We start from the raw sequence: 72089 nt of genomic DNA on the forward strand, positions 1-72089 counted from the left end.
GTTTATGGCCGTAAACTCATGGTGAGGGGTTCTAGTGTGTTTTAAGGGCTCAATCTTGTTCGTGGAATTTTGCTAGGTCCAAATCCAAGAGGTATGAATGGGTTTAGGGTTTTTAAAGGCACCATTGGGGAGTTTACGGCCCATGAACCACCCCTATGGTAGTTCACGGCCGTGAACTCCTATACCTTGATTTTATTGAAGTTTTAAGTCCCTAATTCACTCCTAGCATTTTATAGTAATAGTCTAAGGCCATTTGGGGGACAAAAACCAACATTTTGGCATGCTTGGGGGTGTTTACGGCCTTGGCATATGTCTGGGCCGTAAACTCCTTTTAATCCCTCAATTCCTTGTGTTTGAATGATCTAAACCCGAATTAGCAAGTCCCTAAATTATGTCTAAAGCCTAAGGGTGGTTTGGGAGTGTTTTTGGCGCATTTATACAATCATAAGAGGTGTTTACGGCCTAAGCATGTGCTTGGGCTGTAAACTCTCTTTTAGGCCCTAAATCATTGTGTTTTCATGTTTAAACACTCCTAGATAAATTCCTTAATTGGTTCCTAGGCTCAACGGGACAAATTTGGGTCATTTTGGCCTTATTTAAGGGGTTTACGGCCTAAGGAGGATCTTAGGCCGTAAACTCCTCTTTCACAGCTTCTAAGTCCATTTTAGGGGTATAATCACAAGCCAAGATGTTTAGAACAAGATAGGGTAAGTGGACTTACGATATGGAAGCATTTGGTTGCGGATTCGGGTCAAAACGAGTCTAGAGAGAGAGAGTATATATAGAGAGAGAGGGTGGAAAGGCTCAAATGGAGTTTACTCCCCCTTATATATGGGTGGGAGTTGGAGCTCAGTGATATTCTACCCGATACTTCCGTTTAACGGGGCTTTTGGTCGCACCCGATTTAGTGGTCGTAATAATAAAAACTAACTTTTCCAATTAAATGGAAATGTGTATTATGAGTATTTATTTCTCTTGTCACGACTTAACGACATAAATGAAATATTGATTTAATTGGCGACCTCTAATTAACAGAACTTTTATACAGTGGAATATTCCGTTAACAGTAACGGGGTAACGTAACCGAATAACTTTGGGTTGTCACAGGTAAACCCCTAAAAAGCGAAAGTCTGACAAGGCTGCTCCATCCCAATCTCAATCGAAGAAGCAGAAGAAGCCTGCAAGGAAGCTTATACTCCAATCGTCTAGGGATTTAGACTCAGAGTATGTTCCTCCCAAACATAAGTCTGCTCCTCCTTCTGAATCCGAGAGTGAAAGCTCTGATGATGAGGCTTCGGGCCGAGGTGATACTCCGCCTCGCTCCCCTAGCCCAGAAATTCCCGTTCGCTCCCAGCCTCCTTATCCTCCACTTGTTACCATCCCAGTATCCATCCCTCCAATATTTCCTATCCCAACCACTCAACCATCCACCACTATTCTCATCCCTACTCCTATATTCACAAACACTACAACCAACACTACTACCACGGGGGCTCATTCTACAGCGCCCACTCCACCCGTTACAACCGAACCTCCAACCACTACCAAACCCTTATCTCCTACTCCATCTACAGAAACCACCCCAGTTCTAGGCGGTGAGGACTTAGAATTTGATTCGACTTATTTTAGTCCTTACCGTGTACAGAGTGATGAAGATGATGATGAGCCTGTTGCCAAGCATCATCTTAAAGCAGTAAACGACAAACTCGATCAACTGCTCTCCTCCTCTTCCTTTGGGGCTTACTCTGAAGCTGCTTTAAAGGCTTTGTTCTCATCTGCCGTTCAAGAACATAGTGCCTCACTATCTGCTGCAGTTAAGGCTATTGAAGCCTCCACTTCTCAATGTCAGCAAGCCTCCCTCGCTGTTGAGGCTTCCACCAAGGAGTGTAAGGAAGCGACTGCAAAAGTCGATAAACTAGTTTCTGAGGCTCACTTATTTCTAGATTCTTTGCAGGCGGCTGCCAAGAAGAATGCTCAAACTGTCAATGCTTCGGTGGATAACCTTCAACGTTCTCTTCAATCTGAAAGGTCCAACCTTGAAGCTGCACGCTAAGCGATCGAAGCTGCCAACGAAACTTTGCATGCTAATGTTAATGATCGATTGACCCAACTGGAGGCTGAGTTAGCTGTAGAGAATCGTATCATGGATGAGCTTGACAAGAGAACCTCTCAGCTGAAGATGCAGAATCTCAAGCTTCGTACTGCCACTGCTCAGCTCAATGACTTGAATTCCGAAAGGGAGGTTATTCGAAGCTCTCCTGCTGATGTTCACTCCATCCTCCTTCATCTCCTTGAAGCCCATGATCCCATCATCACCATTACTATCCGACGGCACTTGGCTAACAAGCTCAGGCCAGCATTGGACATCCTTAGTCGTATTAAGGGTGTTCCGGTGACTGGTGTCCAGCTGAAACAAGGGGGAGAGAAGGCAAAAACTCAACCTCCTCCTGCACCGAAACCATCCACTAAACCTAAGGGTAATGAAGCTTTGGTCAGTAATAAAGACAAGAAGAAGAAGAAGAGTGGGGAGGATGACACTGATAATGAATATGATGTCTATGCTGAGAATCCCGAAAAGCCTTTTCAGAAGACAAAATCCTCTGATAAAGAGCTAGCAGAAAAGTTCAAGAAACAACAGGCTGAACTTGAGCAAAAGCGAAAGGAGACGGAGCTCCTAGAAAAGAAGTCCATTTTTCCTGACTGGACTCTAGATTCGCTTCAAAGGTGTGCTATTGATGAGCCAAGCACACTTTGGCTTGAGCCTGTAATGTCATTTGGGCTTGATAACTCCAAGGATGCACAGTTTGATATGTCGATCACGTGAAAGGCATTCATTTTTCACTGCTTTAATTCAACTGTTGCCATTCCTTCTCCAGACCCGAAGGTGGATAAGGATTTGTTGGAGTTCTACTTAGAGTTCGCTCAACCTCAGTACTTGATCTGGAGTTCGAAGAAAATTACGACTGTCAAGGTTTTGAAGCCCTACTCAGCAGGGAAGTTTATTAATGTTAAATTCAAAGTGACTCGAGGCACCGAAGGCTCAGTTCATAACTTCACCCTTGCTGATCTACCGAATCTCAATCCCTACGACTGGATACTCCTCAACAATATTTTATTGTCAAATCCATAGGAGTATCAGCTAATTATTGACCACGTCAAGCGAATGCTTGTGCGCTACATTCACGAGGTAGCGAAGATGGACCAAGAGATTGCTTCTGCCATTCACAAGCGAACCACGATCAAAACTATGGGCAAAGCAGGCAATGTTAATACAATGGTCAAGGGCAAGATTGATTCGAAGTACCACACTGTAATGTTCGTCAGGGGCGAAGGTCAGAAATGTCTGTTCGCTCTTGTTGACAAACACCTCTTCTCAACTACTTACTTGGAGCATATTTTGGAGATTATTCAGAGGTGTGATCAGAACACTGCAGCTGACAAGACGTTGTTCACTGATATGCTGAGGTGGTATATCCAGTTTCGGCAGACACTTCTTGTGATAATCCCTCGGCTGTTCAAGGTGATAAAGACTGTGAAGCCAACATAGATGAAATAATCTCTCGCCTCATTTGACACAAAGGGGGAGATTGTTGGGATTATTATGTTGCATCATGGGCTCGGTCCTTAGCCCAGTTTTGATTGCCGGTATTGGGCCTGTCCAATCGTGCATGTTTTGTTCTAGGGTTTAGTATATAAGTTGCATGCATGCAGTCTTTGTAGTTAACACTGTTAATTATTTTCTCATTGAGTTTTTGTAAACCCTAGCTCGCCTCTACAGTGGAAGTTCTTTATCGAGCTCTGCTGAGGCGTGACTTTATTTGAATCCTAAGCACATCTTTGATTCCATTCTGTATTCATATCATTACTGTGTTTGTCTTGTTTGATTTTCATATTCTTACCAGTGAAAGATCTAATCGATCTAAGATTTATTCTCATCACACACACACACACACACACACACATATATATATATATATATATGGGAAGTTTTTACATCATTTTCTTTTATCGGGTACGGTACACACAAAATAGTGGAATACACCCTATATTGAAGAACACATATAGTAAATTGAATCGGTTGATGGGATTTTAAAGTGTGAAAATACAGACAATATATCTGATAATTAAGTTGTGATGTTCAAGAGCAACGAAGAAGTTGAGCCTTGACATACAAAACACTACAACCGATGAAGAAGACGGTAGCGACGACAGATGGTCGTGGAGTCAATGACTTACCAAGAGGCTGCCAGACAAATAAAAGTGTCAAGAAATGGACTCGATTAGACAACGGAGAGAATTTCTTTGAAAATAAAGTAATCTGACGACTTGATTTGACAAGGGAGAGAATTTTTCGAACATAAAGTAATCTGACAAAAAGGTATTTAGGTTTTTTGGATCGATGGTTTTCAGTTAGTAGAGATATTTATAGATTTTTCAAAATTTTCAATATCCCTCGCAAGAATCAAATAACGATTTTCAGAAATTGTAGTTTGTCTTTAAACGTTTTTCTCGTATGTATTTGCCCCCATGAAGCATGCATTTCAATTCAACCTTCTTTGTCAATTGATGTTCCTATTAAATTTATTGGTTGTCAAAATTTGGGCAAAAAGTGTGTTACGTTTTCTGGTTCAACTACTTATTTTTGTATCCTGTTAAAAATCTCAATGGAAATCAAACTTTCGTTTTGAAATCGATTTTGAAATTGATGGTAAATGTTGACTTCTATAGTCAAAATTATCATTTTGTATCAATTTTGATGAATTTCATTAGGCTTCAAGATTAATAAATGTATATATGGTTCTCTTTTATGAAGATGGGATGCTAAAATCGAATATTTTTACCACAACAATTAAAAAGTATCTATAAATTAGAAATCTTTTTGGATGAAATAGCATAAAAATCATAGTTATCGAGTTTTTGTGCTTATTTCAGTTTTAATAAGAAAATACATCAAATGCAAAGTAGTATTTGTAACGTCCCAAAAATCACAGTTTCGAAAAAAAAAAGTATACATCAAATGCAAAGTAGTAATTGTAACGTCCCAAAAATCATTCATAAACCATACGCCATACAAAATATTGTCTCTAAACAGAGTCATAAAAATCAGAGTATCCAAAAACATCTCTTAACATAAATTCATGATGATATGTACAATCTTGCATTCGCCTTGCCCCGGTCATCCGATGTATCTGAAACCATGAAATCAACAATTGTAAGCCAAAATTTATTAATTCCCCCAAAATACCCCACAAAGCAAAATACATACAATGCACACAAACCAGGCCTACAACACAAGGCCAGACTGTCTTCGAGCCTTCAGCTAAAAACCGGACCGCTCCCGAGCCTACATAATAAGTTGGACCGCTCCCTTGGGCCTACAGTATTTCTGGATCGCCCCTTTTTGCCTATAATATCAACTAGACCGCCCGAGTATCTTAGCCTTCAACATTGCACAATATGTCGACATATACACATAAACAAATAACCAACTAGCACAGGAAATCTTACAGATCTACCAAGCTAACAGATCTCTATAACATAGCAACATCCTATACACAAGGATACATAACACAATCTAGTGTGCCGAAATTGGTGTCTTCGACCCATGAGTACAGTGAGGAAAACTCACCTCTAAGCCCAACAGATAGCTGAACTGATCACTGCTCCAAATACCAACTCTACAGGTCATCTATACATCAAATAAGGATCAAGTCTTAATCTACTACTCAAAATACCCTAAAAGACCTAACTTTCTATTGACATACGTCATGTGTATGAGTTGCTCTACTCCCTGCATAGAGCATAAGGTGATAAAAACGAAAAGAAAGGAGGCTACGTGCTGCATAGCCTTATTTACGTAATGCGTAGAGCGTTAATGCTCAATCCTTCCATTAAGTGCTTAATACAGAAAGACACCACGACTAACTCTTAGATCCGGGCCTAATAAATTTCCTTAATGATAAAGTTCCAAATTTTATGCATTTGCATGGCTTACAATGCCTCAAGAGCAAACCCTAGTCTCGTGACAACTTCTAAAGGCTAAAGACTTATGAATGGATGGTTGGAAGTGTTGGATTAGTGTCTAAGTCCATAACTATTTTGGGATGTACTTGACCTGATTATGAGCATGGTCCTTTTGGGTTGCCTTCACCATAGCAACTTGTAGGATGAATTATGGAGAGAGAGGATTAATTATAATTTATTAATATATTATGAGAATAATATATTAAATGAGAAATCATGTTGTTTAATTAATATTAGTCAATAATTAATTAAGAATTTATTTTGTGGCTAAATGACATTAATTAAATATAGGGGACTGGACTGCACTTATTGGATAATTGAGTTGTTGGGCTAAGGAATGGTAAAGGAACAAGGGGTGAATTAAATTATGATGGCAGCCCATCATATTTACGCCCATGGCCTTATTCCAGAAGGTTCCATGGGCTGCTTAGAGTTTATGCTGTCCATTAGGGTTTAGACTGAAACCCTAGCAGCCCACACAAGTATATAAAGGACCCCTAAGGCACCAAAAACAGGGCTAACTGATTCCTTAGGGTTTCTAGATGTTTTTGGGTGCCTCTCGTCTTCTCTTCTTCATCTTTGTTGCTCTTGGTGTTTGTGACTCCATTTGAGGTGCAACACTTGAGGCACTAAGCTTTCTGAAGCCAAGGAATAGATTGTTATTGCTACATAACAATCAAAGGTATTCTCTAAACCTTAATTCAGTTTATAACATAATAGATCTAGGGTTTATAGCTTTGGATATTCAATTACATGTTCATTAGACAAACTAGATCCAAAGCATTAGGGTTTGCATGTACACCATAGGAATGATGTATTGCTCAAAATCCATCAGTGGTATCAGAGACTAGGGTTGTTTGTTGATGAATTTGATGCATATTTGATCGAATATTGACTGAAAAACGAAAATTTTTGACTTTTGGGGTTGGACTCGCCGAGTCCATGACTGAACTCGCCGAGTCCACTGGGTACTCGACAAGTCCAGTGCTGACTCGACGATTCAGCGAGTCTGCCAGCTGATTTCCACGATTTTCTTGTTGTTTTGGCTTAGGATAATTACCAAAAACATTTTTAATTAATGAAATCCGATTTTTATTGATTTTGGGTGAATATCCTTACCAAAATAGAAGATAATTACCAATTAATCAAATATTTGTTGCCTGATAAGATAATGTTTAATTATTTGAGTTATTTGATTAATTATCTTGCAAGAAATTGGATTAGGACAAAATTAGATAATCAAAAATTAATTGTAAATTGCATTATTTGAATTTGTGATCTAGAATATTCCTGATAATGTTTTGAAAAGTTTCAAAACTTGCCTTCAAGTTTTGGAATTTAAATTTTTGATTAAAAGTTAATTTTGAGATATTTAAATTCTAAACCCTAATGTTTTGAAAAGTTTCAAAAACTTGCCCTCAAGTTTTGGAGTTTAAATTTTTTATTAAAAGTTAATTTTGAAATATTTAAATTCTAAACCCTAATGTTTTGAAAAGTTCAAAACTTGCCCTCAAGTTTTGGAATTTAAAATTTGATTAATAGTTTAATTTTGAAATTAAATTCTAAAACCATAGCTAATTGGTTACTGTGTACTGAGCAACCTTTTAAAACCATGGAAGATGACATGTATGTGAAGATGATGAAGACTGCCAATCCATTGTTTGAAAAAGTATGCAGAGTTACAGCTACATCAGATTGTTTTAAGGTATACGAGCACGAGAAGAAGAAGTTGAAAGCCCTTACAAAAGCTGCCTCGAAAATATGTTTAACAACTGATTGTTGGAAGTCCTCGCATCAAAAAATTGAGTATATGGTTATTACTAGACACTTCATTGATCAGAATTGGAGGTTTAACAACTTTATCAAATTTAATATTTACTTTTGCATTTTTAATCTCTCATTTTTAATTTTGTATCTCAACCTTTTCTTACAGATTACAGAAACGCGTATTGAGTTTTATGCATGTTCCTCCTCCTCGTACCGGTTTTGATATTGCTGAATGTATTTACAAATGTTTGAAAGAGTGGGAAATTGAAGATAAAATATTCACCATATCAGCAGACAATGCAACTTATAATGACAGAGCGGTAAAAAGATTGAAAGAAATTTTTTCGAGGGTAAGAAAACTTTCTTGTGGTGGTAAATTGTTTCATATAAGGTGTTGTGCACACATATTGAATCTTCTTGTGAAAGATGGTCTTACAAAAATTGAGTGTATTATCGAGGACGTTCGTGAGGGTATAAAGTATATTAATCATTCAGAGGGTAGACGTCAAACATTTTCAAATGTTACGCATCAACTACAAATACGTGATCAAAAATTATTTCTTGATGTGCCAACACGATGGAATTCAACCTATGATATGTTGTCTTTTGCCTTAAAATTTAAGGATGCTTTTCCAGGGTATACATTACGTGATTATAATTTTTAATATTTTCTTCTAAATACTTGTCCATATTCATTAATACTTTGTGCTTTTTCAGATATGCAGAGTATGAACCTCATTTCAGTCATTTGCTAAGCAAGGAAGATTAGGCAAATGTGGAAAGTGTATGTGACCTTTTGAAAGTTTTTAAGGTGTGTAAAAACATCATCTCAGACAGTGACTACCCGACTGCTAATTTATATCTTATCGAAGTGTTCAAAGTGAAGCAAACTTTGGATAAAGGTGTGTTGTCCGAGAATGATGGCTAGAGATGTACTTGCAATTCCAATTTAATGCATTGCAGTGGCGGAATATGCACAAGTTAAAGTATCGTGTTTTGTCCATGATAGCTAGAGATGTACTTGCAATTCCAATTTCTACTGTTGCATCTGAGGCAACTTTTAGTGTTGGGGTAGAGTTATTGATCCCCATCGAGCTTCATTGGCACCGGATACAGTATAAATGTTGAGTTGTGGAGGAGATTGGATTAGGCATCTACATGGAGTCAAGAAAAAGTTGAAGGTGTATTTCAAAAACCTAAAGCAAATAATAATTGCTATTTTATTATTATAAAATATTAATCTTTAGTTATCACACACACACACACACACACACTCTCTCTCTCTCTCTCTCTGTTTTTTTACAGAAGGAGGAATCTCCTACTGAGGTTTTACTACCTGTTGCTACAACAAACTAATCGACGGTATAATTTGACTTTCTTTACTATTAGTTTGAACTTTTTTTTGTTGCAAAGATTTGGAATTTTCTGAGTTTTAACCTGGAATTTAGGCTTCTTTACTAAGGGCAAGGGGAGAAGACTGTAGAAACTGTGGATTGTGGCACATGATGCTTTTTGTATAAAGGTTGGGATTATTTTCTCTAAACATGTTATCTTCTTTTTCAATAAATTCTGAAAATGTGGAGTTGAAATGAATTTTTTGCACTTTACAGATGTCTTAATGTGGAGTGAAGTTACATGAGTTGCATCAAGGAAGAATTATGTTTTTGAAAGACTTGATCTTGTTCTTTAAGTCTTATTTTCCAGTATCTAGTCACTTAGTAGTTATTAATTTGAAGTTTAAGTATTTTTTTGTAATATGGAGTTATTTTACTTATTTTGTACTGTGTGCTTGGTTAAATCTATAAGTTTATTTAGTATTTTTTTTTTGCTAGAATGTATAATAAACGAGCTTTTCAATGAGCTCAAGAAGCTTAAACGAGCTTGCTTGCACCAATTAGAAAGCCGAGCTCGAGCCGAGCTTAGGCTCGTTTAGGCTCGTGTGCTAAATGAGTCGATCCCGAGCCGAGCTTGAGTCGGTTAAATCCTAACGAGTCGATCTCGGTCTTTGAAAATTAAGCTCGAAACGAGCCGAGCTCGAGCTCGAGCATTGAAATTTTTAACCGAGTCGAGCTCAAGCTTGGTTAGGCTCTGGCTCGGCTCGTTTACACCCCTAAATTCCTATTTACAAAGTCGAATTCTACCAGAATATCATACATATCAATTTGAGACTCTTGAGACATAATCCACTATCCATGAATATACTCACAATCACATACGTAGTGCCATTCTAATAAAATATTTTAAATGTAAAGTTCATCATTCTATAAGAATTGTTAATGTTTCAATTTAATTCATTAATCATATATATTAATTTTAGATTCTTGAGACATAATTCACTATCCATGGATATACTCACAATCACATACATAGTTCCATTCTAACATAATATTTTACATGTAAAGTCCATCATTATCTAAGAATTTATAATGTCCTAATTTAATTCATTAATCATATGCAGATTATCCTACCTACAAAGTCGACTTCTACCATAATATCATACATATAAATTTGAGACTCTTGAAACATAATCAACTATCCATGGATATACTCACAATCATATACATAGTTCTACTCTAACAAAACATTTTACAAGTAAAGTCTATCATTCTCTAAGAACTGTTAATGTTTTAATTAATTCATTAATTCCAACATAATATTAAATCATTATACCATGCTACTTAACTCATTCTAGCAGAACAACATCCATAACTAGTTATTTTTCTTAAGGAATTACACAAAAATCACACCTTTTTTTTGGAAATCACAAATCATACATGCATAAATCAGTCTAAATACACTTATTACAGTAGAAAACATATTTGAACTCAATAAACATCCGACAAAATAAAAAAATCTTTACCTTCAGATTTCGAACAAAAATTATCATCGTCATCTTCAAGATTCAACGCCGTCTCTGTTGTGTTCTTGAACTTCGACTTGAATGAAGTTGATCGTGTACTCCTCATTCTTATAGAATAAGTTTAACAGACATCCCCCCAAGGCCTTCTCCGTCTTCTAGGGTTTAATGTCACTATTTATATTAAAAATCTTCACAGACTCTTCCGATTTTGAAGATTGAACACACAAAATCAGAATCCTTTTCGATCTCCGAAAGTAATGGGTTTTTAATTTTGATAGTATGCGAGATATTTGCGATTATCGAAGAAGGATCACTTCGATAATAAACGATTATTTCCTATTAAAATAATGAAGGTAATGTACCATACTGCCCTTCCATGCCCGGTCAATTAATGAAATACAATTAATTTGTATTTTTTTCTATTTACTTTTAAAAGAAAATCACTTTCTTAATTTAACACAATTGATTTGCCTAGAATCATTTACACATGCACACAATACTTACGGCATGTTTGGCAAAAGTAGCCGTTAGTTGGAAGCGTTTAGCGTGTAGCAGGTAGCGTGAGCAGGTAGCTGGTAGCGGGAAACTATAGCTTTTATTTATTATATGAGTGTTTGGCAAAAGTAGCTAGAAGCTTTTGAAATATATAAAATTACATAAAAGGACAACTGATTAGAAATAAATAAATATATAAATATATTTTTAAGGGTAATTATGGAAATTGATTTCAAAAGTTCAGTAGCGTTTTGTTAAACGCTACATGAAGTAGCTTTTAGATTTGGAGCGTTTTGTTTAAATTAAAAGCTAAACGGTCGTATTGTCAAACGAAACTTTTTGTTTAAACTAGAGCGTTTTGTCAAAAGCTAAAAGCTAGAAGCTCCCAAACGCTTCTAAAAGCTCCGTGTCAAACACGCCCTTAGCAAAAACAAAATAACATAACCCTATATATATATATATATATATATATATATATATATATATATATATATATATATATATATATATATATATATATATATATTATTTCCATGTATACCCATATGTAACAGTTATTGAGATGATATGATTTTAATATGTTATATTTAAAATATTAAAACATTTTATAACAAATTACTATAAGAATTATTAACTTGAAATTAATAACGATTATAAAATAGCTTGAATAACATATATGTATCAATCTTAATAATTATATTATTATTTTTTTCGCAACTTGCAAACATTCGTTTAGTATAACATAACAATTAACACGTAATCACACATACTACACATACACTATGAGACACCAAGAAGGAAGTTTGTACATGTCCTTTTGTGGATCAAGATTACAAGAAGCCACGGAGAATCGTTGTAGCACCTGATTCCTGGTATGTGGAAATTTGTATAAGTGTTTGCATTTTTTTAGCCTTGTACTCGGCGAGTTGTAGGCCCGACTCGCCGAGTAGATTCGGGACCCGGGACACGTTTTAAGTTGGCGACTCGGCGAGTCCATATTCTGGACTCGGCGAGTCACCGCTGTTGGATAAAACCCTAAGTTTCAGGGGTTTGCACCCTATTTAAACTCTCATTCCGCCCCAATCTCACCGCCATTCACCCTCAGAGCCCTATACCTCGTTCAAGCTTTGTTTCTTTGTGAGTTTGAAGCATTTGGTGTGCTATCTTGAAGTTTTGGAGTGAGAAGGAGAGTAGATCAAGAAGAAGAAGAGGATGTCAAGAATATTTGAGCTATCTCAGTGTGTTCCCTAAGGTATGACTCGATTTCCCCCTTGTTTTCATGCTTATTGTCCCTTATAGCTCCATTAAAGTCCTTCTTGAACCATTTCCAAGCTTTTGTATGTTTGAGGGTTCATAATAAGCTGATTAACCTTTAGATCTAGGCGTGGTTGAGCTCCAGGACCTCAGATCTACTGCCTTTTTGGAACCATATTGCATGAAAGCCCTAGATCTACCCTTTTGGTGCATTTCGGACCCTAAAACCCTCATTGTTGTCTATTTACACGTAAAGTTGGAAACTTTACGTGTTAATCAAACCCCAGGATCACGGATCTATGTATGGCATGAGCTGGATTCAAGAAGAATCGACCATATAGTAATTGCGTGGTAACGACTCGGCGAGTCGTTCATCGGACTCGGCAAGTCGAGACGCGAGTCCCCAGGTTTTCCCCCTTTTCGTTATGCCGAGTAGTGTAGTGAGTCCGGGGTGGACTCGGTGAGTTGGAAGCCGAACTCATCTATAAAGGAACTCGGCGAGTCAATGCCCTGACTCGGCGAGTTCAAGGCAACCTTCTTAGATCAAGAACAGACTCGACGAGTTGTTCATACAACTCGGCGAGTCACAGCATAAAGTGTTCTTCGGATGAAGATGAACTCGGCGAGTTGTCCATACAACTCGGCGAGTAGGATGAAGGACTTGGACATCAGTTTAGAAGGAGAACTCGTCAAGTCAACGCCTAACTCAACGAATAAAGACGGGATACAAAACAATCAATTGGATAGAGACTCAGCGAGTTAGAGAGCCAACTCGGCGAGTCGGGTCAACTGAAAGTTGACTCTGACCTTGGCTTATGACTTGGTCAGGGGTAAAATGGTCATTTTACCCCAAGGGACAGTTAGCAGTGGTTGATTGAGTGTTTTGTGGGAATTATAGCTGGAGGATTTCCGGAGCAGCAGCAGACAGTTAATCCCCACACAGATCAGCAGCTACATCGAGGTGAGTTACCTTCTAGTAGCGGTGGGTCTACGGCCACAATGCTGGCCCACCAGTAGGAGTTGTATGTAGATGATTGTCTGTGTGATATTCATCTAGGAATTACTACTACCTGTGTTATGTTATGTGCTAGTATGATATGATGCTATGTGCTAGTGACAGTAGGGGGAGATAGTCCCCAAGATATCCGGTCGGTAGGGCCGAAGGGGTAGTCATACCCAGCCATGCTAGATAGATTATGATATTGTGATACATGTTATGTGGTAGTAGTAGATGGGAGAAATAGTTCCCCAGGATCCGGTCGAGAGGACCACAGGGGAAGCCAGCACCCAGATATGCTAGGCAGTATCCGGTCGAGAGGACCAAAGGGGAGGCCAGCACCCAGATATGCTAGGCAGTATCCGGTCGAGAGGACCGAAGGGGAGGCCAACGCCCAGGTATGCTAGGCAACGTCCAGTCGAGAGGACCGAAGGGGTAGGTCGGGCACCCAGATATGTCTGATAATATATATATATATATATATATATATATATATATATATATATATATATATATATATATATATATATATATATATATATATGTTATGTGATTATATGGTATGTGGTATAGTGGGGGAACTCACTAAGCTTCGTACTTACAGTTTTCAGTTTTGGTTTCAGGTACCTCTTCAGCTAAGGGAAAGGAGCCGGCGCGGTAGCAGCATGTCACACACACTCTTGTTTTTCCGCACTATGGATTTTCTGGGATGTACTCTAAAATATTATTATGATATTACCGGTTTTCAGAAACGAAGTATTATTATGAACGATTTGTAATGATGTTTTTTTACGTTTTAAAAATGAAATTTTAGCCGGTATTTTTGGGGCGTTACAATCGTTCGCTTAGACGTCCAATGGAGTGTTTTACTCAAGATGGTTTTAGTTTTTCGAGAAATTATTCGATTAATCTGAGGTAGATTTCTTGCTTGGTTTATGGGGAGATTGAGCTCGTACTGAAGATTGTCTTGGTGATCATCTTCTCCGATGGAGGTACTGAAATCTAGTTTTATCCTACGAAACCACACTTTTTATGAAAGACGGTTTAGATTTGGTTACCCTAAAGATTAGTTTACCGGGTGATACTCAAATTGAAAATCAAGTTTCATATAAGTTTTTATTTTCTCATTTCTTTATAATTTATTTTATCATGTTCTTGAGAAAAAAGTGCAATGGAATAATGATATTGTGTATTTGAAATAATCTTTAAATGGGTATGATTTTTTATTATTATTATTATTATTTTATTAGGTTATAGATTAAACAGAAACAACATACGCGGAGAAATAATGAAATAATTTATCGGATTATAGGTTTCTATAACTTATAATGGGTATTGTTCTATTCAATTACTTTTATTTTGGTTATTTGATAGTATAACTATTTATATGGAATTTTGTGGTGTATTACTTTTCTTATGGCTAGTTTAAAATCAGTTAATTCTATAATGTGTTTTTTATATTTAAAAAAAATTATTGTTGGTAATTTATAATTTAATCTATTTCATTATCGGTATCACAGAATTCAATTAGTTTGATTTTGTTCTTATTGCTTCTCCGAAGACTAAAGAAGAAATTATGAGAAATATATTTTTACCAAGGGGTCGACGAGATCCCAATTTTGATGGTTTTTGTATTTTATTTTTCAAGATTAAATATAAAAAAGATTTAAAAATATTGTACAAAGATTATGCGTATTGTAGATTTTAAAATTGTTGGTATGGGGTTGAGAAGTTCTCAGTTTTTGAAAAACCAAATAAAAAAACTCTTCAAATGTTTCGTCATGTATTTTTTTTCAAGATTAGTCAAATTAGATATTAACAAGAAGTCATAGAAATATAGATTTTACTTAATTTTATGTTGGGTTGTAAGAAACTTTTATTTTTATGAAAAAAGGAAATCGTTAAAACAATTTTTTTTATACGTATGAGGTCGTTCGTACTGTATTATTACACTCTTTGACACAGCAGTAACGGACGCACCCCCACGATCACCACCACTCTTGTAACAAATTAATATAAGACAAACAGCCCGGTGCAAGGTGATTTTACATCATTTGAATTGTTTAAAGAAACCCTAGCGATAGCATTCAGAGCAGCTGAGATGAATTCCATCTTCTTCACCGGCGGTAACTTTGCTCGACTTGCAGTGAAGAACAACACCAGGAAATGGGGGAAACAAAGAACAAATCCCATGTGTTAACGGTAAGTATTTAGTTCAAAGTAAGTATTCAATACATAGGAATATAAAAATGTGGAAAATAGAGTGCCTGTAGTAATGATATCGAGCTCTTTTGTTTGTATAATTCCAATGCTGTTTATTTTTATCGTCGTAGACCTGTAGTAATGATATCGAGCTGTTTTCTTTAATGACCATAGAACCTAGGGGAATTTGATTGTCTTTTCTAATCATTTGTCGATCTTTTCAAAATTAATGATCTTATTCTTTAATGTCTATTATCGTTTACAAAAGTGCTTTGAAAATGTGGAAAACAGAGCCTCTGTTAACGATATAGATCTATTTTGTTTATATAGTTCCAATGTGTATCGTCTAGACCCTAGGTAATTAGATTGCTTCTTCTTATCTTCTTTATCATTTATAAATTTGTGGGAAGTGCTTCGATCCCTTCAAAACTACGGATATTTAAGGCTGAGTTTTTAACAATAATGGGGCAGTTGAAAAAAATATTTACCCTTTTAGTGTCCTTTCAAAAATATTTAGCAAAATGGTATTTTTCTCATTTTCTTTACTTTTTAGTTTTCTTTTTTAGTTTTTTTTATTTTATTTTAAATATCTTATTTTTTCTCTTTTATTCACCTTTTTATTGTTTTTTTATATATATTTTCTAAATGACAGCTTTTATTTTAGCTTTCTAACATTTTTTATTGTTTTTTTTAATAACAGTTTTTTTTAATCTTTTTTTTCTGTTTTTTTTTCCTTTTTTTTAATATTTGTTTTTCTTATACAACCTTTTTACCATCAAAATTTTGCCATCAAGAATTAAAAATACAATATATTTTAAAGGCGCAAGAACTCCAACATTCACATATAATATTTGTAACGTAAAAAAACAAACAAAACCTCAACATTGTTTGTTAAAAAAAACACCACAAAATAAACTCCAATATTGTTTATTACAAAAAGAAAAAAAAAACATCACAATTAGCTTGAATTTGAACCGGTAACAAATCCTTACCAGTAAAAAAAGAGAAAATAACCAAAACAAATACTATAAAAATATTTTTTTAAAGTACCTTGGCATAGACGGACATTATTTTAGATTATGTCCCGGTTGCCTACAAATTCCACAAAGATTGACATTTCTTCTTTATTTAAGGTATGTATATTAAATAAAGAAGAAATGTCAATCTTTGTGGAATTTGTAGGCAACCGGGACATAATCTAAAATAATGTCCGTCTATGCCAAGGTACTTTAAAAAAATATTTTTATGGTATTTGTTGTGGTTATTTCATTTTTTTTATTTTTTTTTACAGGTAAAGATTTGTAACTGATTCAAATTCAAGCTAATTGTGATGTTTTTTCTTTTTGTAATAAACAATGTGAGAGTTTATTTTGTGGTGTTTTTTTTTTTAATAAACTATGTTGAGATTTTGTTTGTTTTTTTTTACCTTAAAAATATTATATGTGAATGTTGGAGTATTTGCACCTTAAAAGATATTGTATTTTTAATTTTTATGGCGAAAATTTGATGATAAAAAGGTTGTATAAGAAAAACATATATTTAAAAAAACAGAAAAAAAAGATTTAAAAAACTGTAATTTTTAAAAAACGTAAAAAAGTAAAGGAAAAAAAAACTAAAATAAAAGCTGTCATTTAAAATATATATATATATATATATATATATATATATATATATATATATATATATATATATATATATATATAAACAATAAAAAGGTGGAATAAAAAAGAAAAAAAGATATTTAAAATTTAAAAAAAAAAACTGAAAAGAAAACCAAAAAGTAAAGAAAATGAGAAAAAAACAATTTTGGTAAATATTTTTGAAAGGACACTAAAATGGTAAATATTTTTTTCAACTACTCCATTATGCTCAAAAACTCATTTAAGGCTTAAACCCTTGTTTTTCATGTATAAATGAGTGTGAAGTGCTTCGAAACATTTAAAAGGTTCTTTTCTTTATATTTATGGCTCCTACCAAAAAAATTTCAGGGCAAAGCGAAGGCAGAACTCGATTTCATGTACTCCGGAGGATTTCCTCGTTTGAAGCAATCCTTCGTTTCTTCCGATCCTATATCGGAAAGCCAGGTGAGCTTTTATCTAATTATGCTAGCTATCCTGGTCATAAGTTTTTTTGATTGCAGGATCTCTTTAAGGATATGATCTCAAGTGCATCGTTTGCAAGAGGGGGGATGTTGTACAACTCCCCTTTGTCGGATGAAGCAATGATGTTTACTGGAGCTTGCTCAAGGTTACTCAGGTTCCCTTCACCCCCACAGCTGTCTACAACATATGTGTCCCTGTCAATCATGTAACATCCCAATTTTCAAGCCCACAAATTTCATTTTTAAATAAGTTATTACATAAGACCATCAGTGTAAAAACATTCATAGTAATATGTCGTGTCAAACCAAAGTGTCAGTAATCAAAACATATTATCATAAAACCATATCAGAGTGTAATCCCAAAGATCTCATGTGCGGAAAACATAGTGTGATGCGCTGCGGTCAAGCCGGATCCCTTCCTTTCAACACGGAGTACCTGAAACCAAAACTGAAAACCGTAAGCACGAAGCTTAGTGAGTTCCCCATATACCACATACCATACAACCCAACTGATCCATACATGCCATACATAGCCAAGAGCCATAGATAACCAACATATCCATAATCAAGTAAGGTGCTATATGCCAAAAATAGTCTTGCTAAGGTGCTATGTGCCAAACATAGGCTTGCCATTATGCCACGGGCCGCACGTGGTCTTCTTAGTCAAGCCTGGGGCCACTCCCTGGGTCTTACAGACAAGTGCCAAGGGCCACCCCCAGGTCTTTCATGCAAGTATCACAAAGACAACTATACATACTACTCTATTAGGCTAATCAACAGATAGTGTGCCAGGAGCCACCTCCTGGTCTTTCAGGTATAATAGCATACAGTGCGCTAGGAGCCACCTCCTGGTCCTTCATACATATTGCCTAGGGCTAACCCCCGAGTCTTCCTACCACACATAATAACATACCGTGTGCCAGGAGCCGCCTCCTGGTCTTTCATGCATAATGCCTAGGGCTAACCCCCGGGTCTTCTTATCATACATAAACTAAATGGGCCGGCATTGGTGCCTTAGACCCATACAAACAGTGAGGAGACTCACTTGGTACTCTTGAACTTGTTGCTAATCCCTTTAGTCGCTGTCTGACAATTCTCTCTGAACTGCTGCTCCACTAGCTCCTTGAGCTACCAATATCAATATAGCACTTAGTCTAACTATCCTCCGAAAGTCAACTAAGTCCATTCTGGTCAATGTCAAAGTACTGATCAAAGTCAACCTTCCAGGTCAACCCTACTCGCCGAGTCTGCCTACTGACTCGCCGAGTTCATACGCTTAGAATCCTTTCATTTGCGACTCGACTCGTCGAGTCAGCCCCTGACTCGCCGAGTCTACCGATTTCCGACTCCTGTCCTGTCCAACTCTATGAGTCCCCACTCAACTCACTGATCCGAGTCTTAACTCGAAGGGTTTGGGGTTTCGCGACTTGACTCGCTGAGTCCAAGGCAGTCTTCAACAGACTCGCGGAGCTGTTCATCCAACTTGGTGATTTCATCTCCATCTTCATCCTACTCGCCGAGTCCACTCGAAGGACTCGCCGAGTCTATTCAGTCCTTCATATATTTAGAGGCTTTTGAGTCATGCATGGACTCCAAACTGCATATCCACTCTTCTGAAGCCTATTCCTCACGTAAAGTGGCAAACTTTACGTGTAGCTAAGGAGATCTAGGCTCAAAACACTATAATCTAGGGTTTAAGACAAGGAGGCTCTACAATCAACCCAAAGGCAATTACTTTATGTTTCTCTAGGCCAAGATATGCTTAGATTTGCAGTAGCAGATTCAGATCTGGGCTTCTAACTCGAATTGGTTCTTAAACATGGCATAAAAGCCCCAAAACTCATAACCAAGGTAGATCTAGATGAAGAAGGGTCAAAGTAACGACTTAATACATTCAATAACTCTGAAAGGTGACCCAAACTCTGGATTTAGAGACAATCCTTGAAGCCCCAATGATTCCTTCCTTCCTTCTTCCTTCAAATCATCCAAAAATGGCAAGAGGCTTAAATATGCAACAATGGAGGCTGAGGGTTTCGTATTCTAGATAAGAGAGGCTATAAGGAACCCTAATGGAGAGAATAAGATGCTTAAATAGTGCACAAAGTCCCGGATTTAGGGTTTCCCTCTTCAGACTGGACTCGCCGAGTCCTCTTTGCCGACTCGCCGAGTCGGTTACTAAATCGATCCCCCGGATCCCACTCCGACTCGTCGAGTTCCTCCCTGGACTCGACGAGTTGACTAACGACTTAGAGCCTTTCATTTATTTTCTTGTTCTTTCTGTATCTGGGTGATACAACACTCCCCCATTTAAACAAGACTTCGTCCTTGAAGTCTGCCACGGCCAACTACCTTACCATCCGATCGCCACTTTACCACTAGGTACACACTCTGCCCACCCAATCCAGACCTTGAAGATGTCATCTTCAGAATAACTCGTTCCTTACTACCTTAGAGTGCAACACTTTTATCCAACCGATAATCATACCGATACTCCTGTTACACTTACCCTTGATTCGCAAGGGGTTTACCCTTTTACTCTACACTGACACTGGCCTTTCTAAGGTACTTTCCACAAGCAACAACCTTCGAGGACTAATCCTCTGCTGAAACCGCAATTCCGGTCACTCCCAATGTCGGCCATCATACCAATACTCACGGAATAACCCCCATACAATGCTCCAATACTGAAAACTCCACCCAATCGTGAGAGTTCAGACAATCCTTCGGGTAGCAGATCCCTCTTTGCTATGTTTAAGGCTCAGACAAGAACGGTGTCCCCGAGCTAAATCCTTAACTCTGTGATCATTCGATCCCGCGATGGGCAGCTTAGCATCATCCGATCAACTCACTACTTTTCACTGAATTCCTGTTGACTCCCATCCGCCTACGAGATGAACCGAGACCGCCCTGTTCCCTACTGATCTACCATTACCCGGAATACCGGTTTCCCCCATGCTACCTCGGAGATACCGTCCGCTCGCCCACTCTCCGCGAACCAAGCTACCAATGAAAGCTATGGCTACCCGTAGTCTTACGCCACTTCTGGTCTTCAATGACCTACCGTCTCCCGGACCCAAACATAATGTGACCCACTAACATCCGGGCGGCTGCCCCGCCCTGAACTTAACTATCTGAGAAACCCGACCAATGAATCACACACCTGATATATTCGCACCAGCGAATTGGGACCGAGGAATGCTACGGGCCACCCCGTAGCCTCACTATACTCGCTCTGCCAACTAGCGAATGCTACGGGCCACCCACATAGTCTTGCAACACTTCAGCGCTGCCAACTATCTAAAGCTACGGGCCACCCCGCAGTCTTACTATACTAGTGCTACAGGTCACACTGCAGTCTTACTAAAATAGTGCTACGGGCCACACTGCAGTCTTACTAAACTAATGCTACGGGCCACACTGCAGTCTTACTAAACTAATGCTACGGGCCACACCGCAGTCTTACTAAACTAATGCTACGGGCCACACCGCAGTCTTACTAAACTAATGCTACGGGTCACACCGTAGTCTTACCACACTCCTCTTACTATCTGACCACTGGTGAATGCTACGGCCATCCGGTAGTCTGACAACACCTTTCCACCCCGACTGGCTGCCAGTGGATGCTACGACTAACCCATAGTTGAGCATATCGGCACAACCTAGTACCACCAATCTGTACGCATGTCCTATCTGAAACTCCTAGCCGATTCTTCTGCAATCGGTTATCGGGCAACCCGAGAATGCGATCTCACAATTGGTAGGTTTTCCGAACTTCCAGTTCACACTTTCCTCAATTCACACAACCACCTGGGTCGTCTTCCTTCCCGATTAGAGAGCAAAACTTATCTCGGTTCCAAAAAAGCTGCTGCTCCCATAACATGATTGTTTCTCCTCAACTTAGCTTCGGCTAAGTCTTTACTGCACGTGAAAAACCCAAGGATTTCCATTCCTTCATCCCTTGCACAATAGGCATGATAACTACCATCGCCTTGATGTCGCTAGCGATCCACCACTAGCCCATTCCAAATACCGTACGATTACCGAATACTAGATGAACACCTCCTGCATCCCGATACTGATAATTCTCTGGGCTCCAACTAATGCCCTTAAGGTCCGAATAACTAATGCTCAGAGCAACTCCGTCAGTGATAGACCACTTCCCTTGATGCTTCCCAAAGCTATCCCAAGTACCAAGACCAGAGCCACCAAACCCTGGTAATGGTGGAGGGCTACTCCCTGTACCCTGCCCATCGTCCTCCACGCAACACTCCTAAACCGCTTTTGGCCATAATCGAGATAATACTGGACATTTCGAACCTGAAGTGAGAGATGACCCTGCACTAGCTACTAATAGTTCCTGGTATGCAATTGGCATAAGACAATTCTGAAAGTATAATCCGAATACAAGCAGAGAGACAACTCATACATACTATCACCAGAGTTCGGGGTAGGAACAACCCTAATACACATGGAATCCAAAAAGCCATAGATACATACCTGCAACATTCCCTGCTGTGATCCAAATCTCCCTCATCTGTCACTGCAAAGCCCTACCCTCTCACCCATCCGCAATCCTCAAAGTTGTCGGGGCAGACGCACTCCCTGCTCCTCCCCTCGCCGTCGGACAGTCGGCCTTCTTGTGACCCACCTGATTGTAGTGAAAACATAATGGGCTTGCCCCCTGTGGCCAGTCCCTATTGACGTGACCATCACTGCCACACTTGTAGCAGCCTGAACCCCTGGAACGACAAACTCCCTCGTGCCGTTTCCCGCACGTGTTGCACTGACTGCGGCCCTGCCGGTCTGCTATCCGCTGATCTGAAGTCTTGGGTCTCTTCCCGGGACCCTCCAAAGTATACATTTGATCTGACTTCCTCTTCGCAATGTGCTCCAAATCAATCTCCCTTTCCCGCGCCCTGGAAATCATAGAGTCCAAGGTCGGGCATGCCGAGAAGCTGACATGCTCCCGAATATCCGCTCTCAACATGTCATGACAGCGGGTCCTCTGCATCTCATCATCCCCTGCATACTGAGGCACCACTAAGGCCCTCTCCCGAAACATGGCGGTAATCTCCGCAACCAACTCTGTCGTCTGTCTCATGTCTAGGAACTCTCTGGCCAATTGCTGAAGATCCACCGCTGGTGCAAACTCCGCCCTAAACCTAGTCACAAAGTTGGGCCATGTCATAGCCTCAATGGTTGTGGCTCCCAACGAATCACCAACTGGCTCCCACTAGTCTCTGGCTCTGTCTCTCAAACATCCCGCCGTAAAGCGGACCTTTGACCCCTCCAGACAGAAGCTCGTCGGCTGCGCAGACTCGATATCTGCGATCCATCTCCTAGCAGCGATGGGGTTCTTCACCCCGTGAAAATCTGGTGCACCACTCCCTCTGAAGTCCTTGAAGGATAGTGTGCACGTACTCGCCTGGCCAGACGCCAAATCGCTCCTGACAGCTCGGAGGTGATCCTCCATCAGCTCAATGATCCCTTCCTTGATCGACCCGAAGATGACCGGCGTCGCATCAAGGATACCTCTCGTGATCTCGTACACGATGAACTCGCGTAACCCATCATCCACATGCTCGGGCCCTGCACCCGAGCCCAATCCTGACCCAGATCCTGAACCCCCTGCTCCATGTCGTGTGACCACCATTCTGGTAATGAACAAACAGTTGTCAGGGTATCATATACTTTCCAAGATTCCTGGTTCCATCTCAGCCCTCCTTGACTCGAGTACGGATCCTCTGCTTCCAGTAGTACAAGCCCATACTACCTTCCACATCTATCCGTACTTTCCTCAAGGGTTGCTTCAACTTCACCAAGTCCCTTTCACTACTACTAACACTGCTCCCAACACTACTCTCATCCTAGGTTTGCCCTAGGGAAACGTCTGACTCAACTCAAACCAGTCCTCAGCTGCTGAAGGCCTCCTTGTGATACCAATTGGCCATCACCTGAATACCATCACATGTGACGAGGCTCGGATAATCCTTCGAGTAGAAGACTCATCCCTACAACGGTTAGACTCAGACGAGAGCTGCGCAATAGGGCCAAATCCAACACTCTAAGATTATTCAACCCTGATCACATGTGACGTGATGTATTCACCTAATGGCTAACTCCCATCACTCAGAATCCCACAATGCACAAAGCAAGTTGCATTCGGATAAGGGAAAAGATATAACCATAACATACTCATCAATCATAATCTCATATCAAGAATTTGCACTAGCATGCGACATAAGCTCATAAACTCAGGCAGAACCTAAACAGGCTATCCTACTACTGTCTAATCAGCACTATCATGTAGCTCAAGCACATATATCAGGCACATAAGGCATCCTCCCTAGATCCTTAGCCCTAATCTAGCATGCAATTTTCATAATCATATCATATCGTATCACAACATGTATGGGTATCTTGGGTAAACTTACTTGAGCTCGGCTGAATGCACGCACCACACCCTTTCTTTTCATAGAAAACTTTTCCTTGAAAACATTTTCCTTTTTAAAAAAAACTTCCGGATCCTCAGTTTGAGTTCAGACACACCTGAAAGTATGTCCGAATCCCTCAAACCAAGGCTTTGATACCAACTTGTAACATCCCAATTTCCAAGGCCACAAATTTCATTTTTAAATAAGTTATTACATAATACCATCAGTGTAAAAACATTCATAGTAATATCTCGTGTCAAACCAAAGTGTCAATAATCAAAACATATTATCATAAAACCATATCATAGTGTAACCCCAAAGATCTCATGTGCGGAAAACATAGTGTGATGCGCTGCGGTCAAGCCGGATCCCTTCCTTTCAACACGGAGTACCTGAAACCAAAACTGAAAACCGTAAGCACGAAGCTTAGTGAGTTCCCCATATACCACATACCATACAACCCAACTGATCCATACATGCCATACATAGCCAAGAGCCATAGATAACCAACATATCCATAATCAAGTAAGGTGCTATATGCCAAAAATAGTCTTGCTAAGGTGCTATGTGCCAAACATAGTCTTGCCATTATGCCACGGGCCGCACGTGGTCTTCTTAGTCAAGCCTGGGGCCACTCCCTGGGTCTTACAGACAAGTGCCAAGGGCCACCCCCGGGTCTTTCATGCAAGTATCACAAAGACAACTATACATACTACTCTATTAGGCTAATCAACAGATAGTGTGCCAGGAGCCACCTCCTGGTCTTTCAGGTATAATAGCATACAGTGCGCTAGGAGCCACCTCCTGGTCCTTCATACATATTGCCTAGGGCTAACCCCCGAGTCTTCCTACCACACATAATACCATACCGTGTGCCAGGAGCCGCCTCCTGGTCTTTCATGCATAATGCCTAGGGCTAACCCCCGGGTCTTCCTATCATACATAAACTAAATGGGCCGGCATTGGTGCCTTAGACCCATACAAACAGTAAGGAGACTCACCTGGTACTGTTAAACTTGTTGGTAACCCCTCTGGTCGCTGTCTGACAACTCTCTCTGAACTGCTGCTCCACTAGCTCCCCGAGCTACCAATATCAATATAGCACTTAGTCTAATTGTCCTCTGATAGTCAACTAAGTCCATTCTGGTCAAGGTCAAAGTCCTGATCAAAGTCAACCTTCCAAGTCAACCCTACTCGCCGAGTCTACCTACTAACTCGCCGAGTTCATACGCTCAGAATCCTTTCATTCACGACTCGACTCGCCGAGTCAGCTCTTGACTCGCCGAGTCTACCGATTTCCGAGTCCTGTCCTGTCCAACTCACTGAGTCCCCACTAAACTCACTGATCCGAGTCTTAACTCGAAGGGTTTGAGGTTTTGCGACTTGACTCGCCGAGTACAAGAACAGACTCACCAAGTCCAAGGCAATCTTCAACAGACTCGCCGACTTGTTCATCCAACTTGTCGAGTTCATCTCCATCTTCATCCTACTCACCGAGTCCACTCGAAGGACTCACCGAGTCTATTCAGTCCTTCATATATTCAGAGGCTTTTGAGTCAGGCATGGACTCCAAACTGTAGATCCATTCTTCTAAAGCCTATTTCTCATGTAAAGTGGCAAACTTTACGTGCAACTAAGGAGATCTAGGCTCAAGACACTATAATCTAGGGTTTAAGACAAGGAGGCTCTACAATCAACCCAAATGCAGTTACTTTATGCTTCTCTAGGCCAAGATATGCTTAGATCTGCAGTAACAACTTCAGATCTGGGCTTTTAACTCGAATTGGTTCTTAAACATGGCATAAAAGCCCCAAAACTCATAACCAAGGTAGATCTAGATGAAGAAGGGTGAAAGTAACGACTTAATACCTTCAATAACTCTGAAAGGTGACCCAAACTCTGGATTTAGCGCCAATCCTTGAAGCCCCAGTGATTCCTTCCTTCCTTCTTCCTTCAAATCACCCACAAATGGCAAGAGACTTGAATATGCAACAATGGAGGCTGAGGGTTTCGTATTCTGGATAAGAGAGGCTATAAGGAACCTTAATGGAGAGAATAAGATGCTTAAATAGTGCTCAAAGTCCCGGATTTAGGGTTTCCCTCTTCAGACCGGACTCGCCGAGTCCTCTTTGCCAACTCGCCGAGTCGGTTACTAAATCGATCCCCCGGATCCCGCTCCAACTCGTCGAGTTCCTCTCTAGACTCGACGAGTTGACTAATGACTTAGAGCTTTTCATTTCTTTCTTGGTCTTTTTGTAACTGGGTGTTACAGATCAACATCCCTAACTCAAGTCCACCCCCAATTCAAATTGAGGAGTTAATTAACCGAGTTGACGAAGGAGAGTTTCAGATTGTGTTCCTAGAACCCTTACAAGGACTGGGTGGCATATATAGGTTTCAACAAAAAGACTTGATCGATTTGAGGAGTGCTTGTAACAATTCCAAGACACTTCTTGTGATGGATTATGTATATTTATGTTTCTATTAAACTATATAAGCATATACAAATATAAAAAAAAACTGACGATATATACTTTGATAATCCAGGTTCAATGTGGGTTAGGGCGTAGCGGATCTCTATGGGCACATACAACATTAGGTGTTGAACTGGATGCTATGCTCATTGGCTTTGGAGACGACATTGGGATTGGCGCCATTGTTGTCAACGACTTACTTGCTGACTACATTCATTTTTATCAGCCGGATAAACAATTCATGCCCACACCACGTTGTCTGGATGCCTCGAAGTTGCTTAACATGGTATCCCAACAGGAATACCTGAACAAGGTCGAGAGAAGTGGGAACTATTTGATGGGGCCGTTAACCAATAACTTGGGAATGCATCATCAGGTTGTGGGCATAAGATCAGTTGGTCTTGTTGCTACTATTCAGCTGAAGGTGAATGCGCATTCACTGATCATTGCATGTCAACAGCTGGGACTTCAATTGGACTTTGGGGGAATACCCAACAGCATTCAGATGATGCCACCTGCTGAGGTAACTGACTAACAAATTAATGAAGTTGTTACAATACTCCAGAAATCCATGATAGTGGTAAGCTACTAGGATGCTTGATTTTGTTTGATCTTGTGGTTTGAGATACATTTGACTCTTTATTTCTGATCATGCAAGTTACTTTTTATCTAATATGGGTTACCATATTGAGGTTGAGTCCAAAGTGGAAACTTTGAGTGTTTATTGGAGTTGGTTTTTTTCTTTTGTATTCAAGTTGGTGCTAAATTTCTAAGGTTTAATTTTCATTTTATGAATGTGCTAATGGCCTAACGCCTAATTATGGGAAATACAAATTATTCACATATTTAACCATGTAGTCCTGGTCATGAGGATTATAGGAAATGATCCAATTTTAACTTCATACCGAAATAACCATAAATTACAAAATATATCATCTCCAATTTTAAAACATATAATCTCTAGTTTAAACCCAATGTTATTTAAATGTTTTGTCTACTCTTAAATTCCAAATATTTATTATATATTGATTAAAAAAAACCAAATGTTTTCTTGAAGTTTCCGATTTGTTCATCCGATTGTGGATATATACTTTTTATTTGACAAAATGCTAGTCTGAATCAAAATTTATTCGGTCTAAGATGCCCAAAAAAATGGCCACAGATCTCTAAACGTATTTTAATATACAACAATAGTACATCGCCGATTTAAACGTATTTTAAATTAATTAAAAAGAAATTTCATTGTAAAAAATAGAATGATGTTTTAGCTAGCTAAAAAGCAAACCCAACTACTAAGGTATGAAAAAACCGTTGTCAATCCAAATCAAAAACTACCATAGTGAAAAACATTTGGTATGGAATACTCAATTGGCCTCTTTTCATGTATAAGTTTAAGTCATTAAACGTATTAAAAGTTAAAATAATTAATATTTTTTTATAGCTTTTTCCTTGACGGACGCTTAAGTCAATTAAAATGTGTTTGTTTTTTGCATATAAAAATAACATATAATGTTCTTGCTTCAGTCAAAGTTACCATAATCTTAAACATACGCTTAATGGGGCTTTCTGGAGGAAAAAACAGCTCTTAATTTGGTTTGTGGAACACATTTGCATCTTTTATATATGGGAAGTTTCTTATAACTTTTTGTAGCTAAAATTCTGAAAATATGAGCGTTATATTTAGAACCATGTTTCATAGGGACAGTTAAACAAAAGCAAATAGGGACACGTAAACCTTCGCATATTATCTTTTGGCTTAAATGATTAAAAAGTAAATATATGACTTTTCAGCCCGCTAGGAAAATGGATCATGGCCCAATTCGCCGAAGGAGATGCATCATAATCAACTATTATGAGGTCATTTTCAATATTATTTCAACACAAGCTGCATATATGGTTATAAAGTTTATTATGAAAAAAAATATATTTATATATAACATCGATATATATTGGTAAAAAAGTTTATTAATAATTTTTTTCTTTAAAACTAATACCTACAGTATAACATATATTTTTTTTATAAACTCACAGTGGAATAGATAGATACAGAGGAAGTTTTTACATCATTTTCTTTTATCGGGTACACAAAATAGTGAAATACACCCTATATTGAAGAACACATATAGTAAATTGAATTGGTAGACGGAATTTCGAAGTGTGAAAATACAGACAATATATCTGATAATTAAGTTGTGATGTTCAAGAGCAACTAAGAAGTTGAGCCTTGACATACAAAACACTACAACCGATGAAGAAACCAGTAGCGACGGTGGATAGTCGTGGAATCAATGACTTACCAAGAGGCCGCCAGACAAATAAAAGTGTCAAGAAATGGACTCGATTAGACACCGGAGTAAATTTTTTGAAAATAAAGTAATCTAACAACTTGATTTGACAACGAAGAGAATTTTCTGAACATAAAGTAATCTAACAAAAAGGTATTTAGGTTTTTTGGATGGATGGTTTTCGGTTAGTAGAGATACTTATAGATTTTTCAAAATTTTCAATATCCCTCGCAAGAATCCGATAACGAATTTCAAAAACTGTAGTTTGTCTTTAAACGTGTTTCTCGTTTGTATTTGCCCCCATGAAGCTTGGATTTCAATTCAACCTTCTTTGTAAAGTGATGTTCCTATTAAAAATCTCAACAAAAATCAAACTTTAGTTTTGAAATCGATTTCGAAATTGATGGTAAACGCTGACTTTTATGGTCAAAATTATCATTTTGTATCAATTTTGATGAATTTCATTAGGCTTCAAGATTAATAAATGTATATATGGTTCTCTTTTACGAACATGGGATGCTAAAATCGAATATTTTTACCACAACAATCAAAAAGTATCTATAAATTAGAAATCTTTCTGTATGAAATAGCATAAAAATCATAGTTATTGAGTTTTTGTGCTTATTTCAGTGTTAATAAGAAAATACGAAAAAAAATGTAAAAAAATATAGTATAATTGACAAAATAAAGATAGAATATTGCTTTTTTTAATGATTGGGGTAACTGCAAAAAATAACATTTTACTTTCAAGTACGTTGACATATATGAAGCTATTTTTGAATTTGCATCATACTTAAAACTATGTTGCTATTAAAATTGTTATTTTCAGCAATGATGTTTTTTTTAACTTGTTTTGACACCATATCAGATATTACATAAGTTTTTTTTAGTCAAAAAAGTTTCCAAAAAAAATTATACATCAAATGCAAACTGGTATTTGTAATGTCCCAAAAATCATTCATAAACCATACACCATACAAAACATTGTCTCTAACACATAGTCATAAAAATCGGAGTATCCAAAAACATCTCTTAACATAAATTCATTATGATATGTACAATCTCGCATTCGCCTTGCCCCATCATCTGATGTATCTGAAACCATGAAATCAACATCTGTAAGACAAAATTTGTTAATTCCCCCCAAATACCCCACAAAGCAAAATACATACAATGCACGCAAACAAGGCCTACAACACAAGGTTGGACCGTCACCGAGCCTTCAGCTAAAAACCAGACTGCTCCCGAGCCTACATAATAAGTTGGACCAATTCCTTGGGCCTAAAGTATTACTAGATCTCCCCCTTTTGCCTACAATATCAACTAGACCGCCTGAGTATCTTGGCCTTCAACACAAAACAGGGCCGCCTCAATCAAACCACAATATGTCGGCATATGCACATAAACAAATAACCAACTAACACATGAAATCTTACAAATCTACCAGGCTAACATATCTTTATAACATAGCAACATCCTATACACAAGGATACATAACAAAATCTAGTGTGCCGACATTGGTGTCTTCGACCCACGAGTACAATGAGGAAAACTCACCTCAAAGCCCAAAGGATAGCTGAACTGATCACTGTTGCAAATACCGGCTCTACAAGTCACATATACATCAAACAAGGACCAAGTCTCAATCCACTATTCAAAATACCCTAAAAGACCTAAAGTCAAACTTGGTCAAAGTCAACGGTCATTGTCAACTTTCTGTTGACATATGTCGACATATGCACATAAACAAATAACCAACTACCACATGCCATACGCATAATCACATATAAACATATCGTGGGCCCGCCCCTTCATCAAGCCCCGCCCGACATCAAACAATGTCCGCCATCAAGCCCCGCCCGGCATCGGACAGAGTCCGATATCGGGGGTCAGGCTTTATTATTTATTTACTTATGTTACTTAATTTCAAACGGAATGCTATAATTCTCCCCCACTTAAATTAGATTTCGTCCTCGAAATCATTCCTTACCATTCCTGACACACCCAACAACTTGAGCAATACGACCACAACCCCGAGCATACCACAGTCTTCCCAAGTCAACCAAAACCAACCCTCACAGGGCTCTACAACCCGAAGGTGAATGAATTCCTTCCAACATAATCACATTTACTCATTCTGAAATCTGAAATATCGAGATGGTATGACTCCCTGACTGACGCCCATACTGAACCAAAGTTGAATCCATCCCATAAATTTCCTAACTGAGTACTCAGCTTCTGATATTAGGGATTTTCTGTTGGAAACATAATCACCGATAAACTATCCTTGCAGATCACTTATACCTGATAAGAGACTCAGATAATCCTTCGAGTAAAAGACCCATCCCTGCAACGGTTAGACTCAGATGAGAGCTGCACAACAGGGTCAAATCAATTACTCTGAGATTATTTAATCCAATTGCAAGTGACTTGGAACTTTCGATCAACAAGCTACTACACACACATGAATCCCCAAGTTACTACTATTTCCAGAAGCATCACGCTGCCTCCTATCTTCTTTCCAAAGGCAATCGAGACCTCCCTGGTCCCCAACTTATTTGGAATACTGAATTCTTGCCCAATTGTTGAGCCAAGAGTAGCCTCACAGTCGCCCTACGCGACTTCCGAGGAGGACTTCGGCTATTGAAATCTTCCCCAACCATATTGCCACTCATGGCTCCATTATTCATTTTGATCTTCCCCGTCATAACGGTCTGAATACCTGTCGCCATCGAATCTAATACGAAAAGTGAATGCTACCAGAACAATCATATTCTTACATCGTGCTTGGTCTCCAACGACCTTCCGTTTCTCGAATCCAACCATACTGTGGCCTACTCACATTCGTGCGGAAGACCCGCCCTGGCCTAAATCATCTGAAGGAATCTGTGAGTGAATCACCAATATGTCACATTCTCACTATCGAATAGGGGTCGATGAATGCTATGGACCACCCCGCAGTCTTATACTACTCCCATACTAACTGACCACTAGTGAATGCTACGGGTCACCCTGTAGTATTACTATACCACTATACTAACGGAGAACTAACGAATGCTACGGGCCACCCCCGCAGTCTTACAACGTTTCTACTCTATCTTCCAATTAGTTAATGCTACAGGCCACCCTGCAGTCTTACCACATTCCCCATGCTATCTGGTCGCTGATGAATGTTACGGCTATCCCGCAGTCTTATAAAAACTTTCATGCTATCTGTGAAACATCCCAAAAATACCACCCAAAATTTTTTATTTGAAAAAATAACTAAAACCATAATATACAAATGTCATATAACAAACCACGAAGCATGTGTGTCAAAATATCATATCAAGATAGATCTAATCAAAAACCGTGTCAAATATGTCAAAATATCAGAGTGAACTCCCAAGCTAACTGAAACTGTGGTGTGTGCCATGTCATCATCCCAAGCTTTTTCCCTTACTAGCGGAAGTACCTGAAACAAAACTGAAACCGTAAGCACGAAGCTTAGTGAGCTCCCCCCAAACTACCACATACCATACAATAACACATAAAGCACATATTGGGCCTTGCCCACTGTATCGGACCGAAGTCCAGAAATTGCATCGGACCGAAGTCTGGAAACTGCATCGGATCGAAGTCCGGAAACTACCCAGGGCCTCGCCCTCTGCATCGGACCGAAGTCCGGAACTAACCAGGGCCTTGCCCTCTGCATCGGATCGAAGTCCGGAAACTGCATCAGACCGAAGTAGTAACACCTCTTTCCTGGTATGCCTTTTTATTCAAACTATCTTGTGTTTTTCTCTGGGACTCAACGAGTTGGAGGATCAACTCGTCGAGTAGGGGCGTTTCGCATGGACATTTTAAGTGATCGAATCGACGAGTCAGGAGACTGACTCAACGAGTAGGTGTTGGATGAGTGAAACCCAAAATCTGAGGGTTTGCTCCCTATATAAACGCCTTAACTCAGCCTCCCTTGTCCCTAACACTCTCCTAGATGTAAGTCCCCAAAAATGTCTGTGTATCAATCAGATCCGTTTGATGGTGCGGAATCCAAATCAAACGGATGATGCCAGATCACAATAAGAAGAAAAGGAGAAGAAGAAGAAGATGAATCTTGTATGTATTGATATGAATGAAGATCCGGATACAAGTTTTCACACACACTAACACACACTCTCTTTTCTCTTTATCTAGAACACCTTCAAATGCACACACTTAATCTCCTCTAGTGTTCATCAATCGTTCCTCGCTCCCCTCACCCCTATATATATACACACGGGAAACATGGGCCGTAAACAGGGTTTACGGTCGTAAACACCTATATGATATTACATAAAAATACAATTTCCTAGAAAAACAAAGTATAAACCATATTTTTGACCCAACAATCTCCCCCTTGGTTTATAGCTTTCTTTTCTTTTATTAAATGACCCAACAAGCTCCCCCTAAAAAGTAGCTGGCTTTTCTTGTTAATCTTCAATGGGAACTTGGCTTTAAACGCACGTCGGGTGAGGAGGCTAGATGTACTGATTCTTGAAAGATAGCGCTTTCAGCTTGAGAATCTTTAGAGAGAACATCAGAGAGAACTAATCTTCGGGATCACTTCAGCGGGTACAAAGATAGCAACAGATTGATTGAGGAGGCTTCAATGTAATCCGTCATATAATCTTCAATTTCTGCTTCACCTTGCTTCTGGGTTTGAAAGATTGAATGTCGAAAGAATAATCTTCATTTCTTGCTCCTTCGAATGCGAATTCTTCGATGCTCACAGATGAAGCCTTGGCTCAGAAATCTTCGACACAAACTTCATGAGTCTTATCTATACCTGAAATCACTTTTCAAGACAAACCAAAACTAAAAGAAAACTTAGCACAGAAACAAAAATATTTTTTTTTTAATTTTTGATTTTCTTGAACAAGAAATAAAACATAAATAACACTATATATATATATATATATATATATATATATATATATATATATATATTAATTTTTTTAATTCTCCCCTAATATTTAAATTAGAAGAAACTATGAACAAATTTAACAAAAATAAAATGATATCTAACTTTAAGAATGATTTGGGATCAAAGTTTTTAGACAACCTTTATCCACTTGTTGGTACCTACTATCTTCACGTCTTTGTCTGGTCGATCGCCGGTATGGTTGTCCACTTAAACACGAAAAATTGTGACAAAATTAGGACATACTATTAGTTATAAGATAAAATGATCCTAAGTTCCTAGAAAATATTTCTTAAGGACCATTCAGCTAACGAGGACCAAGGATATTGTTGTCCACCTAAATTGAGCAGCGAGATCTATAGACAATCTTCGAGTGGTCAATTTTAATTGTACTGGAACATCTTTCCCGCTTCCTGATATGCTCCAGTAATCAAGGACTTCTAGAATACTCCTTACATCGGGTGAGTAGACAATCATTAAGAGTGAAGATAGATTTAGAATGCATATGCTATACACCCAAGTCAGATCTCTTCCAATCACGCGGAGGGTGAAACATATGACTAACTGAAGTTTTAGAGGGATTGAGAAGTAGAATGGTGCATATATTGTGTACTAGGTCGGATTGTGAGTCACGCAAAGGAGATAGTATACGGCTAACAGATAGAAAGAATTGCGTAGATAGAGGATGCAGAGAAATAGAGTTGCATATGTTACAATCCAGGTCGGATCCTTCGATCACGCAGAGGAGGCAACATATGACTAACAGATAGAAAGAAAGAATATAACCTTCTACAGACCTAATTTATCGGAATTAACCAGTCGCCCCATCAATAACGGAATTAAGGACAGAATCCGCACAGGGGTCTCATGGCATAAAGGTGCCAACTTTAGTGCCATGAGAGCCCCATGCACATTGTAGGACACTTCATATGAATTTTTTTAGCTAAAAACCCCATGCATGTGCATCAAGTTTGGAACTTTATGTATAAAGTGAGCATTAGGAGGCCAGATCCATGGTTTTGGTGTGCTAGATCTCATTTAAATTGACTGCATGGAGTTGGTCAAGATTGGACTCGGCGAGTCCAAGGCATAAAGTCCCATATCTGTTAAGGGTCTAAAGAACTTAGTTGGGTGTTAGAAGGACTGTCGAGGGTCACAAAGGGTGACCCAATGTCCTGGAGTAAGCCATTGTTCAGGATATTCATGGGACTCGGCAAGTGCATGAGCAGACTCGGCGAGTCCAAGGCAATCTTCTTATGGATGAAGATGAACTCGACGAGTTGTTCATACAACTAGGCGAGCCAAGGACTAGACCTGTTTATCATTTGAAGATGAACTCGGCGAGTTGTTCATACAACTAGGCGAGTCGGATGAAGATTCAGTCAGTGTCCATTTAGAATGAAAACTCGACGAGTAGAAATGAGTGTAAGAACAAATGGAAGGATAGGGACTCAGTGAGTTGGCGAGCCAACTCGGCGAGTCAGGTCAACTGGTAGTTGACTTTGACTTTGACTTGGTCGGGGGTAAAATAGTCATTTTACCCTAAGGACAGTTAGCAGTGTTTGACGGACTGTTTTGTGGGAATTACAGCCGGAGGATTTCCGGAACAACAGTAGCAGATAGACAATTCCCACACAGATCAGCAACTACTTCGAGGTGAGTTACCTTCTAGTAGCGGTGGATCTATGGCCACAATGTCGGCCCATCAGTAGGAGTTGTATGATTAGATGATTGTCTCTGTGATATTCATCTAGGTTTGCTACTACCGGATATGTTATGTGCTAGTATGATATGATGCTATGTACTAGTGACAGTAGGGGAGTTAGTCCCCAGATTACCGGTCGATAGGGACGAAGGGGTAGTCATGCCCAGCCATGCTAGATAGATTATGTGATATGTGTTATGTGGTAGTAGTATGGGGGTAAAATAGTCCCCAGTATCCGGTTGAGAGGACCGAAGGGGAGGCCAGCACCCAGATATGCTAGCCAGTATCCGGTCGAGAGGATTGAAGGGGAGGCCAGCACCCAGATATGCTAGCCAGTATCCGGTCGAGAGGACCGAAGGGGTAGGTCGGGCACCCAGATATGCCTGACAATATATGTATGTTATGTGGTTGTATGGTATGTGGTTCGATGGGGGAACTCACTAAGCTTCGTGCTTACAGTTTTCAGTTTTGGTTTCAAGTACCTCTTCATCGAAGGGGAAGGAGCTGGCGCGGGAGCGGCACATCATACACACATACACTGTTTTCCGCTTTACGAACTTGTTCTGGGATTTGTACTCTGATGTTTGGTTGTTTTCATATTTTGGTTTTAGACATGATGTATGTTATGAAATCGCTTGATCAAACAATGCTTTATTTACAAATGTTTTCCAAAGCATTGATTTAAAAACGAAATTTTTGGACGTGAAATTTGGGTCGTTACACCCATAAACACTAGATCAGGTACTGATAACTGCCCCACGGTAAAATGACTATTTTACCCTTGGTCAAAGTCAACTTCCTAGTCAAAGTCAATTTTCAGTTGACCGGACTCGCCGAGTTGGGCCGCCAACTCGCCGAGTCCCTAACACCTTTTCTAATCCTTTACTCGCTTCAGCTCGTCGAGTTTAGAAAAGACTCGACGAGTTCTTCTTCGATACAAACATCGAGTCCTCCTTCATTCTATGAATGCGTCCAGTCTACGACTCACCGAGTTGTATGAACAACTCGTCGAGTCTGTTCTTGAGGTATGAAGATCGCCTTGGACTCACTGAGTCAGAGCGTAGACTCGTCGAGTCCCTCCATTATTGGATCTGAGCTCTAACTCACTGATTCCATTTCCCACTCACTGGTTCCACCCTAAACTCTCAAACGGGGAAAACTCGGGGACTCGCAACTCGACTCGTCGAGTCTGAAAAACAACTCGCCAAGTCCTTTGCATGCAGATTCCATACAGTCGATTCTAATCAACTTTAGTGCATCCAATTCGTAGATCTAAGCTTTTAGGACTATCTGAACACGTAAAGTTGTTAAATTTACGTGTATCTAAGATGAAATGAAGCAATAACACTCAAACTTTGCTCTTAAGGGGGGTTTAATTGACTAAAATAAAGCCATGGCTGCCAAAAGGTGGTCTCCTTGAGCTTCTGGATCTCAAGAGAGGCTAGATCTGAGATATGACTCGATCACAAGGCTTTATCACAAAGGATTTGGGGTTTTTGAGCTTAAAACCAACAATTAGGGGACAAACTAGATCTACTAGCACAATAATCAAGATGGAAACTTCATTACCAAAAGGGAAGGCCAAAGAGGAGTGTATTATGGATCTTCTTCTTCTTCTTCCTTGAAATCTTCTACCTTCTCCTTCTTCTCCTTGCTCCAACATACACCAAAAGTTCCTTCACAAGGTAAAGATCACTCACACACACTTCAAGGAGGATAGGGTTTCAGGAATAAGTCTCTGGGAAGTGAAGGAGGCTGGTTTGGGGCTATAAACTTGTTTAAATAGGGTGCAAACCCTTGAAATTAGGGTTTCATCCAGACTGGCAGACACGCCGAGTCCGAATATGGACTCGTCGAGTCGCCAACTTAAACCGCGTGCAAATCCCGTCTCTACTCGACGGGTCGGGCTACTGACTCGTCGAGTACTCCTTAAGAAATGAAAATTACTTTATTTAAATCACATACCAGAAATAGGGCGTTACAATCTGGTCGCTGGTGAATGCTATGACTATCCAACAGTCTTACATCACTTCCCACGCTAACTCAATTATTGACCATGGTCTTACCGCTGATTACCAATCCGATCACACCCAAAGTCGAGCACACACATGGTCTAACCTCCTACACTGAACTTATGTCCTGACTGGGATCCTCAACCTTGTTCCCCATACTCTGCTACACATCAATCAGATGTGGTCCCCAAAGTCGGGAAGTTTCCCGAACTTCCAATTCACATCATCCCCCATACAGGCAGCCACTCGGGCCACCTTTTCCTTTCCTCATGGGGATACAAACTCATCCCAATTTCATGCTTGCTTCTGTCATAGGCACCTGAACGGTTCTCCCCCACTTTGATACGACTAAATCTCCACGACAAACGAGAAATGGAAGGACTTCCGATCCTTCCTACCTTCCAATGATCGATTTGTTGATAACTGGCACTTACTAATGCTAACGATCCATTACTAGCCGAACTTAAAATACCATATAACCTCTGAAGACTAGTTGGACACTTTCTGATTCCCATCAATACTGATAACTCTGAATGCTTGAAATGATACCACACTTGAATCTTGAAGAGCAAAAGACAGATGCTCCCACCAATACCTTAGCAATGAGCCACTTCCCCTGGCGTCTCCATCAACCAATCAATAACAGTTACTAAATACCCATCTTGCGGAACCCTAACCATAGACCTTCCACATAATACCCCTAAACCGATCTTAACCATAAACCAAGATGACATTGTAACTCCCAACCGCAAATAGGGAAATGACCTTTCGCTAACCACTAATAATTCACAGCATGCAAATGGCATATAACATCACTTGAAGATATAACCCAAACACAAGCAGAAAAACAAACCCAGAGATACACTTACCCAAACCTTGGGACGAAAAACTCTATCGTGCAATTTCCAGCAAGTGGTGCACTATTCCGGCCCTGCTGGCTTCTTAAAAGTTGATCTGAAATCTTGGGTCTCTTCTCGGGACCCTCCAATATATGCACCTGATCTGGTCTCCTCTTCCCAATGTGCTCCAAATCAATCTCCCGCTCCCAGCTCTATAAATCATATCATTTAGGGTATCGCACCCTGAAATACTCATAAATTTCCTGCTATCATTCCACAACATATCATGATACGTTACTTTCTTCATCTCCTCATATGTTGCATACTGCGGTACCAATAAAGCACTCTCCCAGAACTTGGCAATGATCTTTGCCACAGTCTCAGTAGTCTGGTGGAGGTCTTGGAACTCTCGTGCTAGCTGCTGCACCTCAATCACTGGTGCAAACTTGGCCCTGAACCTGGTCGAGAAGCCACTCCATCTTATCGCATCAGTAGCGGCATCATCTCCAATAGTGTGTCCAACCTCCTACCAATCACGTGCTCTGTCCTTCAGGAGGTAGGAAGCAAGTCGGACCTTGTTCCCTCTCGGGACAGCGGCTACTATGGAAGGCATTAGCGACGTCAGCCAACCACCTGCTGCTATCAAAGAGGTCCCTAGCCCCATGATAATCTGGAGCTCCACAAGCTCTGAACTGTCACAACTAGCATTTTAGCTAGGAAATTCTAGTCCTGTGTAATCATTCAACTATTGTAAAACATATACTCTAAGTAAATATCACCCAATGCTCATTTAAAATTCACCTTTTATGTTCAACAAAGGATCTGGAAACCGTAAGAACCCCGGTTTGAGTCCATATTGGGCTAGGATTTCCTTATTGGGCCTAATAGACCAATAAGCATCTAATTCAATTATTTTGGATAGGAAAACCCTATTTGGATTCTAATTAGACCCAATTCACAAATATATAACATTTTGGACCATTTCGGCCTAGAATGGTTCGTTCTAACCCTAATGGGCCTTAATGGGCCATATCTAATCCAATTAACCTTAGTGAGCCATAAACCCATCCTTTTATTCTATTTGGGCCGTGAGTGCTTCCAAGGATCCAATGGGCCGAAAATTTTATGTTTAGGTTCCAAAGATCCTAACTAAGTTAATGGGCTCAACTATTCCATCCCTACCCTCTTGGCCCAAAAATCTCAGCCCAACATCAAATAAACAAAAAAAAGGAAATATATTAAGAGTTGACTTAGGAGGTGCCACCTCCATAATGTTCAACATATATCCATGCAAGGACCCCCATACTTCCATGCAAGTCACTTTACCAACTCTCTCCCCTCTTTTCTTCTACTCTTGGCCGAGAGCCAAAACACACACACACACACTTAAAAAAATCCTCTCCAAACATCTCTAAAATCATCATCTTCTTTCATCAAAGATCTCAAGGTTTTGTTTGTGCTTCAAGAGTAATCTTTAAGGTTTCAACTTCTTGGTAAGTGTTTAGTATATATAAACACATATTATCCATCTTAATGCTAAAAACCTTTTCTTACATAACCTTCTTTCATTATCTAACTCATTAGAAACCCCTAAGTTCGAAAACTACTCAAGGGAGTTTGCTAGGGCCAAAATTCACTTCATCTCTGTCCATTCGTCTTCAAAAACCAAAACATCAAGCAAAGGTGAGTTCATACCCCCCCCCCACCTTGTTTTCGATTTTCATATGATTTTGGGGGAGAATGCAAGTAAAATGTGTGGATCAATGTGTTATATGCATGTTTTGTTTGAATTCTTAGTTTAGTTGGTAAAACTGTGTTAAATCTTAGCAAATCTCGAAATTTTAAGTATTATTTAGCAAAGATCTAAGAACTATGACATTATACATCAAACTATCAAGTTAAAAGTGTTATATGTTTAAGATACAAAATTTAAGGCAAAAACTTTGTTAAGGGTCAAAATTGTCAAGAAAACAAAAGATAAGGACAAAAAGTGAAATTTATGTTTTTATAGGTACCAAACAGTTCCTACATGTATAAAAGGTTATTTTGTGTTAAACATACTTTAAAAAGGGCCAAAAATGCAAATTTGAGCTTAATGGGCCAAAACTTTTAGGCATCACGGTTTGGGCCCAAACTTACAAGAAAAATGAAGTTTTTGGGATTAGAAATATTATTTGAGTAAAATTTGGGTCATAAATGTAAATAAACCAGATTTAGGGGTGAAAATAACATTTATTTTCAAATTGGACCAAAAATGTAAATTTTTCCAAAATTGGACCGAAAGTGTAAATTTTTACAAACCAAGGGCTGAAAATGCACTTTTATGCAAAACTAGGTCTTAAATGTCAAAATATATACTTTTGGACTAAAACTGTAAATTTTCAGATATTTGGGACAAAGTTGCAAATTTTTTATAAATTATGGACTAAAGTGTCATTTTTACAAAACTTTGGGCCTTAATTAAAAATTGGAGGATTATTGGCCAAAAATGTCATTTTTACAAAAAGAAAGCTTCTTATCATCAATCTAGTAAACATTGAGCAAAAACAAAAAACGGAACAAAACAAATGAACGAAATACGTCGATAACTATTTATTAGGCCTAATATTCACGTTACTTGGTCATTGGGCCCTAAGGGCCCATTTAAGTGTATATTGAGCCCAATGTTTTCCATGACATGTTTATTGGACTTTTGTGGCCCATTTACAGGCCTATTGGGCCTAAATTGCCCTCTTACATGTTATTGGGCCTTTATGGTCTAATTACATGCTAATAGGGCTTGGAATGGAAAATTTCACATGCTGGTAGGCTGTAACTATACCGTCGCATAATCATTAAACCTCGTATACTTATATATGTACCTTTCGAATACAAAAACATACCACATATACGTAAACATTAAACATAGTACAAAAGGGGTTGAGAATCTAGTGAGACATGTCGGTTGGCACCTCTGAGTGTACAATCGTAGCCTGTAGTTATAATCAGAGTTTCCTGGTAGGAAAGCGGGAGTTTGTGTATAGATCTATACGGGGTGACCCCCACGCCTTAGCTATTCACTACAACTAGACTAAGCCAGTCTAGGGTGACAATCTTGAGCAATACCGGCATTTGGAAAAATGCCAAGACGGGCAACCTAGTCATTATCATGCATGGTTATAACGACTCATATAAGGATTCAATACCAAAAATTTAACCTGTCGAAGATAAACTCTTCGACTTTGTCAATGCAAAACGACTTATTTAACGAAACAAGAATCTAGGAGTTGTTATAAAACAGAAAATATCGGATTTTCTGGAGAAATTATTCATATACATTTATCACTTATTCACCATACAATGAATCTAAACTACACTCAGACAGGTTATAACTATGAAATTCACACATGCATTATACACTTGATGTTCACATCATTTTCAGACATTTTATAGAAAATATCGGATTTTCTGGGTTTTTATGAAAGATACAAAGACTTTTACTCAAACATACTTATGAACTCACCAACATTATACATGTTGACCGTTTTCAAAATAACTTGTATTCTCAGGTAATCGTTAAGCTGGAAGATTTGCAAGTGTGTATGGTTTTGTTTTATGTAACAACACTTATCGTACTCTTAACAATTGGAACTTATGTATTTTAACAATGTACTTGATGTGAACAATGTTGGTTGTATTATGTAATGTTGGTGATGAATGTGTTATGTTTCATGTGTATTCATTGTGATGATTATTCAATTGTTAGTCACACAAGCCCCCGGACGTTTCCGCCGTCTGGTTTGGGGGTGTGACATGAACTCTTGAAACGTCAACGTACGCTTCCCTATCATGGCTGCCATCTCAGTGCGGAGTGCACCCAACCTCTCGTCAAGAATCTCCAAGATGCCCTCCTTGACCGTACCGAAGATCACAGGAGTTCGGTCCATAATACTGCACGTAATCTCAGATGAAATAAACTCCCTCATCTGATCATCTGGTTTGGGGTGTGACATGAACTCTTGAAACGTCAACATACGCTTCCTTATCATGGCCGCCATCTCAATGCGGAGTGCACCCAACCTCTCATCAAGAATCTCCAAGATGCCCTCCTTGACCGTACCGAAGATCACAGGAGTTCAGTCCATAATACTGCACGTAATCTCAGATGAAATAAACTCCCTCATCTGATCATCGTGTTGCCCGGCTCCAGAGTATGAGCCTGATCCCTTGCCGGCACCAAAATTGCCATCTGGTCTACCATATAGTGTCACCATACTCGAAAATATACCTTATCAATCATCAGAATACTCATCGTAAATTGAGGGATCACACACACTACAAGTTCCCTGGTTTTATCTCAGCCCTCCTTGACTCGAGTACGGATCCTCTGCTTTCAGTAGTACGGGCACATACTACCTTCCACATTTATCCATACTCTCCTCAAGGATTTCCTTGACTCCAATAACTCCCCTTCGCTACTATTGCTTTCCGCGCTAATCTCATCCTAGGCTTGCCCTAGGGTAATCTCCGACCCACTCTCCGCCATCAGCTGCATAAGAAGTCCCTGCTACCTTTCCCTAATTGGCTCGCGAATACCATTACATATTACTAAGACCATATAATTCTTCGAATGAGAGATCTCTCCCTACAACGGTTAGACTCAAATGAGAGCTATGAAATAAGGCTAAACCTAACCTTATGAAAACTATTTAGTCCTCGTAATATGTAACTTAACATATCCGTTTACTAGTTAGTTAAAGATAACTAGAAATCCTAAAAGCACAAAGCAAGCAGCATTCGGGCATCGAGTAAACAAAACCAAGCATCTCCTAATCATGCCATCATATCACTGACTAATCAGTACTACCATGTAGTTCAATAAGCTCATACAGTAGGCATACGAGGCATCCTTCCTAGATCCTTAGCCCTAATCTAGCATACAGTTCTCATACACATACAATAGGCATACAATACATCCTTCCTAGATACTTAGCCCTAATCTAGCATGCATTTCTCATAATCATATCATATCATAACAAACATGTATGGGTAATTCAGGAGAACTTACTTGAGCTCGGCTGATTGCATGCACCACACCCTTTTTCTCTTTATATATATATATATATATATATATATATATATATATATATATAAATGGTTTTCTTTTGAAAATTTCCATACCAAGTCCTCATTTTGAGTTCAGATATACTCGAGAGTGTGCTCGAATCCCTCAAACCAAGGCTCTGATACCAACTTGTAACATCCCAAAAATCATGACCAAAAATTTCATTTTAATTTTGAAATAAAACCATAGTTATCAAAATCATCTCATCAAAACATAAATAATAGTATCTCATATAAAAACATTTGTCAAATATATCAGAGTAAACATTCCAGGCTAAAAACATCATGGTGTGTACAATGCAGTCATCCCGAGCTCTTCCCCTTGCTACCGGAAGTACCTAAAACCAAAACTGAAAATTATAAGCATGAAGCTTAGTGAGTCTCCCTAAACTACCACATACCATACACATAATCACATATAAACATATCGTGGGTCCCGCCCCTTCATCGGGCCCCGCCCGACATCGAGCAAAGCTTGGTATACATATAATCATATCAACAAATACACATAAATAAGCACATAACATAAACATATAAACATTCCTCGTGCCCCTCCCGACATTGGACCGAAATATGGAAACATACAAACATTCCTCAGGCATTGCCCGTCATCGGACTGTTATCCGGAAACATACAATACAGACACATGCAAGAATCACGAAGACATCATGCATACAAACATTCCTCGGACACCGCCCGTCATCGGATCGAAAACCAGAAACATATAAACCTACATCGGGCGCTGCCCAACATCGGATTAAAATCCGGAAACATATAAACCTACATCGGGCACTGCTCGTCATCGATCCTAGTCTGGAACATACTAACATGCATATACGGGCTAACATTGGTGCCTTCGACCCATTCATACAGTAGGAAACTCACCTCGCACTGTGTAACAATGTAATTTTCAAAACAAAATTTTCATTTTTCAACAACCAAATTTATATACAAATATTCTCAAAAGTATTCAACCATAGTTATCAAAACATAACATATCCCAAGATCACAAAAACAAATCCCTCCTCTAGTGTGTACGAGTCTTGCCCGCGCCTTCCCACGGTCCTTGCTAGTACCTGAAACACATAACACAACAACTGTAAGCATAATTGCTTAGTGAGTTCCCCAATATACCACATACAACACATACGCCACTCGAGGCTACGGTACGACCCTCCGGTCGATGTGTCTCAACGGGACCCTCCAGTCCCGTAGCTCGTTGAGCCCTCCGGCCCGGTCTGAATCGTTGGACCCTCTGGTCCGGTCTGTATCGTTGGACCTTCCGGTCCGGTCTATACAATTATATAACATGCAACTATCACATAGCACATAGATTCACATAATCTCATACATAACACATAAGACCCTCCGGTCCACATAAATACCACTCTAGGTAACGTATAGTGAGAAGACTCACCTCGTGTAGCTCGGTAACTCGTAAATCTCAGAAATCTTGGACTCCGTGGGATAAGATCTAGCCTCCGCCTAATCATATGAAATAACACTCAACATCAACACATTTCCCTAGGCTAGACCATTCCCTCTAATCACTCTCAGGAAGGTAAAAGACTATTTTACCCCTTACTTGGCTCAATTACACTAAAGTTGACCAAACCCTAAAAGTAAACAAAAGTCAACCCCCCGGGTTACGCTGCGCGTACCAAACGTGTACGCTGGGCGTACCCGGAGCCTTCACAGAAATGGGGTGTGCAGCTGCTTACGCCGCGCTTACTGGGATTACGCCCAGCGTAATGCCCAGTTTCCTTATCCATCTCATTCAGGACTTAATCAGTTAACACTTGCATCTAAACTTCAGATCTGACTCCTCTAATGTGACTTAATCCATAAATTTGAAACCTTTAAGCCTTTGCATGGCTGTAAAGGTCACTTTGTGCTCAAAACACCTTTCATCTTTCCATAATGAGACTATAACTCATGCATGACACAAGATCCACGTCCAAGACTTGATTTTTATGACTCCTCAACACATTATACACTAGAAAAGGTCAGATCTAAGCTTATGGAGACTCTTTGCACATAAAGTCTCCAACTTTGAACCAAAAACCCTAAAAATTGTCCAAAAAGCAAAACTTATGAAGAACAAGGAAAGCTTTGAGCTTTTTACCTCAGAAAGGATCTCCAACCACTGTAGAACTCGGATCTATACTTGTTCTTCGACTTCTAGCTCCAATAATGGCTCCTTTTTCACCTTGAAAAGATAACTTCAAGCTCAAAAACACACACACAAGCTAAAGCACGAATCTCAGCTCTCCAAGGACTCACTCAAGGGGATATGGTGGCTAGGGCAAGGGACTACATGTTCCTTTTACAGTGCAAAAGCCAGGAATTAGGGTTTTGCATCTGGGCCGGTTACGCCCGGCGTAACCTTGGGTACGCCCAGCGTACCCGGATGAATCCGCGTACAACTTAAGCGCGTGAGTACGCGCGGCGTACACTTAAGTACGCCCAGCGTACTCACTAATCCGCCATACAACTTTGAGGGACTAATATGCCAACTCTCCAATATAAAAGGGGTCATAAGCTTACCTGGATTTCGAGCTATTACAATTCTCCCCCACTAGAACCAGACTTTGCCCTCGAAGTCTCATGCTGCGAACTACTCCGGATGCTGCTCCCGCATCTCCGACTCTGGCTCCCAGGTCAGCTCGGATCCTCTCCGATGTTGCCACTGGACCTGAACCAGGGGCACTTCCTTGTTCCTCGGAACCTTGATCCTCCGATCCAAGATTGCGATTGGCTTCTCAGCATAATTTAGACTTACGTCCACCTGGATATCCTCTAAGGGTACCACTGCCGACCCATCGGCAATACACTTCCTCAGCCGCGACACGTGGAAGGTATCATGAATCTGGTCCAACTCCGCAGGTAGCTCCAAGCAATACGCTACCTTGCCCACCCTCGCGATCACTCTAAACGGCCCAATATACCGGGGTCCCAGCTTCCCCCTCTTCCTGAATCGGATCACTCCTTTCCAAGGAGATACCTTCAGGAGCACGAAATCATCGACCTAGAACTCGAGTTCGGATCGTCGCCTATCTACATAACTTTTTTGGCGACTCTGAGCGGTCAACAACCTCTGTCTAACCTGTTGTATCTGCTTTGTCGTCTGAAGCACTATCTCTGTACTACCCATCACACGCTGCCCTACCTCGCCCCAACAAATGGGGGTACGACACCTCCTTCCATACAACAGCTCAAAAGGTGGCATACCAATGCTCGAGTGATGGTTGTAACAGTCGGTGATTACGATACTTGACTCGGTGGTTCCCGGCTCCGACAGTGGTAGCGGTGGCTGGGAGTGAAGGAACGATGTTGGCGGCTGGAGGAGCTCATTAGGGTTGGGATTTGAAGGGTAACCGATGGCAATAGGGTGAAAGGGGATGGGAGGCACGATCTTAACCCCGACTCCATATGAACTTCATTCCAAATTGACACATTTGGCCCCTCCTTTACTAATCCTTACAATCCAACTTCAGATTTTACCCCTGTATCCCCTGCTTCCAGTAATCTATTCAATATAAGTCCAACTGATATAATTTAGACTGTAAATTCCCGAACTTATAGCATTTAATTCCCAAGACTAACACTATTAAATTATTATGGATTCAAGGCTTCGATAAAATTATATATATATATATATATATATATATATATATATATATATATATATATATATATATATATATATTGTGACATCCCCATTTTTCACGGCCAGAAAAGACCGATTTTGTTTATGCTTTGTAAAAATCAGAGTACTTCTTTTCATAAAAATGTTGCGAATTTTGTTCCCAGAACAACACGATAAATACGTTATCAAAACATTTTCGAAGAAGCGTATTTTATTCATTTTAAAACGTTTAGGATGTCATTGTCAATACAGAAACATAAGCATAAACGGAACTTACATTTATTTACACTAGTGATCTACATCTCTTTAATCTCTCAGTGTAATGTGACTTCATATCAACAACTGTAATATAAATAAACTGAGTGGGTCAGGTTGGAAAACCTAGTGAGTACATAGGGTTTTCAACCCACAATAATATAATTATTATGTTTAAACAATCAAATAATCAACCTAATTACCCATCCCCATTATCTTCTTTAGTCTTAAGGATCTACCCTAAGAATCAGGTATTCATCGTTTATTCATTCCTAAGGATCATCCTAAGGAATTGGCATGAAGTCCATTGTTACCAAGGCTTATAGATTACAACCGGTGAACACGTAGTCCAAAATATCTGGTAAACACTTAGTTCAAAAGTAACTAGTGAACACACTTAGTTCAAAATACCTAGTGAACACACTCAGTTCAAAAATACCTAGTGAACACACTCAGTTCAAAAATATATAATGAACACACTTAGTTCAAAAATACCTAGTGAACACACTCAGTTCAAATACCTAGTGAACACACTTAGTTCAAAAATATATAGTGAACACACTTAGTTCAAAAATAACTAGTGAACACACTCAGTTCAAAAATACCTAATGAGCACCTAGTTCAAAAACACCTACAGATTACAATCCTGCTAGCGTTCCACTGGACTGTCTAGTATCGTCCGTGGTCGTCATCTATACTCCACTAGATGAATGGATCACTGTCAACATTGATGTCTTTCATCGTGTTATCACAACTATTTCATCTACCCATGTTTTACCCAACACGTTTTTTGTAGATATAAAATACATATACAGTTTAAATCATTTAAAACATGTATAAAAATATTTCACCCAATATAGACAGCAAGTATTCAGACAATATGCACATATAGCACGTAATTTATATTAATATACTTCATATCTATGTGTAAGATGAAAGGGACTATGCACTCACCTGATTAGGTGGTGACTCGGTACTCGGATAGCACTTCGTTATCTCCAAACAATTTTCCCTCGACAAAACCTAGTATCATTATCACTAGAGTTTAGTCTAACGTTAACCGCGACTAATTAATAGTCTAGCTATTATTACTATTATATAAGCGTTAAACAATACTTATATAACCCATAATAATAGCCTAAATACTTATTATAAGGTCCTAATAACATTACTATGTTGAAACATAAGCTATACTAAAGATAGGGTAGGCGTAGCTCACTTACAGCGGGTTTTCTCGAAAATCGGGCTTCGCTGGAGCAGCGTTCCTGAGCTGAAAGGCTCTTTTCTCGGGGCTTCGGGAGCCTCGAGGCTTCCTTCAGGTTCTAGGGGGTTTACCTAGGCTTTTAGGGGGCTTAAGGGAGCTTATAGAGAGAAACTAGAGAGAGAAAGAAGGGTTTGAAGGTGCGAGGAAGTGAGGGAACCCGACACCTCTATTTATAGGGGTGCTGACTGATGGACTCGCCGAGTAGGAGGACCTACTCATCGAGTTGGGGCAAGTGGCAGCCTTCTGGTGGTGCCACGTGTCCAATTCTGGTGGTGCCACGTCACCCCTTATCGCGTATCAGTCTTCAAACTTAGAAAAATCATAACTCTCGCATACGAGCTCCGTTTTTTACTTTCTTTTTTTCAAAGCGTAGGTAAAATCAAGATATACAACTTTTATTTAGACTCCGTCAGCTAATTCTCGACCGATCACAAATTTAACAGTAGGAGGTGTTTAGACTGTTAAATGACCGCGAAGAATTCGTAACTCCTTCATACGGACTTCGTTTTCATCTATCTTTTTACCGTTGAGTTCCTATTAATGAGATATTCAACTCTCATTTAGGTCACGTAAGCCAAAAACCGCTCGAATTAAAATTCGAGTTTCGGGTCGTGCACTGCTAAGCCCAATCTTAGAAAAATCATAACTTCCTCATACGAAGTCAGATTTGGGCGTTCTTTTTTTGTATGTTCTCGGTTTAACATATACTACAACTTTAGTTTAGATTGCTAAGGCTAAAAGTCGCTCCATCGTAAATTTACTATTTACGCTTCCCGGTGTCGTGCCGGTTTTACAGTAAAACTTCGACGGGCCATAACTTCTTCGTTATAACTCGGATTTCGGCGTTCTTTATATGTACGGAAACCTTGAGACATATTATACAACTTGGTTAAGACTATTTATTATAAATAATCTTTTGCCGAAAAGTCATTTTCGACACTTATTGCCTCAAAATTGACTAGCCCGGATCTACGGGCGTTACATATTTCATTTACATATCAGGGGTCAAGGTTTATTATTTATTTACTTATTTTACCTGATTTCAAACGGAATGCTACAGATAATATGCACACATAGCACATAATTTATATTAAATACTTCATATTTATGTGTAAGATGAAATTAACTATGCATTCACTTGTTAAAGTGATGATTCCAAACTCGGGCAGTGCTTTGTTTCTAATAATTCTATTTTCCTTCGGTGAAACCTAGCATCATTACTGCTAGATTTTAGTCTAATATTTATAGCGACTATTTACGAGTGACATTGTTTTATAAGTGTTAACAATAGTTTTCAACCACTATGTACAGACAGGGGCCAGACATGAAACACCGAAGGACAAGACCATTTTGGCATTATAGCACTTCTGAAATCCAACAACCCTATACGGCCCTTCAAACCAGATTTCCCGTACCGTAAGTGGTTAAAAGATATTATAATAACACTTTGTATATTATATTTTGTAATACATATTTTTTTTATAAGTTCATAATAACGATATTGAGCTTAAACATAAGCTATACTTAAAGTAGGGTAAGCACAACTCACTTACCGGGAGGTTTGGCTAGGAATTGGGCTTTACTGGGGCAAAACTTCCGAGCCGAAAGCTCTTCTTCTCGGAGCCTTCTGGCGCTTCAGGATTCGCCTCTTAGCACTTGGGAAGTACTAAGGCTTGGGAGGGGTTTAGAGAGATGTTTGAGAGAGAAAGAATGGGAGAAGTGTGAAGGAAATGGAAGATTTGCGCCTCTATTTATAGGCTGGTAAATGGCCCAAATCGACGAGTTTTGAGCGTCCAACTCGTTGATTTGAATGACAAGTATCACCATCTAGTGGCATGGCATTGGGAGGAAGCAATGGTTAGGATTGTGCCACGTGTCACTCGCAGATTACTCCAAAAACTAATTATCTTCTAAAATCTATAACTTCCGCATTCAATCTCCGTTTTGACATTCTTTATATCCACGCGTAGGTGGCTACATACTCTACAACTTTCGTTTAGACTCTGTCGGCTAATTTTGACTTTATTTTTAAAGTTATATTTTAACAGGCCTGGACAGGTAACATCCGTTAAAAATTCATAACTTTGTCATCCGACATTCGTTTTCGTCTATCTTTATATCGTTCAGTTCTTATTAACAAGATCGTCAATTCTCGTTTAGATTGTGTCGGCTAAAAAATCGGTTGATCTAAATTCGAATTTCAGGTTGTGCACTGCTATGCTAAATCTTAGAAAAATCATAACTTTAGTCAGATTTGGACGTTCTTTTTATGCACGCTCTCAGTTTAACGTATACTACGAATTTCGTTTAGATCGCTAAGGCTAAAAATTATTTTATCGCAAACTCACTTTTTATGATTCCCGGTGTCGTGCCGGTTTGGTCGTAAAACTTTGATAGGTCATAACTTATTCGTTATAACTCGGATTTTAGCGTTTTTTATATGTATGGAACCCTTGTGACATATACTATAACTTAATTAAGATTATTTATTCTTAATAATCTTCTATCAAAAATTCATTTTTGACGCTTATTGTCTCTAAATTGACTAGCCCGAATATGCGGGCGTTACAGACGGATAGGTTTGTGTGGTTCAGTTTATGAACTTGACTCATTGTGGGAACGATTTGCAATGGTTCTATATGTCTGGGAGTTATACATCGATTAGGGTTTTCAGTTTCAGGCATAGCGGTTGGACACTCGTTAACTTAGGGCAAAGCTGAGGTTCATTCTTTGTTAAGGCTTGTAATTTTTTTTAATTTGAGTTTAACAACAATAAGGGTGGGCGGTCGTCGAAGTGAGATGACTTCTCCAGCCTTATTTGGAATTCAGGGAGTTCAGATAGGATCATTTGGTTTGACAGAGGAGATAGTAAGGAATGATTTTGAGGACGAAATCTAATTTAAGCGGGGGAGAGTTGTAATACCCTGTTTTGGATCATTCTGTAATTCAGGGTCATGGGATAGAAGTTAATCGTGTATAGGTTTTGGGCCTTAAGGAGGCAAAGTTTAGTCCTTGTAGAAGGAGGTAATGATGGTTGCGAGATCTTCTTTGAATTGTGTTTTGGGCCGAACGGTAAAAAGAGAAAATCATGGGTCGGGGTCTTGCATAAAAAATGGATTTTTTTTCGAGAAGTTTTTAGTCCAAGCTATCTAGATAATATTGTGGGGATCTTCAATACATTTCTGTGGATATAAAGATCGTCACAAACGTAGTTGGAACGAAAAAGTTATGACTGTTAGAAGTTAGGAAGGTTTTGGGGTTAGGGGCTGTTTGTTTACCTCTTAATTGAAAAATTAAGAGGCAACCTCTTAAAATATTAGATGTGAGGTGTTTGGTAGCATCTTATAAACTATCTCTTAATTAAATAATTGTCTCTTAAAAAATCAGACATCTATCCGCATCTGAATTAAAAAAAGACACTTATGCCCTAAAAAAACACACATCTTTTCTTTTCTTTTCTTTCTCGTACGCGCTTCTAATTTATTTTTTTCTCATCAGAAAACGTTGCCACTTCTTTCTTCCACCCCTCCTCCTCCAACTCCGATCAGGTTTGCCACCGCCGCTTTTCTTGTGTCGCATTCGCCTTTGGCTCCGATAGCTCCGCCTATGACATCTTCTGCAGGTAATGTTTTTCTTTTTTTCTTCATCTTTAATTCGAGTTTAATGGTTGAAAATAGAGTATGGTAGCTTCTTTCCCTGAAAATCGAGCACAAAGCTACGTTTGCTTTCTTTTTCTAAATCCATATACTGTTTGAAAATCGATTTTAGAGGGGTTTTTTTTCTGAAATCAGAGGAATGGTTGAAAATCGAGTTTAGAGCATTGATTTTATTTTCATCTCTTATTGTAGAGAATATAATCCAAATTTTCATTTGATCAATTGTATACTACGTAGTCAATTTCTTAGGAGAGTCGATTTAGATGTTTTCTACTCATTAGTGCAGGTTTATCTGTATAGGTATAACGTGAAAAGATGAAGGTACATGAGTTCACTCATTGAAGCTCTTATGCACACCAACTGTTTTTGAAAAGTTCTTTTAGCTTCATCGATGTATGTTTTGTGAAGTTCCTAGTCAGAAAATGCCCTCTTTTTTTTTACCTCCAATGGTCTAACAACAAAAACCCAGGTCCATAAACTAGAAGAATCATCATTGTCTCACATATGGATTAGAGCATTTGGTGAAGAATAAAAATATGACAACATCACAGTTGACTTTGAAGTTATCCACCTTCAATGGATATACTTTTTCACAATGGATTTTTAATCAAATCATAAATGCCCATCCGTAGTTTTGGTGTACAGGAAGTAGGTCTTTGGTTCAGAAATTGGGTAATATACATATAGAATTGGTGGTGGTGTTTTTTTTTTCTCATATAGATTGAAAGAAGTGCATTTGGAAGAATTTATGTTTAATTTGGTTATATTGTATGATGCTTATGTTTCCATGGATTGAAATAAGTGAATTTGGAAGAATTTATGTTTAATTTGGTTATATTGTATGATGTTTATGTTTCCATGAAAGAAGTGTATTTGGAAGAATTTATGTTTAATTTGGTTATTGTATGATTATTTGTAACTTTTATCAATTATGTATTTATCATTTAGCACACAACAAAACTATAGAAGGGTAAAATGGTCATTTTTATCATTTAGATAACAATTCATATGTTCCAACCAAACAACATGTTAAAAATTCAGATCTTAAAAATTCAGACCCCTTAAAAATCCAGATCTTAAAAATTCAGATCCTGCCAAACAGCCCCTTAGTCTAGTACGCTAGGCATACAGGAAGTACGACATACTGTGCATCCCTTGTACGATGGGCGTACCAGGAGTACGCTCGGTGTACGCGAACCCAAACCCTATTTTTGAGGGTTGAGCCCTATTTAAGCTCCTTAACTTCCCCAAACCCATTCCATTCTCAGCATCCACCTCTCTAACACCCTCCCTTGAATCCCTAACCCTAGTTTGAGCCTTGTGAGCAAAAAAAGAAGGTTGTTTTGAGTGCTTTGGAGTGTGCTGGGTGCATCATGGAGAAGAAGGAGCTCATTAGAGAAGTGTTGGTTGCTTTGGATCTTATAGATCCAAAATTTGTTCACCTTGATCTTTCTTTTAGATGTATAAAGCTTGAATCTTGATGACGCATTTGTTAGATCTAGCTAGTTTTGGGTGTTATAAGCTTTTGGTTACTTTAATGCATAAAGTTTAGATCTTGAAAGTTTGTAACCTTGTTATGGATAAAGCTGGAAACTTTATCCATCTAAACATCATATTGATTTAGATCTAAAGGTTGGAGACTTGGACTTAATGGATTAAGTTGAAAAAGATGCACTTTTGGTCCCTTTAAGACATAAAGACTAGATCTTGGTTGTTTGGACCATTCCAATGGATAAAGTTGGAAACTTTATCCATTATGGAGCTATAAGGAACCATAAAAATGTGATATTGGTCCTTCTATCCCTTCCATGCAAGACTTATGATGTCTTAATGGATTAAAAAGTCAGAGTTTTGGCTTTTGGACCTTTTCTAGGAATGGAAAGTCATAAAGGTGGGAACTTTATGACTTAGAATGATGTTAAGGGTCCAGATCTGAGTGTTAGGTGAAAGGACTTAAGAGAATAAGCACTTAATGGAAAGTGCCATTTGACAGAGTATGCTGGGCATACCTTTGAGTACGTTGCGTGTACTCGTGTGGAGTTCAATATATGGATGGTGAGTACGTCATGCGTACGAGCTAAGTACGTTGGGCATACTCAGCTTGAAGTTTGACTTCTTGACTTGTTGACTATGACTTCCATTGACCGTTGACTTTTTTAACCAAGTTTGACCTTGGTTTAAACTTGAGGATTTTGGGCTATTAATTAAGATTTTATCTGGTTATGGTGCTAGTGGATTCACGGGGGCAAGAGGTGTAGAGAAGGGATCGTATCGTAGTGTTTTAGAGTTCTTCGATTCAGGTGAGTCTTCTCGCTATGCTTGTGGGTCGAAGGCACCAATACCGACCCGCTAATTTGTGTATATAGGATGCTTGTTGTCTTTGTAACTCTTGCATGCTTGCCTATGGGGTAGTTTATATGTGCTGACCAGCTGGGTCTTATTTGTTGTTACTGTGATATGTGATATTGTGTGTACTGAGACTTCGGGTAGTCTCCAGGGTTGTTGATAACCCACCGGGCATGCTGTTTGCCCACTGAGACTTTGGGTAGTCTTTAGGGTTGCTAATAACCCATAGTTGTTATATGTTTTATGGTGTATGTGATAATTTGGGGAAATCGCTAATCTTTGTGCTTATGATTTGTGGTTTAAATGTTTTAAGGTTTTCTTATATTAAAGGAGGGGCACAGATTGATCGCATCGCATCAATGGCAGACTTATGCACATTTTTTTGATGATACTCCGATAAGTGTTTTAAGATTAAATGGGCTTATTTAAGATTTTGTAGTTGGGATTTGAATAAACAATTGAATTTTTAATTGAAAATTTTGGGTTGAAATTTGCGGCGTTACACATAAGCTTATCCCTCTTCGTCTCTAGATCTTAAGCCACTCTTTCTCTGTCTATGGATATGAAAACCCTTCTCGGATTTGTTCATCTCAAGTCCTCAACACTTTCATTTCTTTTTCCTCCAGATTTATGGGTTTGTTCTTAAACACACACACACACATGAACTCCATGAGTGGACCCAAAATTCAAATAAAGCCCTAAAAACAGTTTTTTATTTCGGAAAAAACCCATAAATGATTACTGATGAAAACACTCTATATTTCTGAATTTTGTTTTCAACACATAGAAATGAACTCCATGAATGAATCTAGATTTCGAATAACATTCCAGAAATGATTTATAAATTTCGAAAAAAAAAAAAACAAAATGCGAATTTTGATTTTGTATGTATGTATTCAGTCCCATAAACGATTGATTTTTGGTATCGTTTTCTTAATTGATTTTTGTCTGACTTGAAGATTAGCCTTAATATCTATGAAATCTAATGAGAGAGATAGAGAGAGAGAGAGAGAGAGAGAGAGATGTCCTCTGATTTTTTTTAATTATTAAAATGAATAAATAATTATTAAACTTAAAAAAATGAATTTAAAAATACAAAATAAATACCCAAGTCATTTCAACTTACCGAGAGACCAAATTTGTAATAAAACTAGCTTAAAAAGACCATAAAGCCAAAAAAATCAAGATTTGGACTAAATCTCAGATTTTTTTTAAAAACTAAGGTGTTGTTTGTTTTTTTAAAACCACTTCAGACCATTTTTTTGTTGTGCGGTGCAGCACACGCGCAACACTTACAAGAAATATATAAAGAGTTAGTGCTTGGTTAGCCAAAAATCAAAGTTTATTAGAAGTTTGGTCTAAAATTCCTGGAAAATTAGCTTTTTATGATTACATCAGAAATAATCTGGCAAACCCTCTCGCAACAATTTGTTTTTTGGAAGGTTTCCGACTACAAAACTTCGGCACGTGTTTATATGGCATGTTCGGCACGGAACGTTTTGGAGTGTGTGAGAGCTTCCAGCTTCTAACGTTTGACAAAACGCTCCGTTTAAAACAGAAAGCCTTGTTTGACATTACAATCTTCTAGCGTTTAGTTTAATCAAAACGCTCCAAATCCAAATGTTACTTCATGTAGCGTTTAACAAAATGCTACAAGCTACCCGCTACCTGCTACAAGCTACCCGCTATCAGATAGTTTTGCCGAACACGTTCATAGTGCGGCGCAACACTTGACTTGTCTCTTCATAACGTCTTCAACTTTTATTTTTTCCAAATGATTTTTTTATAAATTTGGTATAACTATTTTTTTTAACTTTGATTTTTTTTTACCTTTGATTTTTTTATTTTTTATTTTTTATTTTTTTTTACGGATTTGATATAATTTCTTTTTATAGTTTCCACAATTTTTTATAACTTAAAAAACTTGGATTTTTTTATTTTTTTTATCGTTTATGTTAATAATTTTTCAGTTTTGATTGCATATTTTTTAACATGTGTGATTCTTTTAAGAACTTTGTAGACATTGTTTGCAATATTTTCTTAATTTTTTTTTTATTTTTTTAAATTAGTTTTTTTTAGAATAAAACAGATAATTTCTTTTACATTTTTTAGAAATTTTATATTTTTGTTTTTATATGTTCTTTTTAATATTCTTCAAGGTTTTAAGACTAGAACTATTAAAATTTCAGTGTTAACAACTATTTTCAGTTTATAAAATTATATTATTTAAATTTCCACTGCAGTTAAAAAACAAACATGTTTATCCAAACATACTTCTTATTTATTAGACTAGTGGGTGTGGTCTCGACAAGCACCTCATCTACCTCGGCGAACACCGGACCTAGCTCTTGACATGGCGAGCACGGCTCGACAACTCGGTAGATTTGTACCGATGAGAGAGAGTGTATGGTTTAGGGAAAATGGAGAGAAAATGAGGATTTAATTTTTCTTGCATGTAACAAAAATGGAAGAAAATTTGTATAAGTTCACGTGATGGAGAAGACAACAAAATTTTCTAGATTTAACATAAAAGGTCCCTAGGGTTTGGTCTACTAGCAAAAAATACCCCATCCTAAATTCTCTCTATATAAATAGCTTCTAAAATTATATAATCAACCTTTGACTTATAAATCATTTTTATTATTCTATTTAAATGAAATTTTAGTTTAAAAAAAATTATATGTTTGAAATGTTTAATTTTTAAAATTAATTAATTAAAAAAATACCATGACAATTATGCCAAGAAAATAACAAAATTTTGAAGGAGTATGACAAATGATGATCCAACGTGCTCCCACTTGGACCAAATGTGTCACCACAGCCGGCCTTAGGGATGAGAGAGTCCTTCCCTCCCAACATATTCAATTCATTGTCACATCAGCGTCACATCAGTTTTTTTCTATTCTTTCTTTTCCAACCCTCCCAACCCACAACATATGGAAACTCTATCTTTCTCAATCCATTCAACCCATTTACTTTTTAATTTTAAAATAAATACAAACCAATAAAAATTTTATAAATTAATTCATAAAATATTAATTAATTTATAAAAACAAAATATTAATTATATTTGATATTATTACATTTTTGTAAATTAAAAAAGAAATATTATATATATATATATATATATATATATATATATATATATATCCATTCTTAATAAACGAAACCATATTACACGTGTCAATCCTTTCAATGCATCTTTAGTCAAATGTAAAATTACCCTTTTATCCTTATTTTTTAAATATCAAAGAAAACCTGCGATTTTAAATGATATGCATGAAATATGGAAACGGAATATGATATCTGTAACTAATATCCTTTTTTTAATATGATCAGATTCTTAAAAAACATACCTGATTCATGAAAGGAAAGACTTTATTGCTTACCATATTGATTCTTCTATTTCATTCAATAACTTATGAAACGGTTGTATTTCAAATTCAACTTCAAATATTTTTATAAAATCTCAGCTATATGAAGATTTCAAATTCAAATACTATAATCAAATCCCTAAATATACGGTTAAATGATATATGTTCCTATTTATAATTTATATTGTATGCATATATTTTCAATTTACACGAATTCGAAGAAACCCTCCTCCTGCGTCGTCTGACTTCCTCCAAAATATGTTTCTTCACATCTACATATTATACAACAGGAAACAAGTTAGTTTCTTTATACTAAGATTGTTCATTCACCATAATTTTTTATATGTAGTCTATTTATCATTATATTTCTCAATTCAAAAAATTAAATATGCTTAATGAATGTTATTTTATGTGGGTTTTGTGTGTTTCTATTGTGTTGTGTTTCAAACCATTTTCCAAAATAACAAAACTTGACAAATAAATTTGTATCAATTGCAAAAATATGTGTGTACTTTCAGGAAAAAAATTCAAATTTCTTTAATTTTTGCAGTTAATCAATTCTACTTCAAATTTGAATATATGTAACCCAAAATCTGTAACTTTTCTTAATTTTTGTTCCAAACTCATAATGGTCTTTTAGATCTCATGAGTATGATAACAGTACAGGGGCGAAATGGTCACCTATTACAAATAGCTAGAATATATGCATAAAATAGCTTTTTAGCATCAAACTTTTATATTTATTGGATATAAAATATCCAGATATCTAAATTTTTGAAAGTACCTTGCTATTGTATGCATATGTTAAAATGTTTGTTGTCCATTTTTGGGTTTTATGGAAAGTACTTGGACGCATAACACAATAGAAAGACACAACAAAAAAATAGGCCTTTAGCATCCAACTTTCATATGTATTACGTACAAAAAATGCAGAAATTAGTATTTGTGAAAGTACATTGCTATTTTATGCAGTGTTATATATATATATATATATATATATATATATATATATATAACTGTAATTGCAAATAAAATTATCGTTCGGAAATAATTGCATGTGAAATATCAACTACAATATGTTTAAACCATGAAGATTAGGTGTAATTTAGCGGTAAATAGCAATTTAATAAAAAAACCGTATCATATAAAGTAGAATGCTATAATATGTTTATAGTAGAATAATCAATGACAAGGTTATTGGATGTTGTATAAAGACTTTCTCATTTATTTTTTTCCTTTTGGCTTTAGGTCCAAGTTCTTCCTGGTTAGCAGTCATGTCCAATACTACCCATTGAAATTATGTCCTCTCAAGAAAGATACAAACAAAATTTTCAAATTGAATATGATGAATTTTTAATTAAGCACGAGATTAAGAGTATCGTTGACTTATTCGAACCAAATGACAATGTCATTACAATTACTATCTTTCACATAAATTTTCAATACATTAAGATTAACACTCTTTTTTGCCACATGGAAAATCCTCCACTCATTCTTAATATAAGTTAAATTACTTTTATACCCTCCACCTATGCATATCGGTTCCAATAACTTAAAATCAAGAAATCAGCCTCTCAAGATTTTTGGATTGATAAGCAAAATTCTAGCAAATGCAGGTAATCGTTTCCATTGTCAATCTCAATTTATAACATTTGAAATCATCAATAGATCATAGCTCATTCTCATTCTTTCTCTTATTTTCTATGTTTTTTTAGCAGCGTATAGTCACCACATCCGCCGAAATTAAATTAAGCAAATTCAGGTGAGCCTTCCATTTTTGTGAAAGAATCCTACACTTTTCCTTCTCTTCCCCATCTGGTGTTGTAAGGTTATGTAATTTTTGTATGGGATTGTAAATACAACTCCAACGCCATTGATTTCAAGACTATTTCATTGCCGATTCATCACTCCCATTTTCGATTCATGTTTCATCGGTCTTCATTAGGTATGTTTTTTTTTTCTGTTTGGCGTACCTATTTATGTTTTGTGTATGTGCGGGTGTGTCAGTGTGTGTGTGTGTGACACAATCAATAATCCGCTCGCACATCTATAAGCTATTTATTTAAAGGTATATTTTTATATTTTTTTTGTTCTTATGTTTTTTTGGTAGGCAGAGTGATATCAACTTCATTTGACTATTTTATGTGTTTTTGTGGTGTGGGGTTCTATATGAAGCAAGATAGCCTTTTTAAGTGAACTTGATTATATATATGCAGTTGCGAATTCTGAATGCATGAATCTAGATATCTGTGCAAATTGAGTATCGGTTAGTGTTTTTGTTTTGATGTATGATAAGATGAATATCTTCCTGCACGCCATGTGTTTGATTATTTGCTTGTGTGATAATCTTTAGTGATTCATATGTGTCGAGCTATAAGGACAGTATAGTAGTTGAAAGCTTTCTAGATTATTGAATATGATTCACCGGATTTTGCTTGGTTTGATATATGAAACTTATTTTTATATGTTTTGGGTTTAGTTTCCTCGCTTTCTTGATTTTTGCTTTTAATGTTGGCCTAAAAACGTTGACAGTATGCCATTAACTTGGTTAATATATAAGCTAGATTAAGAAAATCATCTTACCTTGTACAGGGTGTATAAGTTAGCAAAGCACTTACTAAATATATATGGAAATGCTATATACTCTTTACTTGTAAGCTTAATTTTGGTATTTTGCCAGCAATGTACTTCATTTTTACCAATAAAGCTACAACTATTTCACATAATAATATTGTATTTTCATTTCCTCCGCACGTTATGTTAGGTCCAAAATAGAAATATACTTTTATTTCAAATTATACAACAATTTTGAAAAAGGGTACATTATGTTTTCAAATTTGTTGCTATATTTATATTTGAGCTTCCCTTAGATCATGCTGTCATTTCAAGCCAGATTTGAAAATTATATGGCTTAAACACCAAAGTACAATGTTAAACTATTTAAAATATGACATGGATCCAATAAAAATGACATGGCTAAATCTTATTAATTTAATAAAATTTTATAAAACTTTTACTCGTGGTTTCCACGGGTTGTAACCTAGTGTGTGTGTGTGTGTGTGTGTGTATATATATATATATACTAATAAAAGAGTAGTTCTTTTGTCATGTGTCACCATATTAGACATTTTAATTAATGTGTTGCCACTTGTCAATCTATTAGTTTTCCATTATAAATTTATTAGACCTCCTCATTAATGTGATTCTATTTTAAATTTAAAATTTTAAAATTTAAATTATTGTTTTCATTAATTCACAAATAAAAAAAAATCTAATATATATTAAAAATTAATTTTATATATTTATTTGAATCAATGATTATAATTCTACATAACTAATAAAAAATATCTCTTAAATTAATAATTTATTTAAAATAACTTATTAATAATTTTGAGTTTTTATTATAAAAGTTTGATTAATTTTATAACCGTGGTTCCCACGGGTTATAAACTAATATATATATATATATATATATATATATATATATATATATATATATATATATATATATATATATATATATATATATATATATATATATATATATATATATATATATCAGGGGCGGCTCAACCAGGTTGAAGGCTCTAAGCGGACCAGAAATATGGGGCCCTTTGCCATTAACTAGTCTTTTTAGATTCAAATTCTCTAATGAAAATTTCATAATCAATTTCATTTACTAAATCTTTTTCAATTGACAAAATAACTAATCTTTTTTTGTGATTATTGATAATTTAATTAACAATAACTATCATCAAGACAATAAAAAGTAAACTGAAAGTAAATAGTAATGGATTACAGATTTATATATTGAAAATACCTATTTTATCTGTTTGACAAAGTGAGTTCTTAACAACAACCTTGACCTTGAGGGCTTGACTCCTTGAGAAAACTGAAATGGAAATATAGAATTGTAAAACTGAAATTCGTTCCAACCACAATCGTACCTTCCAATAGCCAAACTCCAAGCATGATTGTTTGATTCCAATATCCAAAATCCAAACTTGATTCCAAAATCAAACTTCACAGAGTGAAGATTAAAAAAAATAAGTCCTATTAAATATTAACCTTAATAGATAGTCTAATCAAAAAAGAAGAATCATCAATTGAGTTTGATTTTTAAATTGAGAGAATCAAAGAATCGGAAAGGATGAAGAATATCGTTTGATTTTGAATCGATGTTCAGACTTGTGACTTTAGACTCATTGATAAAGTGATGGCAATCGATCTTTTGAACAATCAAGAATCGATTTTTTGATTTTTTTTTAACGATCCAAATGATCACAGTTAAGAGTTCAGAGAGGCACCAGGAAAAAGAAGAATGGAGAAGACGAGAAGAAGAATAGTCGGTCGACATAAAAGTTGGCAAAAGAGTTTCTCAATTTCAATCGTGCGTGGGATGGGAGAATCCGAAATCAGCAGCAAAATTTAATTAATGGACTTTTGGGTTAAGGGCCCTTTATAAATGGGGCCTAAGCCCTTGCTTAATTTGTATACATATAGAGCCGGCCTTGATATATATATATATATATATATATATATATATATATATATATATATATATATATATATATATATATATATATATATATATATATATATATATATATATATATATATATATATATATATATATATATATAAAAGAAATTCTTTCGTATTAATCACTCTCCTCATATATGAGTATGCTTTTCCTCTGTTTTTTAGGAAAGTTTGAATCAATCAAAGTTAAAACATAAATCTAAACGAGTCATCTCTCATTCTTGAGACCACGCTCCTCTCACAAAACCCTACAGTCTCACCATTCCTTTGCTTTTTCTCTGGTCAAACCTATATACCCCCTTCCCCATCAACACCACCTCCTAGCATTACCTTCGCCGCCTCTTTTAACCATATCTGATCACAAGCACAAACGAGAAACCATTCACGACCAGCATCGCCATATCCACCTTTTGTTTCTACCAGAAGTATGCTGAAATCATTCACCATCTTCTCTTTTTCTCCCCAAGAAATCAACTATCATCTCTTTATATCTCTACAAAATCAACCGGTCATCTGCTTTGCTCAACGCCGCCGCCATCCTCTACGCACCTTAGATGTCGAGTGACCACCTGGTATGGTGTTTGATTTGTGTTTTTAACTTTTAATCCATCTAGATCTTTTTTGTGTTTCAGGTGTTGGTCACCGCCGTTATTGAAGTTATATCATCAAGTATTAGTTTATAAAGATATTGAAAAGCTATTCTTTTTCTCTACGATCATTGTTATTTCCTCATTAATGACGATTGTATGCTGTATTTTTCAGATTTAGGATCACAAAAGCAACACCCACTATGGATGATGGGAAGTGGAAGGCTAGACTCTCTAGGTTTAATTGTGCTTCAAGTGTTGATCCTCTTGAAGAACAGAAAAGAAGATAGATATGCATCACTTCTCCACCACCAGGGTCTCTTTTTGTGTGTAAAGCCTCTCCAAAATCCTTGAAGCCAACCGTCATCACCCTCACCAACACTCTCCTCTATCTCTGCACCCGCCACTTAAAATCTTTTGCCTGAGGATCAAAACAATAAAAGGTCTGGTACTAAAAGAAACATTAGTTTATCGTATCTACTGGTACCACCACTCAATAAACCCAATGTTGGTCACCTGCTAGAGTTTCTCAACTTCGTTATGCCCCCTTTTGAGATCTTTCTTATCAAGAAATCTGCAAATGAAACAAATAAATGAAGAGTTTGGTATCAAGTTCAAACATGTTGTAGATTATGTTTATGTACATTTGTTTGTCACTTTTTTGCTTGATTTTTTTTACCCTTTTTGTGTGCTCGTAATGAAAATCGGTATTATTTTGTTTTTTTTTTTCAGTCCAGTGCAGGAATGGTTCAAATCGACCACCGGCTTTGATTTTGTACTTACTTTATCATTGTGGTTATCAGCTTTCCCAGGTTCGATTTAAATTTATAATCAATTTTGCAATTGTTGTTTCCTTTATCTTAAAACAATACGAGATGCAGGTGATGTAAAGGGTAAACTAGGTTGCTATGTAAACGGTAAACTAATTGTTAATCATTTTATAATACATTTTTATTATCTTAAACTTATTACCTCCAACTTATGATGCAGGTGATGCAAACTAATTATTTCTTTGATTAATTTTTGTGGTTGTGTTGGTAACAAAGGTATCATTTTTTTAGTTCGTAGTTTTTAGTTTAGTTATTTATTTTATTACCTTTCTAAATTATTGTTTGGTCCATTTTGATTCTTCCATAGTGTCCTGTCAATGTGCATCAATTGAGTGGACAAGCCCAGCTACTCTGGCTGATTTTTTAGGGCTTGATCCTTCTAAGGTATGTATTTGTTCCCTTATAGCCATAATATTCTTTAATTTTTTTTTAAATACTATCATTGAGTCATATATCTATGATTTTGTCTTTATTTTTTGAATAAAATTTACCAAAATAAGTGAAAATAAACTTGTAAATTGTTGATATCAAGTAAAAAAGACAAGTTGACTTGCTTATATCTACAGACTACAGGGGACTAATGAGGCTATTTGAACATTTCAATAATTATGAAGGTTTATAAGTCAATAATGTTTTCATTTGATTTTGAGTTGATTATAATTAATATGTGATTGATTTCATAGAGATTATCATCACAAACATGTTTAAACAAAGGATGGTAGCGTGAAAGCAAGAAATAGTATTTTTAATGTATGTGGCTCACCATTTTAGCTTTTATCGTGCATGTAGAAAAGGTGTCGTGAAGTTTCCTAATTTGTGACAGAGTTTAATGTTGTTGCTCTTCATAGAGGCGGAATTCAAGGCGAAACCGAGGTTGACAACTACTCAAAAATCAATATATCTTTTAATGACAACAACTCAAAAATAGCTACACACTTATTATTATTGTTTTGTTTCTTATAGCATCCTACTTTCGAGTGATAGAGGCTAAAAAACAATCTCTCTTTCAGTGGCTGTCAAATAATGTCTGATTACAAATTGTTTATTTGTTATTTCATAGCATCTTACTTTTATTGATTTTTTTATAACATCATACTTTGGTTTGAAACCTTGAATGCTTAATTAAAGATTATTGCTTATTGATTTGTTTTTATAACATCATACTTTGGTTTGAAACCTTGAATGCTTAATTAAAGATTACTGAAGTAATCAAAAGTTCAAATGTTTATGATACTTTGTGTGTCGCAAAGCATCATTATTTTTTAGATTTTAAAACATATGTACATATGCATTTGTGTCTATTTATGTGGGATGTTGCATGAGATTTGACATAAATGTAAAATAGCAAACCTGTTGACTAAAAGTTGAAAATTGTTCTTCACACATGGAATGTGATATGGATAAAAGTGTATTAACAAAATGACTTAAGACAAAATTAAAAATATCAATATGGTAAAGTTGTATTTGAATGAAATCATAAAGGTTCCTCTTTCAAAATTAGTTATTTTAAGAGAAATTATAATGAACTGCAAATGGCATATAATTTGTATTAACAACTCATACATTTATGAAGAAAAGTGGACATAATGGAAATTTTAAGTTATAGAAAATAAATATGAAAATGATTAATTAAAATTCAATTTTTTTTAATAATAATCGGTTATTAACTATAAAGTCTACACCTGAACATCTTTTTTTTTTTTTTTTTTTTAAATAAAGTAAACTAAATCAGCTTTCTAGTTAACTGTCAAAAGGAAAACACATAAACTGCAATAGAAACGGAAAAACATCAATTTGGTTAACCAGGAAATCGGAAAAGATTGTCATTTTTAGTTACTGGATCGGCTTTTATAAATTCATTTTATTCAAATGTGTTTTTCGAAAACCGTAATAAATTTAAATTCTTCAGATTGAATAACTAATCCTCGAACAAAATCATAAAAACTTATTTGATAATCTAAAATTAAGTATGATATATAAGTTTCGGATGCATCTAATTAGGTACCAAATGGATCTAATAGCCAAAAGAATTTATTTGTCGCCGTCGCTTTGCGCGGGTAAACGGCTAGTATATATATATATATATATATATATATATATATATATATATATATATATATATATATATATATATATATATATATATATATATATATATTTTGGTGTACAGAGAGTATGAAAACCCAAAAAAAAAAAAAAAAAAAAAAAAGATTAATGGCAATTCAATTAACGGGTTAGTGAACCCGCTCACCTAATAATAAAAGTCTCACAAGTTATCATAACCCGCCGGCAACGGTATCGTCCCCTTTGGTACCGCCGGCACCAACCTTGAGCCCACTTATGATGCCGTCCTCCCTTATAGGTTTTTTTGTCCAACGTCCACTCTTTATGCTCAAACTTCAAAGTTCTCTCAATTTGATCTTTGGGATTTCATATGCACACGATAATTGATGCAAATGCTTGCGTTGAACATGATGAACGGGACTCCCAATTTCAGATCAAAGCTTAGGAAGATGGAATTCCCAGTTCCATGGAGGAAGCATCGCGCCAAGACCGATTCTCGTCATATCTTTCCTCGATTACGAACTCAAACTCACGTTCTTTGGTACGCTTAACTGCTGCTTAATGTTTTACAATTTCACCGTTCATCAACTCATCTGGAATAAAACGTAGTTCGAATTGAGAGTCGCCACGGTTCATTATGGATTTTGAATTTTTAAAAACCTAATATAGTTCTAGTTCAAGTGACTGTATATATTTGATCATTTTAGCTCTTGAATTATGGTGAAAGAAGAAATTTGAAAGCCTTTTGCTCTTATTCTTCCTAAAAGGATATAATGGATTCAGACTTTAATCTCCTTTGACGTATATGCTGTCATCCTTGTCCATTCTTTATAACTTAAATTCCAATTCGGCTGCTTCCTTTTATGTAACTCACAAAATCCATACATTAAAATATCCCCAATCTTCATCCAAGAACATTCCACATCATCCTAGAGATACTCGTTAATCAAGGAACACCTTTTTGACTTCAACCAATAATAATTCAATCCCCCTATCTTTGGTTGAATCAACATGAAGTAACTCATATATTAACTGTGAAAATCGTAACAGAAGTAGGTGCTGTTTTTTTACTTGACGGAGACAAGACTTAATCTGGCAAAGGTCTCCTAAATGCAGAAAGAATAACTTTCATAACTGTTTACAAACTTGAACTTATTTTTTATATCCTAGTGAGCTGTCAATCTCTTAAATATTTTTTAAATATCACTTATCAAGACAACGCATCATCCAGATAGCAATTAAGGGGAAAAAACAGTACCTTTCTTGAACTTGTTGTTAAATGCAAAATGTAATAGTTGTACATGTCATTTCTCTTATCCTAAATAGGAAAAGCCACTAATTATAGAAAATTTGGAATGAACTTTTGTAATCACTCTTGCTTTTGCCTCACTTAGAACATGTAAATTAGCATAAATAAACACTCAAACTACCATAAAAGCAATTACTTGACCCATTACTTGGATCCAAGTGGCACTCACTACGGGTGGACGTGGATCCGAATATCCGATCCATGACCCAAAAACCAACTTACTTGGATCAAGATTCCCCATATCTCCTTTATCATTAATTACATTCATCAAGCTAGCATTAGTTTCCAATATTTGTGGGGCTGAGGGGACATAACATACTTCTTTCCTATATCTGTCTTTTATGATCAGCTTGATGCTTATCTATAAAAGATGTTTATTCAACATAATATAGTACCTTGATTAGTTTCAGCAATGAAGAGATTGAAGCAGAGATCATGTTTTCTGCAGTTGGTATTGGTGTCTCATTCTCATCATCTAGACAGGTACTAGAAAGTTATATGACATGCTTTGTTTGTTATTCTTGATAGTTTCTATTCTCCAAGTTTTAGAGCCATTCCCTTAACTTTAACATCAAATAGGCTCATCTTTTTCTTATATGCAAATAGCTACAGTTCATTTTATATAGCTTCTCAATGCTAGTCTACATCAATTCATCTTACGTAACTTCATTTTTTTACAAATCTTTTTTATGATCAGCTTGATTTGGAATAAACAAGAAAGTGATATGTGCTTGATTAGTTTCTTTTATTTGAAAATGCAGCTTCCTATGCAAAAAGTTTTGGGCCCTCAAAATGGGAAGGAGTAAGGACTGACTTATTGACTTGATTCCATAGTTCCTAAAGATGGGATTAGTAGATGGAAAAGGGTTCTTTTTGTTTATCATGTACCTTTCACTTTCCATTCAAATTGCTTGTGGTTGGAGTGACACTTTCACTTCAGCTATTCCATTGAAGGATGGAAACAGAAACACCATAGTTTCCTCTGGTGGAATCTTTGAAATAGGATTCTTCAGCCCCATGAATTCAAAGAACAGGTATATCGGTATATGGTATAAAAATATACCACCAAAAACTGTGGTTTGGGTAGCCAATAGAGATACCCCTCTTACTAACAAATCAGGCATGTTCAAGTTGACAGATTCAGGCATTCTTAGCATTCTAAATGATAAGAACACAATCATCTGGTCTTCTGATAACACCTCAAGAACAACAAACAATCCAATCGCACAGCTTTTAGATTCTGGGAATCTTGTTGTGAGAGATATGAATGATGTCATCTGGCAAAGTTTTGATTATCCGAGTGATACCTTTCTACCTGAAATGAAGATTGGGAAAGACTTGGTAACTGGGCATGAGAATTATATCACATCATGGAAAAGTGATGATGATCCTTCTAAAGGAGATTATACATATGGATGTGATCTTCATGGGTACCCACATCAAGTTATTAAAAAAGGACAGATTCTGTTATACCGAAGTGAACCCTGGAATGGAATTGATTTCGGTGGGATTTCAGTCCTACCACAGAATGCTATTTACAAGTTTGATATGGTTTTTAATCAAAAACAAGTGTTTTTTACTTACAAAATGATAAACTCATCCATGATATCAAGGTTGACCATGAATCGATCAGGTGTTTTGCAACGTTGGGTGTGGTCTGACCAAGTCAACAATTGGGTTGTTTACTTTTCTAAACCAACACCAGATGGTTGTGATATGGCATGTGGTGCTTCTGGTAGTTGTAACACTGATAGCTTCCCAAAATGTGGGTGTTTGGATAAATTTGTGCCAAAGTATCAAAATGAATGGAATGGAGATAATTGGTCAAAGGGTTGTGTGAGGAGGAAACCTTTGGATTGCAAGACTGATGGGTTTATAAAACATCAAAATGTTAAATTACCTGACCCACAAAATTCATTGTTTTATGGGAATTTGACACTTGTGGAATGTGAGAAGTTATGTGTGAAAAATTGTTCGTGTATGGCGTATGCAAATATATTTAAAAAAGGATTCGGGTGTATGATTTGGATGGGTGATTTGGTTGATATTCAAGAAGCTCCATCTTATACTTTTGAAGTCTATATCAGGGTAGCCTTTTCTGAATTAGGTAACATTATATGATTATGCAATATGCACTACAATTTATATATATATATATATATATATATATATATATATATATATATATATATATATATATATATATATATATATATTCTGATTGGTTGAAAGGTGTTTCAGGTTCTCGTAAGAAGAAGGAGAAAGTAATTCCATTAATCATGGCATTAGTTGGTGGGTTGTCGATCATTTTGGGCTTGATTTTATTTATTTGGAGAGAATTGATGAAAAATTCAGTGCCAAAGGGTGAAGGTAAGAAATATCAAGCTTATAGTAAAAAAAATAACAAAAAGGGTTGTTATGACTTATGATTATGAAGAAAATGTTATTATTAAATCAGTGTTGTATTATTTTAGATGAAAGGATGGGAAAGGATACTGATCAACTTTACAAAAATGAAAGCCAGAAGGATGATCTCGAGTTGCCATTGCTTAATCTATCAGAAATAGCAAAAGCCACACATAATTTTTCATTTGATAATAAGCTTGGAGAAGGTGGCTATGGACCTGTTTACAAGGTTAGCTATTTATTCAACCAATTGCATAATTTTTCCTTCTAATATTTTTCACATATATACAACAACTCAGGGTGTTCTTCCGGATGGAAAAGAAGTGGCTGTGAAGCGACTCTCAAAGACATCAAATCAAGGGCTTGATGAATTCAAAAATGAAGTTATTTGCATATCTAAACTTCAACATAGAAATCTTGTGAGGCTTCTTGGATGTTGCATTCAAGGAGACGAAAAGATGTTGATCTATGAATACATGCCCAATAAAAGCCTTGATTACTTCATATTCGGTTTGTTTCTTTTCCTTTTTATAATACTGCAATCAACTTTTAATATAGATTAAATAATTAATTGGTTTATTAAATACAGATGAAAGCCGAAGAAAGTTACTTGATTGGGCAGAGCGGTTCAACATTATGAATGGAATAGCTCGAGGGTTGCAGTATCTTCACGAAGATTCAAGATTAAGAATTATTCATAGAGATCTCAAAGCAAGCAATATTTTGCTTGATTTTCATATGATTCCAAAAATATCCGATTTTGGAATGGCAAGAAGCTTTATAGGAAACGAGATACAAGCAAATACCATGAAAGTGGTTGGAACTTAGTACGCATCTCTCCCGTAATTTTCTTATTTATTTATTTTATTTATTTATTATATATTTTTATTTTCATTTTGTAGCGGTTACATGTCTCCGGAGTATGCAGTGGACGGACTTTTCTCGGTAAAATCAGACGTATTTAGTTTTGGTGTTTTGGTGTTGGAGATTGTTACCGGAAAGAAAAACAGAGGATTCTTTCACCATGACCACCATCATAACCTTCTCGGCCATGTAAGCGAACTCTTCTAACTTTCTTCACTTAATGGGTTGAATGGGTTAAGCACTTAATCCAGACAACTATATGTGGTTGTCTATTTTTGACTTAATCTAGATAGAATAACTTTATTCACTTAATGGGCTGAAGATTTTTTTTTTTTTTTTTTTTTTTTTATAATTATTGTTGGTTGTAGGCATGGATACTTTATCAAGAGGGCAGGTCGGTGGAGCTAATTGATGAGAATTTAAGCGAGTCGTGGCATTTATATCAAGTGTTGAGATCAATTGAAGTTGCTTTGTTGTGCGTTCAAAGAAATCCGGAAGATCGGCCGAGCATGTCTTCAGTGGCGGTGATGCTCAGTAGTGATAGTCAACTGCCACAACCCAAGCAGCCTGGTTTCTTCTACACGGAGCATCTCCCTCAGCCTCAAGATGACATGTCATCTACCACTCGTGCACCCTCCTCAACTACTGCAATCACCATTACACTAGTACATGCTCGTTGACTATATATATATATATATATATATATATATATATATATAATATGCAATGACAGTTATGCTAGTAAACGTATGTAAAATATAAAGTACAATTTAACAGCTGAATTGTTGAATTGTACTTCCTTTTCGCCTCGAAACTTTATGAAATTAGTTTTTATTTTGGTACATTAATTGGAGCTGTATTTATTTAAGGACCATCTATGCAAGAAATTCTTCATAAAGACCAAACCTAATACGTTTTGCCAAACATAGGAACCATTAATGTAATTGTCTTTTTTATTTTATATTAATATTATTTATGTAGTTTCAAATTTTTGCATAGTTGGTGTCGATCCATGTAAAATTTCCTTCCCTTCCAACCCTAGCACACAACTAGTTATTTCATTGTCCTCTATGATTCCGTCCCTTTCTTTTGCTTTCATTTTCATTCCCTTCCCTTAATTTTAAAACTCTGAGAAATGGTGCTAGGTTTTGGGAAAATCTTTACCAAATTGGTAGAGGTGAGAAAGATTTCAAATATGAAAAATAAATAAATAAATAAAAGTTGATTTTAGTTTAAATTGGTGGTGAGAAATATTTCAATTGGAAATCAAATAATTTATTAATTAATATATGAAATCCTTTTGTTTTAGATTTTAAAAAAAGTAAGAACTAACTTTAAGAAAAGCCAACTGGATGTTCACGTGGAGACTTTTGACAGGTTAGTTATGCTTAGTCATTATCTTAAACTCTAAAACCAGGTTAAAAAAATAGAATATTGATATAACTAACA

General features: G+C 37.0%; 3 protein-coding genes and 1 long non-coding RNA gene across 17 annotated transcripts in view; all 4 read left to right on the forward strand.

Annotated features, from left to right (window-relative positions):
• The window catches only part of LOC128134092 (flocculation protein FLO11-like), an 11187-nt gene extending 9134 nt beyond the window's left edge, over positions 1-2053 (forward strand). The window contains exon 2 of the mRNA XM_052771504.1: positions 1124-2053. Coding sequence (XP_052627464.1) covers positions 1124-2053 — 930 coding nt within the window. The remainder of the gene's footprint in view (positions 1-1123) is intronic.
• A 14625-nt stretch (positions 2054-16678) lies between these two features.
• Positions 16679-27143, forward strand: LOC128134093 (acetylornithine aminotransferase, chloroplastic/mitochondrial-like). The gene is made up of 5 exons (XM_052771505.1): positions 16679-16732; positions 17588-17683; positions 17740-17889; positions 26407-26601; positions 26682-27143. Exons 1-5 carry the CDS (start codon positions 16679-16681, stop codon positions 27141-27143), a joined length of 957 nt encoding a protein of 318 aa, XP_052627465.1.
• Positions 27144-62716: 35573 nt separating this feature from the next.
• LOC111878103 (uncharacterized) lies at positions 62717-65136 on the forward strand. Of its 11 annotated transcripts, none has more exons than XR_006192120.1 (6): positions 62717-63152; positions 63343-64084; positions 64158-64213; positions 64305-64381; positions 64787-64870; positions 64961-65136. It is a non-coding gene; the product is annotated as an uncharacterized LOC111878103 (long non-coding RNA). The 11 variants fall into 11 exon arrangements; XR_006192117.1 differs by having other exon boundaries at positions 63343-63979; positions 64049-64213; XR_006192116.1 differs by having other exon boundaries at positions 63343-63979.
• A 1124-nt stretch (positions 65137-66260) lies between these two features.
• On the forward strand, positions 66261-71667 carry LOC111878099 (G-type lectin S-receptor-like serine/threonine-protein kinase At4g27290). Of its 4 annotated transcripts, none has more exons than XM_023874615.3 (9): positions 66261-66602; positions 67775-67853; positions 68132-69477; positions 69612-69740; positions 69845-70005; positions 70076-70286; positions 70366-70603; positions 70679-70829; positions 71009-71667. In XM_023874615.3, exons 3-9 carry the CDS (start codon positions 68214-68216, stop codon positions 71318-71320), a joined length of 2466 nt encoding a protein of 821 aa, XP_023730383.2. In that variant the 5' UTR covers positions 66261-66602; positions 67775-67853; positions 68132-68213; the 3' UTR covers positions 71321-71667. The 4 variants fall into 4 exon arrangements, with proteins under 4 accessions (XP_023730383.2, XP_052620090.1, XP_052620092.1 ...); XM_052764130.1 differs by having other exon boundaries at positions 67781-67853; XM_052764132.1 differs by lacking the exons at positions 66261-66602; positions 67775-67853 and having other exon boundaries at positions 68267-68404; positions 68509-69477; positions 71009-71663.
• The last annotated feature ends 422 nt before the right edge of the window (positions 71668-72089 follow it).

Source organism: Lactuca sativa, chromosome 5 (assembly GCF_002870075.4).
Source record: "Lactuca sativa cultivar Salinas chromosome 5, Lsat_Salinas_v11, whole genome shotgun sequence".
NCBI lineage: Eukaryota > Viridiplantae > Streptophyta > Magnoliopsida > Asterales > Asteraceae > Lactuca > Lactuca sativa.

Excerpts from the sequence above, each read along its gene's own strand:
- LOC128134093 (XM_052771505.1), top strand. The coding sequence starts at position 16,679 with ATGTCCCGGTTGCCTACAAATTCCACAAAGATTGACATTTCTTCTTTA. Across the intron at positions 16,733-17,587 it reads ACATTTCTTCTTTATTTAAG|GGCAAAGCGAAGGCAGAACT; the intron begins GTATGTATATTA and ends AAAAAATTTCAG. Across the intron at positions 17,890-26,406 it reads CACAGCTGTCTACAACATAT|ATCAACATCCCTAACTCAAG; the intron begins GTGTCCCTGTCA and ends TGGGTGTTACAG.
- LOC111878099 (XM_023874615.3), top strand. The coding sequence starts at position 68,214 with ATGGGATTAGTAGATGGAAAAGGGTTCTTTTTGTTTATCATGTACCTT. Across the intron at positions 69,741-69,844 it reads TTCAGTGCCAAAGGGTGAAG|ATGAAAGGATGGGAAAGGAT; the intron begins GTAAGAAATATC and ends GTATTATTTTAG. Across the intron at positions 70,604-70,678 it reads ATGAAAGTGGTTGGAACTTA|CGGTTACATGTCTCCGGAGT; the intron begins GTACGCATCTCT and ends TTCATTTTGTAG.